This window comes from Nicotiana sylvestris, chromosome 5 (genome assembly GCF_000393655.2).
Source record: "Nicotiana sylvestris chromosome 5, ASM39365v2, whole genome shotgun sequence".
Taxonomy (NCBI): Eukaryota; Viridiplantae; Streptophyta; class Magnoliopsida; order Solanales; family Solanaceae; genus Nicotiana; species Nicotiana sylvestris.
The window spans coordinates 155,969,587-156,041,675 of NC_091061.1; the positions used below are offsets into that span (position 1 = coordinate 155,969,587).

At 39.9% G+C, this 72,089-nt stretch overlaps 2 protein-coding genes across 3 annotated transcripts; one reads left to right on the top strand and one right to left on the bottom strand.

Annotated features, from left to right (window-relative positions):
* The first annotated feature begins 6,737 nt into the window (after positions 1 to 6,737).
* LOC104232162 (uncharacterized) lies at positions 6,738 to 7,643 on the top strand. Its single transcript, XM_009785286.1, has one exon. It carries the CDS (start codon positions 6,738 to 6,740, stop codon positions 7,641 to 7,643), a length of 906 nt encoding a protein of 301 aa, XP_009783588.1.
* Positions 7,644 to 18,918: 11,275 nt separating this feature from the next.
* On the bottom strand, positions 18,919 to 25,951 carry LOC104220938 (uncharacterized). 2 transcript variants are annotated; one of them, XM_009771902.2, is made up of 3 exons: positions 24,411 to 25,951; positions 24,024 to 24,300; positions 18,919 to 19,479 (listed from the first exon to the last, which is right to left on the bottom strand). In XM_009771902.2, the coding sequence occupies exons 1-2, from the start codon at positions 25,483 to 25,485 to the stop codon at positions 24,290 to 24,292; spliced, it is 1,086 nt and encodes a 361-aa protein (XP_009770204.1). In that variant the 5' UTR covers positions 25,486 to 25,951; the 3' UTR covers positions 18,919 to 19,479; positions 24,024 to 24,289. The 2 variants fall into 2 exon arrangements, with proteins under 2 accessions (XP_009770204.1, XP_009770205.1); XM_009771903.2 differs by lacking the exon at positions 18,919 to 19,479 and adding an exon at positions 22,038 to 22,704.
* Positions 25,952 to 72,089: the final 46,138 nt, after the last annotated feature.

Consider the following 72,089-nt stretch of genomic DNA (forward strand, 5'->3'; position numbering starts at 1 on the left):
TGAAGAAAAACAGTCAAAATAAATTGTACATGAAGAAGAGACTGTTTCACTTCACCTATGTTCCTGGTACCACGATGAATGAACATATCACCAGTTTCAATAAGTTGGTCACAGATTTGCAAAATATGGATACAACTTATGATGATGGTGACTTGGCCTTAATGTTGTTGGCGTCACTTCCTGATGAGTACGAGCACCTTGAAACTACTCTACTCCATGGAAATGACGAAATTTCTCTCAGAGAAGTTTGTTCAGCTTTGTACAGCTATGAACAAAGAAAGCGAGAAAAACAGAAGGGCGGAGAAGGAGAAGCACTGTTTGTGAGGGGTCGTCCTCAAAATCAAACGAGGACAAAGAAGGGAAGATCCAAGTCAAGATCCAGACCCAGCAAAGATGAATGTGCCTTTTGTCGAGAAAAAGGGCACTGGAAGAAAGACTGTCCGAAGTTGAAGAATAAGGCCAAACATAACAATGGAAAGGCCATTATGGATTCAAATGTAGCTGATTGTGATGATTCAGACTTCTCATTAGTTACAACAGAGTCATCAACATCATCAGACATATGGTTGATGGACTCGGCTTGTAGCTATCATATGTGTCCCAACAGGGACTGGTTCGTGGAATTTCAAGAAGGAGAATATGGAGTCATCCACACAGCGGATAACAGCCCTCTTACCTCATATGGCATTGGTTCAATACGATTAAGGAACCATGATGGAATGATCAGAACATTGATAGATGTTCGATATGTACCGGATTTGAAGAAGAATCTCATCTCTGTGGGAGCCCTAGAATCAAAAGGGTTCAAAATCATTGCAGAAAATGGAGTGATGAGAGTATGCTCCGGTGCACTAGTGGTAATGAAGGCTAATCGGAAGAATAATAATATGTACCGCTATCGTGGCAGTACAGTTATTGGGACAGCGACAGTAACATCCAGTGACGACAAAGAGGCAGAAGCAACCAAGCTATGGCACATGCGCTTGGGACATGCTGGAGGAAAATCCTTGAAAACTCTATCAGATCAAGGATTGTTAAAAGGAGTAAAGGCTTGCAACTTGGAGTTTTGTGAGCATTGTGTCAAAGGGAAACAGACAAGGGTTAAATTTGGTACAGCGATCCATAATACTAAAGGCATTTTGGATTATGTACACTCTGATGTTTGGGGTCCTTCCAAAACACCTTCATTGGGTGGGAAGCACTATTTTGTAACCTTTGTTGATGATTTTTCTCGAAGAGTGTGGGTGTATACAATGAAAAACAAAGATGAAGTGCTGGGAATTTTTCTCAAATGGAAGACGATGGTGGAGAATCAAACAGGCAGGAGGATCAAGTGTATTCGCACAGACAATGGAGGTGAATACAAAAATGATCATTTCAATAAGGTCTGTGAAAATGATGGCATCGTCCGACACTTCACTGTTAGACATACACCACAACAGAATGGAGTGGCAGAACGTATGAACCGGACCTTGCTGGAGAAGGTACGGTGTATGTTGTCCAATGCTGGCTTGGGCAAAGAATTTTGGGCTGAGGCAATTACATATGCATGCCACCTCATTAATCGTCTACCATCTGCTGCTATTGATGGCAAAACACCATTTGAAAAATGGTACGGAAAACCTGCTGTAGATTATAACTCTTTGCACGTGTTTGGCTCAACTGCATATTATCATGTGACGGAGTCAAAATTGGATCCAAGGGCAAAGAAGGCTATTTTTATGGGAATTACTTCTGGAGTCAAAGGATATCGCTTATGGTGTCCTATGACAAAGAAAGTAATATTCAGCAGAGATGTTACCTTTGATGAATTTGCTATGGTAAATAAGGTAACAGAAGATACCAAACAAAATGAAGGTGCTTCTAAGCAGGTGGAGTTTGAGGGAAAATTTATTTTTCCTACACAAGAAGCAGAGGAGGAAACAAATGAAGATTACCCTCTGGAAGGAGAGCCAGTAGAGGAGATTCCAACTCAGGAATCTCAACAACAACTTGAATCAATAGCAACCAGCAGGCCAAAAAGAACAATAACGAAACCTGTTCGTCTCATAGAGACGGTTGCTTGTGCAACCTCAATTGTAGCTGATGATGTTCCTACTACTTATAAAGACGCTGTCCAAAGTTCAGAAGAAGATAAGTGGAGGATTGCCATGAATGATGAAATACAGTCCCTTCATCAGAATCATACATGGAGATTGGCCAATCTCCCGAAGGGAAAGAAAGCAATTGGGTGCAAATGGGTATTTGCAAAGAAAGAAGGATTTCCTAACCAAGTAGATGTTCGCTACAAAGCAAGATTGGTGGCCAAAGGATATGCTCAAAAGGAGGGAATTGATTACAATGAAGTGTTTTCTCCAGTTGTAAAACATTCCTCCATTAGAATTATGTTGGCTTTGGTAGCACAATTGGATTTGGAACTAGTTCAGATGGATGTAAAAACTGCGTTTTTACATGGAAACTTGGAGGAGGAAATCTACATGACTCAGCCAGAAGGATTCAAAGTTGCTGGAAAAGAAAATATGGTGTGCAAACTTGAAAAATCATTGTACGGATTGAAACAATCTTCTAGACAATGGTACAAGCGATTTGACGAGTTTATGTTGCGGCAAGGGTACAAGAGAAGCAAATACGATCATTGTGTGTATTTGCACAAGCTTAAAGATGGTTCCTTTGTATATCTTCTCCTATATGTTGATGATATGTTGATAGCTTCCAAGAATTCGGAAGAAATTGATAAGTTGAAGATTCAACTGAAGAAGGAGTTCGAGATGAAGGATTTGGGTGAGGCAAAGAAAATTCTTGGCATGGAGATAATAAGAGATAGACGTTCAAAGAAACTCTGTTTATCTCAGAAAGAATATTTGAAAGAGAGTACTACAGCGCTTTGGCATAGATGAGAAGACTAAGCCAGTTAGTACTCCACTTGCTCCCCATTTTAAGCTAAGTACTACTATGTCGCCAAAAGATGAAGCTGAACGAGAGTATATGTCAAAGGTACCATACACAAATGATGTTGGTAGCTTGATGTATGCAATGGTCTGTACGAGACCTGACATTTTACAAGTTGTTAGAGTTATTAGCAGATATATGCATAATCCAGGAAAGGAGCATTGGCAAGTTGTGAAGTGGATTCTACGGTATATTCATAATACTGTAGATGTTGGGTTAGTTTTTGAGCAGGAATACAATCAGTCTGTAGTTGGATATTGTGACTCAGATTTTGCGAGTGATCTGGACAAACGAAGATCAACTACTGGTTATGTGTTTACTTTTGCAAAGACACCAGTTAGTTGGAAGTCTACTTTGCAGTCAACAGTTGCTTCGTCTACAACAGAGGCAGAGTACATGGCTATTACAGAGGCTGTGAAGGAGGCAATTTGGCTTCAGGGGTTGCTAAAAGAGCTTGGTATTGGATAAAATAGTATCACAATTTTTTGTGATAGTCAAAGTGCTATTCAATTAGCAAAGAACCAAGTTTATCATGCAAGGACGAAACACATTGATGTTCGATATCATTTCATACGAGAAATCATAGAAGAATGTGGAGTCGTGGTGAAGAAAATTCATACTACAGAGAATCCTGCTGATATGCTGACAAAAGTGGTGACTGCGGTCAAGTTTCAACATTGTTTGGATTTGATCAACATTGTTGAACACTGAAGATTGAAGATGAAGACACAACCAAAATTTGTTATTGAGAGAAAATTGAAGATGTGGAATTTTGCCAAGGTGGAGATTTGTTGAATTTGGCAAATCCCACATCGGTGGTTTAGCCATTTGGTAGGGAATTTTTCCCTATAAAAGGAGGCCTAATGTTTAGGATTTAGATACACCTCTCATTTGCCTTCTTATCTTCTTAAGGCATTTGTATCTTCTCTCTTTAGTATTATTTCACTTGTATTTTTGGAGTGGAATAAAATATTGGTTGTGTCCGAGGAAGTAGGCAAAATTGGCCGAACCTCGTAAATTCTGGTGTTCCTTTTATTGTTGCTTTATTATCTTATTTATTATTCGGTGACTGTCATAATTTTTGGTATAGTAGTTGTGACTCATACACACTATATACATTTGGCTTTCGCAACAATATGTACCAATTGGTGTTATTTCCTTTCTCATATTATTCCACAGTATTATTACATATATTTCGTAAAATTTGGACGAAACCATGTCGCTGAAAAAAGACCAATACTACTTGCACAAAATCTAGCATATGTTGTGGTTGACATGTATATATCTCCATGCCACCTCAGTTTTGCATACTTATGGTTTTTTATCTTAAAAAGAAATTAAAACTTATATTCCACTACTACAATTAAGGAGGTAGCTAGAATCTTTCTTTTATGAGTCTTCATTTGTCAATATTTTTTTTTGAGTGGTTAAATAGATACTTATATTAAGCTAATTAAGCTTCATCACATATATATTTTATATAAAGATTGGAAAATTGTTGCTTTCTTGCTTTGTATTAATTGTTCGTTGGTTTTTGTTTTTTGAACACATTTAAAGGAAGATAATATATAGTGTAGTTAGTGTAGTTGGTATGCTTATTATTAATGTAGAGAGAGGAGTGGTAGTTCAGATACTTAAGGCCTAGTGGAGATAGACAGAGTCCATGTGATCAGAGTAAATAAAGGCCAACAAATATATCACCAACTTATTTAAGTTATGCATGGAAAATAGGAAGTAAATCAAATAATGCAACTGTGTGTTCGTACAATGATTAAACAAATTAGTCTTGATTATCTTTCATAGCCATAGGCAAATAGAGGATTTCAACTACTTTGACTACATTCTATCGTCAAATACATATTCTAACCCTGATTCTGGACCCCCCCCCTCCTCGGCCGGCCCTCATGAAATAAGGGATCTTTACATAAATGGCTGGCCGAATGCAGTGTCACTTTCCTAATTGATATACATGGATTATATACTTATTATACACAGTTATACATATATTATACATTTGACTATTTGAGGACTATTTTAAATTTAAACAACTGGATGAACATTATTTAAGTTAATTCTTGTTAAAAAAATAATAAAGGAAGAAAAGAGATCAGTGATCACTCTATTTTATAAGGGCCCATTTGGTTAAATTTCCATAATTTGCTTATATTGATGAGAACCACTTTTGTTAATATGAACTTTTAGAGAAATATTTTGGAGGGATATTTACATTTTTAGCCGTAACTATTGGTAAATTCTGATTTTGGTCCTTATAATATTTTATTAAGTATATTTAATCTTATTTCTTACCCTTTATGTATGAATAATATGTTATATACTTATATTACAATTATTTTTAGAGCTACATTACCCCCAAAATGGAGTAACAATACATATTTAAAATAGCACATTTGTAATTGAATGGTTTAAAAGATTAAATTTGTAAAAATTCACAAGCACAAAGATCAAATGTGCATATTTTAATTAATTTATGGTTAAGTATATCATCGAGATCAAATCAAAATTTATAAATATTGGTTAAGTATATCACCGGGACTAAATCAAAATTTATAAATATTTTAGAGATTAAAAGTGAAAGTTTCACTACTTTAAGAGAATGACACTTTGTATTTGGTCAAATCACTGAAGAAACTTTTTTGTTAGTATTTAAAGAAACAAATAAATGGAGAAGCATTTTTCTTAGTATATACAGAAATAATTTTAGTCTATATAAACTTATCTATATCTATCTATATCTATATATATTAAAAGCACGAAGGCCCTTAGCGAAATATCGTTCGCCTTTTTTACCCTTTGAAAATAAAGTATACACTAGACAAAATAGTCATTTAACTATTTTCCTAATATCTATGACTTTAAAATTACCTAAATTTCAATATTATCTTTTTCCTTATTTAAACTATATAATATACCATATTTATAAAAGACATACCAGCATAATCAATGTAAGAAACTAGCGTTGTACTAGAACTCATTCAAGGTTTAGGAGTGTTGTCTTTGTTTTAGAATTATTGCCGGTTAATTCTTTAGAATTTTACTATTTTAGTAAAAAATAAAGAAAATTAATTGAAAGAGAATAAATATAAATTATTACTCTTTTAGTGTGAATATTTTAAAGGTTATTCACTATTCTCTTTACAACAAATAACTTAAGCAAGGATTAAGCAAGGTATGATTAAGGATGCATACACATTAGGCTCTCTCGGCGCACGTTAAGCAAGGACTGCTAACCTACGCCGCTAGGGATGGCTAGACAGAAGAAGAGGAACTCCATAGCTAAGGTGAAGAACAAGGAAGAGGATGAGAAGGCCGAAGAAGAAGATGGTAGACTGGTTATACCAGAAACAAGGATCCCCCAAACACTTGGTCGGTGCAACTGTTCCATTTGATGAAAGGCATGGGTAGTGCACCAACGATTCTGCATGGACAGGACAAGAAAGATCTGACGGAGCCGGTGAAGAATCAAGCTCTGATAGCTCAAATTGAAGAGACACCTGCAGATCCAGCACTCAAAGAAGCTGATACAGCGACAACAGCAAGGAAGCTAACCTTCTCGTCAACAACGGCAAAACCAACGTTAGCTGAGATAGTCCGAAGTAATAGATCTGTTCAACAAGGATTGAAGTTGAATTATTAACCCCCCCCCCCCCATTATCAAGGATGGAAGAAAAATTGTTAGACTAAACCAAGTAGAAGTGGAGGAACAGAGTAGAAGATGGAGCACAAGTCTAATTGGCTATGTCATAGGCGGATCCCCTCAATTCAAGGAGATGTTGAAATTCGTGTATGGGGTATGGCAATTTGTTACGACCCCTCAGGTATTAATCCATGATGAAGGTTATTTCATATTCAAATTTGAATCTGATGAGGATAGAGATGCAGTACTTCATAATGGACCATATACCTTCAATAACAGACCAATGATCTTGAAGAAATGGGATCCAGATTTCCAAATGAGCAAGGAGAATACAAAGAATATCCCAGTATGGGTTAATTTTCCTGAGTTGCCTATAAAATACTGGACAGTGGAGAATTTAGGAAGAATTGCAAGCTCAATTGGGAATCCTATCTGCACTGACAAATTGACAGCTCAGGAAGCAAGGATATCTTATGCCCGCATGCTGATTGAAATGGATGTGTCTCAACCTTTACCTGAGACAATATTGATAGAAATGGCTGAAGGAAAAAATAGGGAACAAAGACTAAGTTATGACTGGCAGCCTACTTTTTGCCAAGATTGCTTAGTGATTGGTCATGGGACAGGGGAATGTAGAGCTCCAGCAGAGGTGATGAAGCAGCCTAGCCCTATACCTAAAGGTCAGAGAGAAATCCAGCAAAAAAGGGGAGGGAAACCACAGACTAAATGGATTGCCAAACCAAAACCTACTGTGGAAGTACAAGGAAAAGAAGTGAACAAAGAACAAGTGACTACTACAATACAAGAAGTAGTTACTTCAAGAAGTGAGAATAAAGAAAAAGAAGAATTCCAGGTAGTCAAATCAAAAGGGAAACAAGTGCAGAGTCCAAAAGTGAAAACATCAATCAAGGGTATGTCTGATGAGGCCATTGAAAGTTTCCTACATCAGAACAGATTTAAGGCTCTAAGAATTCAAGAAGGGGAGGATGTTAGCCAAACATCTAAGGAAGGAAGAGTACCCCTTGCCCATACCCCATGATCATCAACTCTTGGAATATTAGAGGGCTAAATAAGCCCTATAAGCAAAAAGAACTCAAGGCCTTTCTGCTGAAAAATAAAATAACCATATTAGGATGCCTTGAGACAAAAGTTAAGATAAAGAATAAGGAGAAAGTTAGAAAGAAGTTTGGGGATTGGGACATATTTTCAAACTACTCATATTATCCTAATGAGAGAATATGGATATTGTGGAAGGCACAACAAGTAGACCTAACCATAATTTATGCTGGAGCTCAAATGGTACACTGTGAAGTTAGAGACAAAAACTCAACATTCCACTGTTGGTTAACTTTTATCTATGGATATAATACCATTGTAGAAAGGCAGAAAATATGGAAACAGATGAGATAGATTAACAGTAATATGGTGGAGGCTTGGCTTGTGCTAGGAGATTTCAATACAATGCTGTCTGTAAATGATAGACTCAATGGAAATTCAGTCAGTCAAAGTGAGGTGATAGACTTCCAAACTTGTATTGAGGACACAAGCCTGGGACTGCTAAATAGAAAGGGGTGCCAATGGTCATGGTGTAGTAAAAGAGATGCTGATGATGGAATATATAGCAACATTGATTGGGCCCTAGGGAACCCTACTGGTTCATGAAGTATAACACCATAGAGGCAATTTATGAGAATTATGGTGTTTCTGATCATTCTCCCATATTATTGTGTACTGAGGTCAAAAGAAACTCTTTGCCTAAACCATTTAAGTTGTTGACTGTACTTATGCAGGAGGATGAATTTACCAAGATGGTCCAAGAGGTTTGGAGCCAAAAAATCAGTGGATATGCTATGTACTCAGTATGGCAGAAGCTGCAGAGTCTAGGGAACAAAGCAAAGGAGATGATCAAGCTTTTAACTCAGTGGACAAAAGACTTGAGAGCCTAAAGGATCAACTGCAACAAGTGCAACAGGAGATTGATGATGATTTATTCAATAGATCACTGATGTTGAAGGAGAAAGAACTATTACTATAAGTAGAGAAATGGGAAGGTATTCAAGAAAAGGTGTACAGGCAGAAATCAAGGGCTATGTGGATATCAGCAGGAGACTCCAATACAAGATTCTTCTATGCTCATTTAAAAGCGAGGCAAGCCAGAAATAGAGTCTCTACTATATGTAATGACCTGGGGCATATGCTAACTGACCCCAGGCTGGTAGAACAGGAGTTCATAGCTTTCTTTGAAGGTTTACTGGGAACAAGGGCTACTGAATTACCCTGCCTTGATGTCAATATTGCTAGAAATAGAGCTTGTTTGAATAGAGAACAACAGCAACAACTTGTCAAAAATGTAACTGATACAGAGATTTTACAAGAACTTAAAGGCATGTCAAAAGAAAAAGCACCAGGAATTGATGGATTCCCATTTGAATTCTTTAAGAAGTACTGGCATATAGTTGGAGAGGAAGTGATAAAGGCAATCAAGGAATTCTTTAAATCAGGGAAACTACTGAAGAATATCAGCAGTACTACTATTACTTTGGTGCCAAAAGTATTCAGTCCTTCCTATGTAAAGGAGTTTCGACCTCATGCTGCACAACTATCTACAAACTCATTGCAAGAATTCTCACTTCAAGATTGAAAACAGGGGTGGACCTCATTATTGGACCTGCTCAATCAACTTTTATAGAAAGAAGAAGCATTCTGGATAATATGATTATTGTTCATGAATTGGTTAAGGGATATAGCAAAAAAGGAGTATCTCCCAGATGCATTATAAAAAGTGAACATAAGGAAGGCCTATGACTCTGTTGAATGGCCTTTCTAAGAAATGGTTCTGCAGGAATATGGTTTCCCAAACAAGATGGTAAGGTGGATTATGGAGTGTGTCACCAATGTGAACTACTCAATTCTGATAAATGGAGGGCTTACTAAAGATTCCAAGCAAGGAAAGGACTAAGGCAAGGGGATCCCATGTCCCCTTACCTGATTGTCCTAGTGATGGAGTAGAACACTGAAGACCCTTAAAGACATCCCAGACTTCAATTTCCACCCAAAATGTGCCAAATTAAACCTAACTCATATTTGTTTTGCAGATGATCTGATTATATGTTGCAGAGCTGATAAAATATCCATTCAATTAATGCTGGACAAATTCAATCATTTCTCAAAGGTGACAGGACTCATAGCTAACTTGGAGAAAAGTTCTATCTATGTAGCTGGAGTCACTCAGGATTTCAAAGACATAATCAATACCGACTATCAGTTCAAGCGGGAAGCTCTACCTTTCAAATACCTAGGAGTCCCTTTATCCTCAAGGAATCTATCAATACAACAATGCATGCCATTAGTGGAGAAGATCACCAACAGAATAAAATGCTGGACCTCAAAATTCCTTTCTTATAGTGGTAGAGTTCAACTAATCAAAAATGTGTTGTTTGAGATGCAAACATACTGGGGACAAGTGTTTTTGCTGCCAAAGAAGATTATACAATTGGTGAATGTTGTGTGCAGATCATTCCTATGGACAGGTAGCCAGATCTCTTCAAAGAGAGCCTTGATATCTTGAGACAGTATTTGTATGCCAACTTCAGCTGGTGGACTAAATGTCATGGACTTTACATGGTAGAACAAAGCAGCAGTATGCAATCTAATGTGGGCAATACATACAAAAAAAGATGCTCTCTGGATCAAATGGATTCACTCTATATACATAAAAAAGCAGGACTTCCATACAATGAGTACTCCTAATCAAGCTTGTTGGTTGGTAAGAAAGGTGTTTGATATTAGAGAATGGTACCTGAATATAGACTCCTTTGCAAACATGAACAAATTCTGCAGAAAGGGGCAATTCAATATACAAAAGATGTACACTTTATCGAGACCTCAGTTTCCAAAGGTTCGATGGAAAGCCTTAATATTAGATACCACGATACCTAGACACAACTTCATTCTATGGCTAGCACTTCACTACAGGCTGGTCACAGTGGATAGGTTGACAGCATGGGGAATACAAGTTGATATGAGATGCATACTATGCAACCGTGGAAAAGATGAAACAATGTCTCACTTATTCTTTGATTGCTAATTTTCAAGGAACATGTTGAACATACTGCTAAACTGGATGGGAGAATGACATCAAATTGGTACCTGGGATGAGGAAGTATTGTGGCTGATGAAAAGAACAAAAAATGCCAGACCCTGGAATATCATCTTGGCATTTTTGTATGCAGCAGTGATATACCACACGTGGATAGAAAGGAATATGCGCAGGTTTCAGGGGAAACAGACAGATACAAAAAAGATCATGCGTGACATTGTTCTTCAACTACATATCAAAGGACAACAGAGGATAAAATGGAAGAAGATATTAGAAGGAGTAGATAGTTTCCCTCTATGAAATGTAGAAGTAGAGGAACTATTAATATGTCAAGGAAAGCTGTGTTTTTTCTAGATAGTCTTTATGTTTATTTGATGTTATTTGAGTCTAACTCCTAAGTCCAAAGTAGTTAGAGGAGCTGTAAATTCTTTACTGATTAAATAAAAGTTTAATATTTGACCAAAAAAAAAAACTTAAAGTAATGAAAGGGTGCATGTGCATTAAAATTTACCAATAAGTAATAGATTTAATTTTAGGTCCATATTGTTGAAGTTTCCTATACATGGTAAATCAAACTTATAAACCTAACATGATGAGTAAAAAAATATATCTATAAATAAGTTTACCAAAGACAACAATGCAATTATTAAAATAATTACAATTATATTATAGTAATAATAAACTATAATGTATTTTAAATTTTTCGTTGAAGTTATACATGTTAAAGCACAAACTCGGTTAGATAATTGAAGTATAAATAAGAAACCAAAATTTATATATCTAAATTAATGGTAATAAATTGTACCTTTTCTTTATAAGAAATTTAAGGATAAAATAGTAAAAAATAAAGTATATTATAAATAAGTCGTCATTTTTAATGTTTTCCTTTTCTGGTATCCAGTCCTACGAATGCTAATCTCACTATATTTTTTTATATTAAACTATTTATAGTAGTTATTAACTCAATCGTAATTACTTTTATAACTTTATAATATCAAGTTTATACATATTGAAGTCTCATGTACATCGCAAACCAAACCTATAAACATATTAGGAACTATCTATAACTAAGTTTAAAAATGACAAGACTATATTTGAAAATAATATAATTATAGTAATAATAACTATAATGTACTTTAATATTTTTGTCGAACGTATACATGTTAAAGCTCAAACGCAATCAGATAAGTGAAACATAAATAAGATAAATTTATATATCGAAATTATACTAATAAATGGTATATATTTTTATAAGAAATTTAAGAATGAAATAGTAGGAAAAAATATATTTTAAACAACTTGTCATTTTTTTCATTGCATTTAGTCCAACAAATGACAATGCCTAGCTCTATTTTTTTATTAAATTATTTATTATAAGATATTAATTCAATCACATTCATTTTTTAGACTTTACATTGTCAATATTAATTTTTGGAGCTATAAGACTAACCTTTTATTCTCTTTTGTGTTTTGTTTTTAGTATTAAGTCTTTAAAATAACAATAATTTTCATAAGACCTCACACATACTCATAAATCACAATAAATCATCTAAAAAATTTTATCGGCTAAGATTTCTTCATTTATTGAGTTAACTAAATGGGAACACCATTCAGCAGTTCCAAGAATATTTCTTTAACTTTTATTATATAATTTAAAATTAGTACGAATAATATTTACGTAATTTTTTAAAAATTGTGTACTCATTAATATAGGTACACGTGCAACGCGCGTACCATAAGGCTAGTTTATATGTAGGGGGGGGGGGAACTCCCTTCTTTTTATAGTCTGTTTGATCCTTATAATTATTAGAATATCTAACTGATTCTCCGAACCAGCTTAATAAATTTCTATTTTCGTTAGAAACAACTTTTTTTCCACTATAATCAAATGATCGTAATACGAGTCGTAGTATAACTTGTTAAATTAAAATTAAAATTTTAAGTAATCCTTCAACCATAATCAAAATTATAAAGCAAAAAAAAAAAAAAAAAAAGGATGAGAGGGAGGCGGCGTTTCATGAAACCTATATTTTCAGGCAATTAATTAATTCCAACTAAAACATATCCACAGTACAAATTAGTTTAGCATGTCTAAGGAAGTAGATGTGATTCTTTTAAATTATCTCTTCCTTCTTTTTTTGAACAAGCCACAATATCTCTCCAACCAACCCAACCTATTTTCCTCCTCTTTAAAAAGCAAAAGACTCTTTTTTTTTTTTTTCTGTCACAACCATCCACAATAATGCTGACAAAGCCCCTAAATAATAGATTAAATTATGTTGCATTGTAAACAATTAAACTTTTTACCGAGCCTTTCATGTGGAAAGACTTCTTTTCTTACTATCAAAATAAAAGGTTGTTCTCTGGATTTGTCTTTTGTTCCCAGATATATTAATTCGGGTTCAACTTGTAAAAGAGTTTGTGAATATATTCCAGAATGACTTTTTATTCAGTGCTAATCGTCGAAATCTAATTTAATTCAGTCATAAAGAACTTAATACTTATCTTCGCCAAACCTCAAACGATACGAGTTTATGCAAATTTTATTAAAGTGAAAACAACAGTGATAATCGCAGTGTGCACATCTTCCCAAGTAAAGCAAGTTGTTTATGTTTTAATTTAAGAAAGGTTTTTTCTTTTTCTTTTTTGGGTTATTTGGAGGGGGGGGGGGGGGGCACATCTCCCCTAATTCAATTGTCAGTTTGTCACGTATTTCGTAGAGTGCATCATCTTCACAAGTAAAGCAAGGATCAAACAAACTGTGCATTATAAAATAACTCAGCTGGACCCCCCAACCCAGCAAAACAAGTGGGTCGTGCAACAAGCTTTTAAATACAAACATGTTTTGTAAAAGGAATTTTTATATTCCTATGCCATATTGGAAACTATATTACTCTCAATGTTTAAAGTTTGATATAATTACATTTAGTATACCTAATTACCAATTATATACCATTAGTGGTTTTTAAGGGTATTAATTACACTCCTAATTTAATGGTATCGTATATTCCTTCTAATACCACTCCCCCACGTTTCTCTCTCCAATTCCCACACCTTCACCCACGTTTCCCTCCCACACCCACGATTTCTGTATCAAAATCCTATTATTTCTTCCATAGCCAAGGCTTTGAATTCGAATTTGGGTTTTCAAAAGACATTGTTTGTTTGGATTGGATGTTGTTGCAAAGATTAAGAATTCTCTCTACGTCTCTCTCTATCTCGCAATCCCAAATTTTAGTAATATAAGAGGAAAGGAAAAGAGAGCAACAATTCCACCATTGACAGCCATTAAAAAACTTTGAAGCTTTGAATTCTAATTTGGGTTTTCAAAAATCATTATTTGTTTGGATTGGGTATTGTTGTAAATAATTGGGAATATGGTTTGAAGTTTATATCTCAATTTTGAGGGGTTTTGGTGAAGATTAGACTAGGTTTTGGCTGAATTTCAGATTAAAACTCGAAGAAGAAGAAGAAGAAGAAGAAGAAGAAGAAGAAGAAGAAGAAGAAGAAGAAGAAGAAGAAGAAGAAGAAGAAGAAGAAGAAGAAGACATGACATACATTATATTGCAGAAATTATAGATAAATTGTAGAAAAATTGTAGACTGTTGTTTATTTATTTTTGAGCTTTGTGTTTTTGTGTTAAAAGTTTTGATGGGAGCTTGTTATTCCACTTCGTCTGTTTTGGAGCTAACTTGTGCAGAGGAGAAGATGTTTTTTAAGTTATATATATTGCTATACCTTTAAATTCAAGAAAGTATGGTTGTATTGTATTTAAAGAGGCGTGAATTTGTAGAATAAGGTTGAATGTGAGGAATGAGTCAAATAAGACTCACAATGGCTTGTTTTCTACATTTAATCTACAACAAAACTACATATCATTTGAAAAATTAATATGAAAATACAGAATTTCAATGTTTCTACAAATTATCTACAAAATTTCTTAGGAAGATCTATCCCTTCGTCATGTTTTTTTGGATTCATATTTAGCATAGCAGTTTCGTAAGGAGTAACAAGAGCATATAGGAGAATCACATAATTGTAGCATAATCGGAATTTTCGACATAATTGCGTTTTTTGCGGAAGATTTGTAGAAGTTTTAGTCGTTTTTGATATGTGAAAACAGAAAATAAAGCATCTACAATCAGAATACAAATAATCTACAATTTATCGACAAAATATCTACAAACTGGGTACATTAAATTTTAATATCCCAATTCCCATTCAGTTGTAGCATAATTGGGATTTTCGACATAATTGCATTTTTTGCAGAAGATTTGTAGAAGTTTTAGTCGTTTTTGATTTGTGAAAACAGAAAACAAAGCATTGACAATCAGAATACAAATAATCTACAATTTATCTACATAATATCTACAAACTAGGTACATTGAATTTTAATATCTCAATTCTCATTCAATTGTAGCATAATTGGGATTTTTGACATAATTGCGTTTTTTCAGAAGATTTGTAGGAGTTTTAGTCATTTTTTATTTGTGAAAACAGAAAATAAAGCATCTTCAATCAGAATACAAATAATCTACAATTTATCTACAAAATATCTACAAACTGGGTACATATTTGGACTCGACATGCTTCCCCTGAAATGTATGTTTCATATTTTTGATACATATTTTTGTCCAAAACAGTACTAAATCATCCACTTAAATACAATGTTTATACAATATTGTTCAACTTTTATACAATAGGTAAATGAATAAAAGAAAAATAAATAAACAACAGTCTACAATTTCTCTACAATTTCTACAATATAATGTATGTCATGTCTTCTTCATCATCATCATCATCATCATCATCATCATCATCATCTTCTTCTTCTTCTTCTTCTTCTTCTTCTTCTTCTTCTTCTTCTTCTTCTTCTTCTTCTTCTTCTTCTTCTTCTTCTTCTTCTTCTTCTTCTTCTTCTTCTTCTTCTTCTTCTTCTTCCTTCTTCTTCTTCTTCTTCTTCTTCTTCTTCTTCTTCTTCTTCTTCTTCTTCTTCTTCTTCTTCTTCTTCTAGTTTCAATCTGAAATTCAGTCAAAATCAAGTTTAATCTTCACCAAAACCCCTCAAAATTGGGATATAAACTCCAAACCATATTCCCAATTATTTTCAACAACACCCAATCCAATAATGATTTTTGAAAACCCAAATTTGAATTCAAAGCTTTCAAACTTTTTAATGGCTGTAATGGTGGAATTGCTGCTCTCTTTTCCTTTGCTTTGTGTTACTGAAATTTGGGATTGAGAGATAGAGAGAGATGTAGAGAGAATTCTGGAAACAGAGTTTATCACAAAAATAGAGTATGAAAAATCTTGATCTGTGTTGTGGAAGATCAGAGTGAAGCCGATAATAATTATGGAATGTGCGTGATCTGCGTTGTGGAAGATCTTGAAGAATATTTAATTCCTCAATTTTAGCGTGCCTAAATAAGGAATCCTACAGCTACAATGATTCCTTATTTAATACATTGTCTATATTTTGTAGGAATACTATTAGCATGAAGGGTAATATGCAAGCTATGAACATATTTGGTAATATAGTTTCCTATATGGTATATGAACGAAAATTTTCCTTTGTAGAAATGATATTGTCGCAATTCAAGAAGGGGCATTTGCATCTATACCCGCTTTGCAAAAAAATTGCAAGTGTAGCCACTTTTTTGCGTAACTTCAGCATATGGGCCTGAAGTAGCAAAGACAATCACGCAAACTTCAGCATTCTAGTAGACGGGCCTGAAGTAGCAAAAATTGCTGAACCAAGTGTGTTGAAGTTTTTGTTTGTAGTAGCTGAAGTTTTGTTCTCTATTTGCTGAAGTTTTTGTTTGTAATTGCTGAACTTCAGCATGTTTAGCTAAAGTTTTTCACGTAAACTTAGTGTTGGCTGAAGTTTTTGTTTGTAATTGCTGAACTTAAGCATTCTAGTAGCTGAAGTTTTGTTCTCTATTTGCTGAACTTCAGCATGTTTTAGCTAAAGTTTTGTTCTATATTTGCTGAACTTCAGCATGTTTTATGCTATCATGTAATTGATTTTTTGTACAGATAATAAGTTTATCATAAGTAGAATTAGTAACTTAAAAAACTAGATAAATGATTTAGCACAACATGTTGAAATGCATTGATAATGTACAAAGTTGAATCCAACAAGTTACTATCATCTTCTTCAAAACTTACTTTAGAAAGTTAATTATAATTTATTATTAAATAATCTGATAAACATATTTATGGTAGTTAACCGCATGAACTGAAGTTTCATAGCAGCACCAACAGCAGCAGCAGCAAAGAAGAAGAAGAAGAAGAAGAAGAAGAAGAAGAAGAAGAAGAAGAAGAAGAAGAAGAAGAAGAAGAAGAAGAAGAAGAAGAAGAAGAAGAAGAAGGAGAAAGAGAGCTGAAGTTGTTTAAAAAATAAGTACAAGTTAAAACTTTTTTAAAAAATGAGTATAGATTAAATGAGGCGATAAAAAAGAGATGCCCGTGCAATTTTTACATTCAAGAAGAATCAGACATATCTATACAGTACAGCCTACACCACCAGAAATTGTCACAGATTCTAACGAAGTATTAAATATGCTTTAACTCGAGTGATAAAAAAACTAATTTTGATATATCATTGACCGATTGCATGTTATTCCTAGTTAGGCTAGAAATTAGAAAATCCTACCTCCTGTCAATCTCATACTTTCAAAAAAGCAAATCAAGTTGCGGAGCAATAGAGAAAAGAAGAAAGCTCTTGTTCGAAATCCACTATATACGGAGTCCAAATTCCGCCTGTGTAATTTCACTAAGTTATTGTTGTTGACACTATATATGGAGTAATATTTTTATTCGTTGTGTATATATGGGTATTCCTATGAATGAAGCTATTTGCTTTTTCTCTTTTTCTTGTATGATCTATTGGCTATTTGACAAAACAAAAAGACAGAAAATTAATCATTCTGATAAGAGTTCAAAATATGAAGATGTATTTAAACGGTAAAAATACTTTTCTAATACATCGTCTCCCTTCCTCTTTCAATCGAAACACTCGACACGGATAGCTCCGGTGGCCCCCACTTCTGCTTCTATCCGGCGGTGACATCCCCTCTACCCCACAGCATAGAAGAGCTGCTCCAACATCCGCACTAAAACCAATAAAAATGCTCTCCGGAGCCTTGACGGACAAATCAATATTTTTGTTATTAAAGATAGCCTCAACCAGAAAACTACTATTACATGCCAACCAACTTATAATACATACATCCCTCAGAAATAATTACTCAAAAACTCTGTTGGTGCAAGTCATTCTTCTCCGAATTGTATATTTAGGTCCAACTTTCACCAAAAGTTCCTTAGTTTTGTTAGAGATTTATAAGTAAAAAAAAAATTAAAAAAATTGTAAGTAGTGATGCTGTTTTCCCCCTATAATATTAGATTAAGACGAGCTTAAATGAGACTACATGGATACTTAAAATTCATGTAACCACACCAACTTGCTCGGAATCGAGCTAAAGATAATCCTTTTGATTGACATCATGGTTAGAGATAATCCTTGAATACCACGAAACTAAAATCCTCACCTTCATGTGGATCACCAGAAGCATGAAAAAGCTACTGAATGAGGGACTTCAACAAACCCTGAACTGTTTCACAGAATAATTCAAAAGGTTATTACCAAATTTCTTCAAAGACAGGCATAATGTTTAGCAGATCCTTATACGGATAACATCAAGGGATGTTGTGGAATGGATGAAATCTCTGCATCTCTAATCTGAGATCTCGGATACGAACCATGGTAAATGGAGAAATTCCTGGTAAGGAGTGCTTCCCCTTTAACTACGCCCCAGGAGGCGTGAATCTGGATTAGTCGGGCCAATGGGTTTCGAATACCAAATGGTTAAACAAAAAAAATATATCCTTGTAAGAAAACAATAATAGAACAGACAACTTGCAATTGGTTAACTGTAATTACTTCATTTGCTGACATGCAAAGTAAAGCTCTACCGCAAAATTGTGGAAAGGAGAAACCTCAAGAGGATAAAACTATCCTGATGTAAAAGAAGAAACTCGAACTAGAGAACATTAAGCCCAAGATCTCCACCAAGTACCTGCTATTATACAACTTTCCTAACTCAATGATGCATTAACAGAGCTACTTGTTCATGTTCTCAATGCCTCAAAAGAGCAATGTATGGCTGTATAAAAGGAAAAGGTTTTCAATGAAATAACTAATGAAAATGATAAATGATGATGGTCTCAAACACAACTCTCTATTTCAGCTGAGAAAAGGGAGAGGAGCTTAAAAGTACAGGACTGTTGGGTGCTTAGATCTCAAGCTGAAGCATAAATTCTTCAAGCAATAACACCGAAAGTATTGTCATGAAAATGTTGTAGCTTCGGTATGCGAAGGAAAATAGCTCTCTATTCAATCGAAATAACTATGTAAAAATTCTTTTAAACATAAACATTTTAAATCATAATATATGCGTACTAGTCTTGTTCTTCGGCTTGTCCATTTGTTGCAGTCGTGGTCGAATCCAGTTGCACTTGTTCCTACTTGATGTTCTACAAATCGACATGCTTCTGCTGAATATGGGCTTCTATTCATGGTTGTTGTAGTGCTTGTCGTTGCTGCTCTTCTATTAAATTTAGCAAATGTTCTTTATTTGACAGTAACAGCCTTTTGTACTGTTGTACCCCACGAACTTTCCTTACTATAGCTGCAACATTCCAGGTTTGTTGTTTGACGAGCTTATCATCTTTTTTGTTCTGCTTCAAAGGTCCCTCTTTTCTCATGACCCAAAATCTGTGGCGAGGAAAGAAAATAGACAACAAATTAGGTGTGCAGATTCTTAGGAGACCATTACAAAAACAACAACATAAACAACCACCCAGTAAAATCCCACAAGTGGGGTCCGGGGAGGTTAGTGTGTACACAGACCTTACCCCTACCCCGGAGGAGTAGAGAGGCTGTTTCCGATAGACCCTCGGCTCAAGAATTGTTGAGAACATTGTTGGAAATAAATGAGAAATAACTAAATTACACCAAGTATCTTCAGTAGGAGTTTCAAACACAATACGTGTATGTTTGATTCTAATTATCCCATTTACCTTTCCCTTCCTTCCATGTAATAAAAACACATTTTAAAGGTACGAAAATCCTCTCTTTGATAGTACAACAACAACAACAACAACAACCCAGTATAATCCCACTTAGTGGGGTCTGGGGAGGGTAGTGTGTACGCAGACCTTACCCCTACCCTGAGGTAGAGAGGCTGTTTCCAAATAGACCCCCGACATCCTTCCCTCCAAGAACTTCCCACCTTGCTCTTGGGGAGACTCGAACTCACAACCTCTTGGTTGGAAGTGGAGGTTGCTTACCATCAGAGCAACCCCTCTTGATAGTGTTTATAACAATAACACCATACAAAAAATGGTTACAAATGGCGGCTACTATTTTAGATGCCTGTCCACTTAGTTTAGTTTTTTCAATAGCTTAGGTTCTTTCCTTACATGCTATCAACTCATGAAATCCAACATCCACGACAAAACACACTAAACGATTATAAAGGAACAGATAGTGAACCACAAGGCATAGGCACTGTAAACTGGATGCTTTACTTTGGGTATGGGAACTACTCTTAGGAGAAACATTGCACCAGCTTCACAGTATTACATGCCTTGACCAGCAGTATACTTGTTGTTATCTTCAGTCACACACACTTCTCAAGATACCAAAATATATTACTATATGCTAAAAGTTCATGGCTATTACAAACAGAAACCATACCAATACAAATGCAAGACTGACTGAGTTTGAATGCTTACAAATTTTAAGAACTCTATGAAAGGCCAATCCAAGAAAATTCAAAAGATCTTTTCTAGTATCGCATACGCAGTTAAAACTTATAAAAACAGAGGGGAAATACTTCGCTTTTTGATGTCAGGTTCAAGTATTCCATTTCTTGCATTTTTTTTCCTTTATATCGAGTTAAAAATTGTAAAGATAGAGGTTTCTTCTACATTCTATCTGCGACTCAGGTGGACTTGGGCTTCTTCTGATGTCTTAGTTCAGGCCAACATTCTTCTTAAGAAAGAACAAGTAAGTTGACAATGATCGCTTTATTTAACTGAGCGAGAAGTAACAGTTATAAATCATAATGCTGCAGAAGTTCATCTACTTTGAACCATCAATGAAGCACTACTGACAATACCAGTTGAGACAGGGATCCTACATCAGACCACAGTATAGATAAATTTATCAGCAATACCAGATGCCAATGTCATGTTTTAACACTACAACAGAACTTAGATGACAGTTTTCTCAATTTTGAAATCTGAGCCAGCAATCATACCTCGTAATCTGTTACAAAATTTTACTCTTATTTTAAAAAAAAAAAGAGCACAAAAAAGTTTTAGCAAAAGACTTAAAAGCTGAGAAGTACTAAGGTAAGAAGACACGGTAGTATATTTTTACTCCTCTGACCTAATTCATGAAAGTTCTAGAGGTTATTAGGCACAAGGCTAATTTTCTCTTTTCCTTCATTACATTGCATAATTGCTGGAGCTGTCACTCTGTCATCAATTCTTTTGCACCCCTTTTGTTCCGGGAATTTCAAGCCGCCAAAAGGAGAGGACTTAGCCGAGAGATGAAAATCCATGTTATGAATACAGCAGAAAAGGCAGAGTGGTAAGAACTGCAGAGAATTTTAAGGGAGAAGCTAGATATGATGTGTGGACTTCTTTTTTCTTGATAAGGTAAAAAAATTTATTAATAAAAGTACCAAGCTGGTATATAAAAAGTACAAAGAAACATACAACCCCTACACCAATTTCAAGCTACATAATTCTCAAATGAATTCAAGAAATCCAAATACTGATCCATATTGCGAAGCAAACTTTTCTCACACCAAAAAAAAGACTGTGAAGGCAAAGGTTCTTGACTCCGGAGATATGATTCTTCTTATTCTCAAAGCAAGCATTGTTCCTCTCACTCCAAATGGTCCAGAAAATACACAAAGGGATGGTCCTCCAAAACATTTTCTGGGTTCTTGCTATCTTCTGATCGTTCAAACTATCCAGTAGCACCTGACATCTGAGGGCATTACCCAAATTACACCACATAGATTCAGGAAGAGCTCCCAACACTGCTTAGCAACTCTACAATGAATAACAGGTGATTAACTGTTTCTAGTTCCTCTTCACAAAGATAGCATTTGTTACTTAACATGAAACCCCTCCTCTGTAGATTATCTTGGGTTAGGCATGCTTTTCTTATGAAAATTCACCCAAAACAAGCCACCTTGCTAGGTGCTTTGGATCTCCATAACATCTTCCATGGCCAGTTGGGTCACAATATTCTGATTGCTTTTGTAGAATGCTATAGCAACTTTTAACAGAGAATTTCAAATCATTGCTTGCTGTCCATACCATAGTGTCCTCCTTATTTTCTACAACCACTGCTGTACTCAGTACTTGTAATAGTTGCCCAACTTCCACCACCTCCCAATCATTAAAATCCCTTCTAAAATTCAATTGCCGCCCATCAGGAAAGTAAAATTCAGAGACACAACCTTCTCTATTAAAGGAACAATTGTAAAGAGTTGGGAATCTGTTTTTCAAACTTTCCTCCCCCACCCAAAGTTCCGACCAAAACTTTATCTTGGCCCCGTAACCAAGTTTCAATTTAGTGTGTTGTTGAAATTCATTCCACAACTTACTCATATTAGTCCAGATACTACCTCTTGAAGAATTTTGAGCCACAGGGGGGCACCGTGAGCCTTTCCTCACATATTTTGCATTTATCAGATTTTTCCAGGTTTTGTCACTCCCATCATTATATTTCCTTAGCCATTTGAGCAATAAGCTCTTATTATGTAATCTCAAATTTCTAACCCCCATGCCACCACCCTTTCTGTCAATCATTACCTTTTGCCTTTTTACCAAATGTAGCTTCCTCTTCTCTGCCATGCCTTCCCACAGAAAATTACTCCTTAAGAGTATTCAGTTTCTTCTCCACATACACAGGTAGCTGAAACATAGACATAAGATAAGTAGGCATTCCATCCAAGGCTAAAGAAAGTCTGCCTCTAAGTGATAAATATTGTGTTTTCCATGAAGTGAGCTTTATAGTACATCTATCCACTACCCCTTGCCAGTTTGTTTTATCATTCTTCTTAGCACCCAAAGGCAATGGCTCATCACGTATATTTTGTTAGTATCTGTACATGTCTATGCATCCATAAAACCTTCTTTTGCTACTACCTAAACTAGAAGAACCGTTATGAACCTTTTGGTCAATTAACAGAATTACTTAATGAATCGACCTAAAAGGCTAGTTCCATACCTAAAGGTGGATACAAATAAGATGATTTTCTTCAGCACAGTCAGTTACGGTGTCAAATGATGCTTTAGTGACAATCTTTATTCTTTAGAAAATTGGATTAGCTGATGCTTGTTTATATAGAAGTTTCAAATATTCCAGATGATGGAAGGAAATAAGAGAACTTAATGTGTTCTTTCTTACTAAGAAATTCTAAACCTTCAGATATCTATCCACATCAAAAGCACAACGGACACTAAATTGAAACCTATGAATCAAATCCTACAATTTAAAACTTGAGCAAAAGAAAGTGAAATTTTAGGTGCCGAGGATCAGAGTTACATCATCACGTTCTGATAGACATGCAATATGGTATACAATGTGATAATGGGCGTGAGAGTCAAGGTGTTGAGGTTCAGGCTTTTGAAGATTATGGGATCCGAATTTGATGTTTAGCTGTAAAGTGGAGGTAGGAAGTGAAAACTGTTTGTTATATCTGCAGCAAATGCAAACTTTTTTTTTTTTTTTTTGAAAATGAAGGAGCAAACTTAAACTAAACTTGCAAAATCACAAGCAATGTGTGCATGTACAAACAGATAGACAGACACAAACACACAGAGACATACACACAAAGTTATGTGCATGTGTGCACCCATATGTTTACAATATTCAACAACACCAACAACCCAGTGAATCCCACAAGTGGGGTCTTGGGAGGGCAGTGTGTACGCAGACCTTAGGGAGGAGACCTAATGTTTACAATATTCCTGAATAAAAAATCCAGTAAACTAAAGATGGAGAATTCCAAGTCCTTTGCAATTTAAAAGATAATTATGAATATCTTTCACCAAGCAAGAAAAAAAAGATATCTCTTTGTTTCAACTCAAATTTTAGGTAAACTGAGCCCCCATCAGAGAACTTGGTCATGAATTAAATCAGGGTTCACTTGAAGTTGATTTTAGAATTACAATCCATAACAATATCTTGGAGAAAACTTCAGGTACTTTTATGAGTAGCACTTTAGTTACCTATTGTGAAGACATTGTCATTAATTTAGACCCTTCTGTTTGCCTCTGAGATTAACCTCAATCTCCGAGTCTCTCCACTGGATTATAGCATACCAAACCTCAGTATGTACAATTGGCAGCAAAGTTATTTGAAAAAGGTAATCCATCATCTCTGTCCATCTCCTCAACGTTACGAAATCCTTCATAGGATGGGATCTATAGTGGAATCACCAGTTCATCTCTCCTTTTTATAAGAATGAAGCTGAAGCCAACAATCAATTGCTGCATCAATCATGTCCTGAATAAAGTACAATGCAAAATGATTGCTCGGAAGTCCAAAGTGGAGAACATCATTGTCAGAGACTTAACTTTGCACCAAAATGTTACGATAAATCAAATCAAAAGTACCTGAACGAGAGTCCAACTCCCACCATGCACGAGCATCTTCCTTAGAGATGGAAGCACCAACATCCTTGTTATCATCTTCCCCTGAAAAGAGTCCATCAGAATCATCGCTCTCAACTTCGGAGTAATACTGCTTTTTCTCTGCCTCTGGATCATAAGTCCACTCCAATCTTTTCAGAACATCTCGGTCTTTCCACCGGCCAACAACAGAGACAGCTTCTTTCTTGGCCTTTCCCATCATGATCTCTTGCCACGAGAAAGCAGCATCTGCTGTTCTCTTAAGAGCACCGTCATTGCAATCACCAACAACTACTGTCTTCAAACACCTCAACCTCGCCTCCTTCAAGACTTCCACGAAATCCGAATCATCAGACACAAGAACCACACACTCCACCATCCTCTTATCCATCACATCAACCAAATGATTCCTCAATGCAACATCAGCAGCTTGTGGCTTATCCGAAACAGTCCTAACCCAAAAGCCTGCTCGTTTTAACTCATCCGCCAAACCATACCCGACTTTCGGAGTCAAAACATCCCTAACAGCATTCTTATACTTATCCATTTTCATTGCATACTTAGCCACCAACTTTATCCTCATTTTTCCTCTAGCAGACTCTATCTGATTCAACCTTTTCGTATGCTCGCGCTCGTGAATTTGCTTAAAATGATTCACAAGCTTCTCATTAGTATAAAATCTCCTCCCGCACACTCTACAAAAATAAGGTTCCTCTACCTTTACAACCCCACTTTTTTCCAAAGAATTCAATGTTTTCCTCTCTTTCCTTTGCTGCCTAACTAAAGGAGGAACATAACTAAACGCGTGTCGATTAGCATAAGCTACTGTATATCTCACAACCCCAAATTCCCCAGCTGCATTTTTTAGCTTTGTGGCAGCTTCAAATGGTGGGAATGACTTAGGTGGTTTGTTATCCAAATCCCAGAAAATCCCAACATTGGTTCTAACTGATGAGCCTAAAGAACCAAAACCCAAAAGGGATTTGGATTCAAAGTGACAAAATCTTTTATAGGAGCGAATAGCATGGATAAAGGTGCTAGCTTTGACAAGTTTCATCATCTTCTGATAAAAAAGAACAAAAAATTGAGGCTTTCTTGATACTATAGAGGGCAAAAAAAACCCAGTTTACTGTTCAGATACTCCACAAAGGAGATATGCTTAATTACAAGAATTATTCAAAAAGAAGGGTTAGAACGCACTAAGCATATTGATTGAGGAATTTGCGAGCACTGTTCGGGATGAATTTGCTGAGAAGATTTATGTCGCCTTAGCACAAAATTGCTTGTTTGTGGTTGGAACTTATATGCTGTTATGTATTTTGGAAAAGAGGAATGGGCTTTGGCGGGAAAATGTTTGCGCTCTGCAGTGTTTGTTCTATTGTCTCAGGAAATGAAATGGGCTGTTTAAGGTGGAATCACGGTGGAGATGATGTAAGATTCCGGCGTGTCAGGCGGCGCTGAGGAGCTATGGAGGTTTCAACCGGCGGCGTGTGGAGCTATAGTTAATTTAACAGGTTTTGTTAGTAGGTGAGTTAATTTCTTAAATGTCATCCAATTTATGGGAATATTCCATTAAAGTTACTTTTATTTTTTTAGGACAATAAAATCACCTGTGTTATAAAATCAAAACTATAAAGTAAATAAATTGAAAATAAGTATAGAGTGAGAGATTGATATATTATTCAAGGAAGCAGAGGCTTTTCTTGAGCTGCTTGTAGGGCTGCATCGGGCGGTTATTTACTTTTAACGGTTTGGCTTATCGGTTATCGGCTTTTAAATGTATTAATTCGCTAGCCACCGGATAAGATATCAGGCATCGGTTTAGCTCTTATCGGACGGTTTATCGGCCTAATTCAATCAAAATAAAATAAAATTTAGTCTCTGCATGTTTAAATAGATGGTCGACGCACTAAGAGGGACGAAGCAGAAGAGACACCGTGATGGGTAAATCATCTGTCTAGAATCTTATTTATGTTTATGCACATTGGCCTTAGTCCATGTGAAAGATTTCCAATTGGCCGTTGTTAAAACAATTGTTCGTCATGCTTAGAATTCTAGGATGCCTTAAAACCCAGGCAAAGTTGATGAGGCAGTGGTGTAACTGGTGTTGTTATCTTGTTTTAGACAGCAAATTCTGTCTTTTGTCATAGTTGGATGACTCCTTTTATTTGGCTTTCTTTTATTCTAATTCACTTTGATAGAGTACTAGAGGAAGAAGGGTTTTTGCTTATTTAATATATATATATATATATATATATATATATATGGATAAAAATAAATTTTATATGTATATGTATATATATATATATATTTTACCGCGTTAACGGATTATCCATTAAGAAAATTGAATAATCCACCCCCAAACCGATAAGCTGTTAATCAAAAAATTTCAATCTGTTCCCCGTCCGTTAAACCGTTAACCCGATACCAATAAGCCATTAAGCTTCGGTTTCGGTTCGGTTCGATTTTCGGTTTCGGTTCACTTTTGAACATCCCTAGTTGTTTGTAAGTTGTCTGCATGAGCTGCTTGCAACCTGCCTGTTTAATAATAAGCTGCTGCAAATCATTTCATTGAGTTGCTTGCAACCTGCCTGCATCAGCTGCTTTTAGATAAACTTCAAGAAGATTATGTATAGAGGAGTATCAAATGAACATCCATAATATAATTATTTTCATAACACTCCCCTTTGGATATTCATTAAAAGATATTGTGCATCGTTAAAACCTTACTAGGAAAAATTCAGTGGGAAAAATCCTAGTAAAGGAAAAAGAGTACACATATTTAGTAATACGCATTTCTAGCTGCCTCATTAAAAACCTTATAAGAAAAACCCCATGGAAAAAAATCTTAGTAAGGAAAAAAGAGTACAACGCGTATTTCACTCCCCCTGATGAAAACCTTGTTTCAAATATTTGAATCTCTACATTCCAATCTTGTATACCATCTTCTCAAAAGTTGAAGTTGGCAAAGATTTAGTAAACAAATCTACGGGGTTGTCACTTGAACGGATTTGTTGCACATCAATGTCACTATTTTTCTGAATATTATGCGTGTAGAATAATTTTGGTGAAATGTGCTTCGTTCTATCTCCTTTTATATATCCTCCCTTTAATTGGGCTATGCATATATCATTGTCTTCGTATAAAATTGTGGATCTTTTATCACATTCCAAACCACATTTTTCTCGAATGAAATGAATCACTGATCTCAACCATACGCATTCCCTACTTGCTTCATGAATAGCTATTATCTCAACATGATTTGAAGAAGTAGCAACAATAGATTGCTTTGTGGAGCACCATGATATGACAGTATCTCCACATGTAAACATATACCCGATTTGAAATCGAGCTTTATGGGGATCAGATAAATAACCTGCATCTTCTTAACCAATACGATCTGCACCACCTTTGTCAGCATTAGCAAGATACATCAGTGCACCATTGCATTGAAATAGAGTATTTCAGGACCAAGGAGTTCCTCATCCTCTTCTGGAGGTTGGAACAGATGCTTATTCACTTCAAGTGATCGAACAACCATTGGTGTACTCAATAGGTGTGTTTTGTCCATGTAAAAGTGTTTTAAGACCCTTTCTGTATAGGCAGATTGATAGATAAAGATTCTGTCTGCTAAATATTGAATTTGTAGACCAAGACAAAGTTTTGTCTTTCCAAGATCTTTCATCTCAAATTCTTTCTTAAGATATTCAGTTACCTTTTGGAGCTCTGCTGGAGTTCTAACAAGATCTATGTAATTTGATCGAATATATTTCTCAAGACTTTGAATTATATGCTTTAAGCATTTTAGATCCTTTAGGGATCTTCACATAAATTTGATCAAATGAGTCATATAAGTTATGACATGCATTTAAATGGCATAGCATCGTCAGGTGTCTAGACTACAGGTCTGATCCTCACAATCTTTTACAATATTGTGCACTATAATATATCAAATATATCGTCGGCGATCATTTCGTATCGGTTCGCAAGCGACATAACTTGTTGAGATCTCATCACTTTCTTTATTTTTAGGTACCTGAACTTCTTCTGGAGTTTCATGAAATGTTATGTCGTGGGCTCTTCTACAGCTCATTTTCTCCTCATTATGATTATTTTGATTATTTGCTCTTATCATTTTTCAAGGATTGTTACCTTTGGAACTGATTGGTCTACCACGCTTCATTCGTATAGTAAACTCTATCCTTTAGGGACTTTAATTTTAATAGGAGCATTTGCAGCTGAAATATGATATTTAATTTTGGATCAACAAATGCTTCTGGCATTTGACTTGAATTATCTTCTAAGTGAGGATCATATTAATGATAGTTCGATTCATATAGTATATTTTTCAGCTGTTTATTTCATCCCCCAAATGTCAGAAAAACTAACATATATCCCCAATCTTCTTTGGGAAATATATCTTTGTGTATTGTGGTAGATAAATTAATCATATACCACACATCAAAAGATAGTAAAAATATTTGGTTTCTGATCCTAAACCAATCGTGAGAGGAGGACTTATCATATATTGTTGGTCTCATGCATACAAGTGCTTCTATATGCAATTTAGAAAATCTTAGACCAATACATGTGCTCTCATATGCAATGGTTTAGCCATTAATAGGAGGTATTCAATGCTAAACCAGCTTGGATATAAACCAACATTATCAATATGAACTGTCTTGATTTCATAATCTGAAAATTATGCTCTTAACTGAGAAAAGCAATTCCAAATGCCAAACTGCAGGTTGACAATAATCACACATGTAACCATCTCATATATGCATCTATAAGTGGTTCACATGATAGGTAAATGGGCCCATATTCAACTTTTATATATTTCAGAATTAGGGGTCTTAGTCCCAACTTTAGCTGGTATAATCAATTTATTATGAGAACAAACAACACATGAGAATTCTTGAAGAATCTTCTCGTTCTTCAGTATATGCTTATTTGAATTCTCAAATAGCTCATTTAAAAATGGCAAATAAAAACTTCAAGTTTATCATGACATGTGCTATCTCTTAGCAAACTTCTGGTTTACTATGGCATAAACTTTTGCATTAGTAAACTTCTAATTTACCGTGGCTACTTTTGTATTAGCAAATTTCTGGTTTACTGTAGCTACTTTTGCCTCGGTAAAACTTTTGGTTTATTGTGACTATTTTTGCATTAGTAAACTTCTAGTTTACCGTGATACATGATGTAGTATAAATTGAAGAATAAGGCGGGTCACTTCTCAGATACATATTATTTTACCCCCTATGATTGAGGAAACACGAAGATGTTCAATCTTCCAATCATTTGTAGTCTCAATATAATAGCCATTTGTATTAGTAAACTTCGGGTTTACCACAACATATGCTTTGACTACAATCATATAATATGAATGATAAATTTGCACATAAGCTCTTCGGGAGCCTTCAATTTATTTTTCATAATCAAATATTATTCAGACACTACTTGTATCATGTGTCTTCTAGACAAACAGTTAGCTCTTCAAGAGTTGTTGATACATTTTGTACTATCAAATATTGCTTAGACACTTCTGGTATCATGAGACAAAATCATAATCAAATAAACAATATAAATATTTAAGCACAAGAAAACACCTCTTCGTAATATTTTCCTACTTCATGAGGAAATTTCAATTGTGTTACTTCTTTAGGAGAAAATACAAAATATTGAGTATATATTCTCTCAATCATATTACCTTTTTTTGGAGGTGTGTTGTAATATGTTTACATCAAGAGCGCGTTCATATTTACGAGCTTTATTAATATTATCACATTCATTTCAGGAAATAGATTAAAAGTTATCAAAAGTTCTCATCCTTCAGGGAACGAAACATAATTATATGAACGCGCATTAATCACACAAATTGTGTGATGTCTTAGAAGCTCTTTTACGATAATGCTACTTCAGGAGCAAATTGAGGTGTGCATGTACTATAGAAAATATGTCTCTAGCTTATCTTCAATTGTAACCATAGAAAGCCTAAATTATCACTTCTGGTGGTCATAGACATATACCACTTCTGGTGGTTAAAAAAATTTAGTTACAATGAGATAACCAAATATAACCACTTTTGGTAGTTGTATATTTCTTGCAAACTTTGCTGGAGTCTAAGTGGATCTAACAATGTTATCCACTTTGTAATCCTTTACTAAGATAATTAGGGCGAAAACAAATACCAAAATAGGTACTGTTGTGATGACCCGACCAGTCGTCTCATGAGTTACCGCTCTGTTTTCCCTATTTCTGTTTCTTATTGCTTTGTCTATCGGTTCTATATGTGATCGGGTTGGTTGGCTGGCTCGGGTTCGAAAAGGATTTGGTAAGGTTTGAGACACTTAGTCTCTTTTGAGGAAACTTAAGTTGGAAAAGTCAATTGGATATTGACTTATGTGTTAGAGGGCTCGGATGTGAGTTTTGATGGTTCGGTTAGCTTCGAGAGGTGATTTGGGACTTAGGAGCGTGATCGGAATGAGTTTTGGAGGTTCGGAGTAGATTTAGGCTTGAATTGGCGAAGTTGATATTTTGGCAATTTCCGGTTGGTAGGCGAGATTTTGATATAGGGGTCGGAATGGAATTCTGAGAGTTGCAATAGTTCAGTTGTATCATTTGAGATGTGTGCAAAATTTCAGGTCATTCGGACGTGGTTTGGTTGGGTTTTTGATCAAAAGCGAAATTCGGAAGATTTTGGGAATTTAGGCTTGAATCCAATGCGTTTTGGTTGATTTGATGTTGTTTGAGGTGTTTTGAAGATTGGTACAAGTTTGAATAAAGTTTTGGGATATGTTGGTGCTTTTGGTTGAGGTCCCGGGGGCCTCGGGGTGATTTCGGATGGTTGACGGGGAGTTTAAGGAATTGTTGCAGCTGCTGATTTTGCTGCTTCTGGTATTTTCGCACCTGCGGATTGGGCACCGCAGGTGCGACGTTGCATATGCGGAAGAGGAGTCGTAGAAGTGGAAGTTGGGATGTAGGCAAGAAACCGCAAAAGCAGTGAGGAGGACCGCATCTGCGATGTCGCAGATGCGGAATGTGTATCGCAGATGCGATTTTAGCCGTTAAGTGAAGGACCGCAGAAGCGGTTAGTTGGAAGCATATGCGGTACCGCAGAAGTGGTAAAGAGGGTCGTAGATGCGAAAATACCTGGGCAGAAGGTATAAATTGTGTCCTTCGCGATTTTGAGCTATTTTCACAATTTCTAATTCGGGTTGGGAGCTTTTTGGACGATTTTGAAAAGGGATTTCAAAGGAACTTCATTGAGGTAAGGAATTTGGACCTGAAACTCATTCCTATGCTATTATTTCATGGATTAGAGCTATGATTAATGGAATTTAAGGGTTAAAATTGGGGAAATTAGGGCTTGGAAACTTAGACCTTTGCTTGAGAATTTGAAGGACCATTTGAGGTCAGATTCCAGAACTTTTGATATGTATGATCTCGTGGGGAGATAAAGAATCTATTGATGTAAAAATTATCGAATTCCGAGACATGGGCCCGAGGGTCAGGTTTTGGTAATTTTGGGATTTGTGCCGTATTTTGATTATTTTCGCTTGGGCTTCGTTCCCTTAGCATATTTTGACGTCCTTGTTCTGATTTTGGATAGATTCGACGTGAGTGGAGGCCGATTCGAGGGGCAAAGGCATCGTGAATTAGAGATTTGACCGGTTCGAGGTGAGTAATGATTGTAAATGATGTTCTGAGGGTATGAAATCCCGGACTTGCACATTGTTGTGCTATATTGAGGTGACACACACGCTTGATGATGAGTGTGGGGTCGTGCACTGTTGGGGATTGTGATTTAGTCCGTCCCAAATGACTATTTTACCGCGTGTTTGACTGAAATCATTTGTTATCATCATGATTTGGGCTGAATGCCATATTTGGGCCTTGTGCCAACTATTTGAACACTTCGGGGATTTTTACTGGTATTTTCTCACTGTTTTGACTTTTTACTGAACTCAATCATGTTATATTTCACTATTTTTTCGTACTCAGCCATGTTTACTCTGTTTTAACACTTACATGATCTTTTAAAGGATATTTTGGGCTGAGAATCATGTTTTACTATTGCCCGAGTGGCTTGTGAGGATTTTGACTAAGTAAGGCCAAGGGTATGTTGTGAGGAAATATTTGATACTGATTATGAGGTCGAGAGCATGAGATATGTACGCCACGAGGTGGCTTGATTGATATGAGGCCGATGGCTTAGTAATGATGCCACGAGGTGGCTTGATATTGCGTTTGGGCCGTAAGGGGCCCCTCCAGGTGTCTGTACACCCCTATTGATCGCGGGTACCCATTGTGATATTGAGCCCGAGGGGCTGGTATTGTTCTGAGATGTTGCCCTAGGGGCTGGTACTGTTCTGAGATGTTGCCCGAGGGGCGGATTTGTTGATACTGTGCCCGAGGGGCGAACCTTTATGTGTTTATTTTTCATAATTGATTGTCAATTACCTACTTAATTGTTGAAAAAGGGTGTTCAGGAAGTAAATTTGAGTTAAAGGATTTTTACCTATCTTTCACTGGTTTACTGTTTTAAAAGGGTTTTCACTGCTTCATTATAGCATGCTTTTGTGCCTTACGTGATTTCCTGCTTTCAGTTTTTATTTATGATTATTTACTCACTGAGTTGGAGTACTCACTTTACTCCCTGCACCCTGTGTGCAGATTCAGGCGTATCTGGTCCCGCTCCCGAGTGCTGATCATTCCGGCTCGGGCGGATCCGAGGAGTCTCTAGGTAGCTGTTGGCGCTCGCAGCCCGGAGCTCTTCCCTATCTTATTTCTACATGTTCTTAGTTTTTTGTATTAAACTTTGTAGTCAATTTGGAATATTCCGTGTTGTTAGATGCTCATGTTTAGTGACACCCCAGTATCGGGCTGTGTTGGGTTATTTTCCGCGAATTATGCTATTATCTATTAACTTTGGATTATCTTATCATGCTTTAGATTTATTTCTTATGTTTTAACTATTAATAATTGGATATGGGAATTATCGGCTGGCCTTGTCTTCATGAGAGGCGCCATCACGACCGGGTCCGGATTTAGGGTCATGACAAGTTGGTATCAAAGCCTAGGTTACATAGGTCTCACGAGTCATGAGCAGGTTTAATAGAGTTTTGTAGATCGGTTCGGAGACATCTGTATTTATCCTCGAGAGGCTGCAGAACCTTTAGGAAAAGTTTCACATTCTTGAATTCTTATCGTGCGTCCTTGATTCAGCTTGAAAAGTAGCTCTTTGAATTCCTTCCACACAGTCATATGCGCGCATAAGCGCTCGGTATTAGATATGCATCGATGGCTTGTGATTCCCTGATCGAGGGGCAAGATGTGATCTTTGTGCGTTGATGTTGGGCAGTCTAGAGGACTCGAGGCCGGATTTTTCGCCTATAGCATGAGCACTAAGTTGTTGATTTCGTGAGCGCATGTTTCTGGATCCATATGTTCTGTTGTGTCCCTATTAAGGGAGGTGATGACTGGATAGTTACGTGATGAGTGTGATGTGACTGCGAGATATATTCATGTGATTTGGAAGCAACAAGGAGGGTCTGTTGGAGGATAGAAGGACTATTAGGTGCTCGATTTTCATCTTGATTTGAGGTATAGCCCTGAGTTATGGGTGTGTGAAGAATCTTTCCCTGTTTCTTAGTTGGGAGTGGAGTAAATTTCATGTTGCGGTCTGAGTTCAGACTTAGGAAGTTTAAGTGACTGCGTAATATTTATGACAGTGGAAGGTATACAGAAATGTTAGTTTGAGGCAAAGCGGGTGAGGTTATCTCCTGCGGATTGTTATGAAGTTTGCGTAATCCCTTGTTTCATTTATTGGAAGATCTCTATTACCAGGGAAATATATGTTTTACAATTTGAATTTGTGTTGCTCAAGAGAGTAGGCTTGACTACTACGAGAGTGAATGCGAGATTTGCAGAATATATAAAGTACCATATGGTCTGTGTTCCACGAGTTTATGAATGATTGAGTTTAATCTCACTATGGTATTATGGCAGCAATAAAGCATATGTGTTATGAGTTATTGTGTATGTTTTAGTCTATGGCTTCGAGCCAAGTGGGGGAGTCCACTATTAATTAGTCGATTGCACGGTTATGTGCTATGTTGGTTCCAGTTTGAGATGTGTGGGTGAATCAATCATCGGCTTCATCACCAGTTACTTCACCACTACCCGCCCAATTAGCTAGGGGTCGCCCTAGAGGGGGGAGGTCGATCAGGTGGTGGTCAGGCCCGTTTCTATGCACTCCCAGGCAGACCCGATGCTATTGCTTCAGATGTTGTTATTCCATGTATTGTTTTAGTCTGCCACAGAGATGCCTCTGTATTATTTGATCCGGGTTCCACCTTTTCTTATATGTCATCATACTTTGCTCGTTATTTGGGTACGCCCCGTGAGTATCTTGCTTCATCTGTTCATGTATCTACCCCAGTGGGTGATACTGTCGTTGTAGACCGTGTGTACTGGTCGTGTGTGGTGACTATTGGGGGTTTGGAGACCTATGTGGATATTTTATTATTGTGTATGGTGAATTTTGATGTCATTTTGGGTATGGATTGGCTATCTTCGTGTCGTGCTATTCTGGACTATCATGCTAAGATAGTCACGTTGGCTATACCGAGTGTGCTACGGATTGAGTGGCGAGGTGTGACTGATAATGTTCCCAGTAGAGTGATCTCATTCTTGAAAGCCCAGCGTATGGTTGGGAATGGTTGTCTTTCGTATCTAGCCTTTGTGAGGGAGGTCGATATTGAGACTCCCAGTATTGATTCTGTTCTAGTTATGAGGGATTTTCCTGATGTGTTTCCTGCAGACCTGCTGGGCATGCCACTGGACAAGGATATTTGTTTTGGTATTGACCTGGTGTCGGGCACTCAGCCCATTTTTATTCTGCCATATCGTATGGCACCAACGGAGTTGAAGGAATTAAAGGAGCAGCTTCAGAAACTCCTTGATAAAGGGTTCATTAGGCCTAGTGTGTCACCTTGGGGTGGGCCGGTTCTATTTGTGAAGAAGAAGGATGGCACTATGAGGATGTGCATTGATTATAAGCAATTGAACAAGGTAACAATTTAGAACAAGTATCCTTTGCCTCGCATTGATGATTTATTCGACCATCTTTAGGGAGCGAGAGTGTTCTCCAAGATTGATCTCTGTTCAGGTTATCACCAGTTGAAGATCAGGGACTCGGATATACTTAAGACAGCTTTCAGGACCCGATATGGTCATTATGAGTCCTTGGTGATGTCTTTCGGACTGACCAATGCCCCGACAACGTTCATGCATTTGATGAACAGTGTGTTCCGGCCTTATCTTGACTCATTTGTCATAGTCTTCATTGATGATATTCTGATATATTCGCGTAGTCAAGAGGAGCATGCGAAGCATTTGAGAGTTGTGTTGCAGATATTGAGAGAGGAGAAGCTTTATGGAAAATTCTCCAAGTGTGAGTTTTGGCTCAGTTCAGTGGCTTTCTTGGGGCGCGTGGCGTCTAGCGAGGGTATTCAGGTTGATCTGAAGAATATAGAAGTGGTTCAGAGTTGGCCCAGACCGTCCTCAGCCCCAGACATTCACAACTTTCTTGGTTTGGCGGGTTATTATCGCCGTTTCGTTCAAGGATTCTCATCTATCGCATTGCCTTTAACCAAGTTAACTCAGAAGGATGCTTCATTTGTATGGTCTGACGAGTGTGAGGAGAGCTTTCAGAAGCTCAAGACAGCTTTGACCACAACTCTAGTATTAGTTTTGCCATCAGCTTCAGGTTTATATACTGTGTATTGTGATGCTTCGAGAGTTGGTATTGGTTGTGTATTGATGTAGGAGGGTAGAGTTATTGCTTATGTTTCCCGTCAGTTGAAGCCCCATGAGAAGAACTACCCCGTTCATGATTTGAAGTTGGCTGCCATAGTTCACGCATTGAAGATTTGGAGGCATTACTTGTATAGTGTGTCTTGTGAGGTGTTTACTGATCATCGTAGCCTCCAGCACTTATTCAAACAGAAGGATCTCAATTTGAGGCAGCAGAGGTGGTTGAAGTTGCTTAAGGATTACAATATCACTATATTGTACCATCTGGGAAAGGCCAATGTGGTGGCCAATGCCTTGATCCGAAAGGCAGTGAGTATGGGAAGTTTGGCATATATTCCAGTTAGGGAGAAACCTTTTGCAGTTGATGTTCAAGCCTTGGCCAATCAGTTCGTAAGGTTAGATATTTTGGAGTCCAGTCGGGTATTAGCTTGTGTGGTTTCTCGGTCTTCCTTATATGATCACATCAGAGAGCGCCAATATGATGATCCACATTTGCTTGTCCTTAAGGACAGAGTTCAGCACGATAATGCCACAGATGTGACCATTGGTGATGATGGGGTGTTGAGGATGGAGGGCTGGATTTGTGTGCCCAATGTGGATGGGCTTCGGGAGTTGATTCTGGAAGAGGCCCATAGCTCGCGGTATTCCATTCATTCGGGTGCCGCAAAGATGTATCAGGATTTGAGGCAGCACTATTGGTGGAGGAGAATGAAGAAAGACACTGTGGTATTTGTAGCTCGGTGTCTCAATTGTCAGCAGGTGAAATATGAGCATCAGAGACTTGGTGGCTTGCTTTAGCAGATAGATATTCCAGAGTGGAAGTGGGAGAGGATCACTATGGACTTTGTAGTTGGACTTCCACGGACTTTGAGGAAGTTCAATGCTATTTGGGTGGTTGTGTATCGGCTAACCAAGTCCGCGCACTTCATTCCTGTGTGTACTACCTATTCTTCAGAGCGGTTGGTAGAGATCTATATCCGAGAGATTGTTCGTTTGCATGGTGTCCCAGTTTCCATAATTTCAGATAGGGACACTCAGTTTACATCGCAGTTTTGGAGGTCTGTGCAGCGAGAGTTGAGTACTCAGGTTGAGTTGAGCACAACTTTTCACCCTCAGACGGACGGGCAGTCCGAGCGCACTATTCAGATATTGGATGACATGTTGCGTGCTTGTGTCATTGATTTTGGAGGGTCATGAGATCGGTTTCGACCGCTTTCAGAGTTTGCTTATAACAACAGCTACCAGTCAAGTATCCAGATGGCTCTATATGAGGCTTTGTATGGGAGGCGGTGTAGATCTCTAGTTGGTTGGTTCGAGCCCGGTGAGGCTAGGCTATTAGGGACAGACTTGGTGCAGGATGCTTTGGAAAAGGTGAACGTAATTCAAGAGTGGCTTCGTACAGCGCAGTCGAGGCAAAAGAGTTATGCTGACAAGAAGGTTTGAGATGTGTCCTACATGGTTGGCGAGAAGGTTCTGTTGAAGGTTTTGCCCATCAAGGGTGTTATGAGATTTGGGAAGAAAGGGAAATTGAGTCCTCGGTTCATTGGGCCTTTTGAGGTGCTTCAGAGGATTAGGGAGATGGCTTATGAGCTTGCTTTGCCACCCAGCTTGTCGAGTGTGCATTCGGTATTTCATGTTTCTATGCTCCGGAAGTATATTGAGGATCTGTCTCATGTTTTGGATTTCAGCACGATTCAGTTGGATGATTATTTGACTTATGATGTGGAGCCAATAGCTATTTTGGGTCGTCAGGTTCAAAAGTTGAGGTCAAAGGATATAGCTTCAGTGAAAGTGCAGTGGAGAGGTCGGCCCGTGGAGGAGGCTACTTGAGAGACCGAGCGGGAGATGCAAAGCAGATATCCTCACATGTTTGAGGCTTCAGGTATGTTTCTTGACTCGTTCGAGGACGAACGTTTGTTTAAGTTGGGGAGGATGTGATGACCCGGCCAGTCGTCTCATGAATTACCGCTTCGTTTTCCCCATTTCTGCTTCTTATTGCTTTGTCTATCGGTTCTATATATGATCGGGTTGGTTGGCTCGGGTTCGGAAAGGATTTGGTAAGGTTTGAGACACTTAGTCTCTTTTGAGGAAGCTTAAGTTGGAAAAGTCAATCGGATATTAACTTATATGTTAGAGGGCTCGGATGTGAGTTTCGAAATGAGTTTTGGAGGTTCGGAGTAGACTTAGGCTTGTATTGGCGAAGTTGATATTTTAGCGATTTCCGATTGGTAAGCGAGATTTTGATATAGGGGTCAGAATGGAGTTCCGAGAGTTGCAGTAGTTCCATTGTGTCATTTGGGATGTGAATTTCAGGTCATTCGGACGTGATTTGGTTGGGTTTTTGATCAAAAGCGGAATTCGGAAGATTTTGGGAATTTAGGATTGAATCTGATGGGTTTTGGTTGATTTGATGTTGTTTGAGGTGTTTTGAAGATTGGTACTAGTTTGAATAAGGTTTTGGGATATGTTGGTGCTTTTGGTTGAGGTTCCGGGGGCCTCGGGTGATTTTGGATGGTTGACGGGGAGTTTGAGGAATTGTTGCAACTGCAAATTTTGCTGCTTCTAGTATATCCGCACCTTCGGATTGGGGACTGCAGGTGCAACGCCGCATATGCGGAAGAGGAGTTGCAGAAGCGGAAGTTGGAGTGTAGGCAGGAAACCGCAGAAGCGGTAAGGAGGACCGCATCTGTGATGTCGAAGATGCGGAATGTGGATCGCAGATGTGATTTTAGCCGTTAAGTGAAGGACCGTAGAAGCGGTTAGTTGGATGCATATGCGGTACCACAGAAGCGGTAAATAGGGTCGCAGATGCGAAAATGCCTGGGCAGAAGGTATAAATTGTGTCCTTCACAATTTTGAGCTATTTTCAGCATTTCTAATTCGGCTTGGGAGCTTTTTGGACGATTTTAAAGAGGGATTTCAAAGGAACTTCATTGAGGTAAGGAATTTGGACCTGAAACTCGTTTCTATGCTATTATTTCACGGATTAGAGCTATGATTAATGGTATTTAAGGGCTAAAATTGGGAAAACTAGGGCTAGGAAACTTAGACCTTTGCTTGAGGATTTGAAGGACCATTTGAGGTCAGATTTCAGAACTTTTGATATGTATGAACTTGTAGGGAGATAAAGAATCTATTATTGTAAAAATTATCGAATTCCGAGATGTGGGCCCAGGGGTCGGGTTTTGGGAATTTCAGGATTTGTGTCATATTTTGATTATTTTCGCTTGAGCTTCGTTCCCTTAGCATATTTTGACGTCCTCGTTCTAATTTTGGATAGATTCGGCGCGAGTGGAGGCCGATTCGAGGGGAAAAGGCGTCGCGAGTTAGAGATTTGACCGGTTTGAGGTGAATAATGATAGTAAATGATATTCTGAGGGTATGAAATCCCAGACTTGTCGTTGTGCTATATTAAGGTGACGCACACGCTTGATGACGAGCGTGGGGTCGTGCACTGTTGGGGATTGTGACTTAGTCCGTCCCAAATCACTATTTTACCGCGTGTTTGACTGAAATCTATTTGCTATCATCATGATTTGGGTTGAATGCCATATTTGGGCCTTGTGCCAACTATTTGAACCCTTCGGGGATTTTTACTGGTACTTCCTCACCGTTTTGACTTTTTACTGAACTCTGTCATGTTATATTTCACTGTTTTTTCGTACTCAGTCATGTTTACTCTGTTTTAACACTTACATGATATTTTAAATAATATTTTGGGCTGAGAATCATGTTTTACTATTGCTCGAGTGGCTTGTGAGGATTTTGACTGAGTAAGGCCGAGGGCCTATGTTGTGAGGAAATAATTGATACTGATTATGAGGCCGAGGGCCTGAGATATGTACGCCACGAGGTGGCTTGATATTGCGCTTGGGCCGTAAGGGCCCCTCCAGGAGTCTGGACACCCCTAGTGAGCGCGGGTACCCATTATGATATGAAATTGAGCCCGAGGGGCTGGTACTGTTCTAAGATGTTGTCCGAGGGGCGGATTTGTTGATATTGTGCCCGAGAGGCGAACCTTTATGTGTTTATTTTTCATAATTGACTGTCAATTACGTGCTGAATTGTTGAAAAAGGCTTTTCAGGAAGTAAATTTGAGTTAAAGGATTTTTACCTATCTTTCACTGGTTTACTGTTTTAAAAGGGTTTTCACTGCTTCATTATAGCATGCTTTTGTGCCTTACGTGATTTCCTGCTTTCAGTCTTTATTTATGATTATTACTCACTGAGTTGGAGTACTCACTTTACTCCCTGCACCCTGTGTGCAGATTCAGGCGTATCTGGTCCCGCTCCCGAGTGCTGATCATTCCTGCTTTTCACCCTCAGACGGACGGGCAGTCCGAGCACACTATTCAGATATTGGATGACATGTTGCGTGCTTGTGTCATTGATTTCGGAGGGTCATGAGATCGGTTTCTACCGCTTTCAGAGTTTGCTTATAACAACAACTACCAGTCAAGTATCCAGATGGCTCTATATGAGGCTTTGTATGGGAGGCGGTGTAGATCTCCAGTTGGTTGGTTCGAGCCCGGTGAGGCTAGGCTATTAGGGACAGACTTTGTGCAGGATGCTTTGGAAAAGGTGAAGGTAATTCAAGAGAGGCTTCGTACAACGCAGTCGAGGCAAAAGAGTTATGCTGACAAGAAGGTTTGAGATGTGTCCTACATGGTTGGCGAGAAGGTTCTGTTGAAGGTTTTGCCCATCAAGGGTGTTATGAGATTTGGGAAGAAAGGGAAATTGAGTCCTCGGTTCATTGGGCCTTTTGAGGTGCTTCAGAGGATTAGGGAGATGGCTTATGAGCTTGCTTTGCCACCCAGCTTGTCAAGTGTGCATTCGGTATTTCATGTTTCTATGCTCCGGAAGTATATTGAGGATCTGTCTCATGTTTTGGATTTCAGCACGATTCAGTTGGATGATTATTTGACTTATGATGTGGAGCCAATAGCTATTTTGGGTCGTCAGGTTCAAAAGTTGAGGTTAAAGGATATAGCTTCAGTAAAAGTGCAGTGGAGAGGTCAGCCCGTGGAGGAGGCTACCTGGGAGACCGAGCGGGAGATGCAGAGCAGATATCCTCACATGTTTGAGGCTTCAGGTATGTTTCTTGACTCGTTCGAGGATAAATGTTTGTTTAAGTTGGGGAGGATGTGATGACCCGACCAGTCTTCTCATGAGTTACCTCTTTGTTTTCCCCATTTCTGCTTCTTATTGCTTTGTCTATCGGTTCTATATATGATCGGGTTGGTTGGCTCGGGCTCGGAAAAGATTTGGTAAGGTTTGAGACACTTAGTCTCTTTTGAGGAAGCTTAAGTTGGAAAGTCAATCGGATGTTAACTTATATGTTAGAGGGCTCGGATGTGAGTTTCGATGGTTCAGTTAGCTTCGGGAGATGATTTGGGACTTAGGAGCGTGATCGGAATGAGTTTTGGAGGTTCGGAGTAGATTTAGGCTTGTATTGGCGAAGTTGATATTTTAGCGATTTCCGATTGGTAAGCGAGATTTTGATATAGGGGTCGGAATGGAATTCCGAGAGTTGCAGTAGTTCCATTGTGTCATTTGGGATGTGAATTTCAAGTCATTCGGACGTGATTTGGTTGGGTTTTTGATCAAAAGCGGAATTCGGAAGATTTTGGGAATTTAGGATTGAATCTGATGCGTTTTGGTTGATTTGATGTTGTTTTGAAGATTGGTACAAGTTTGAATAAGGTTTTGGGATATGTTGGTGCTTTTGGTTGAGGTCCCGGGGGCCTCGGGTGATTTCGGATGGTTGACGGGGAGTCTGAGGAATTGTTGCAACTGCAAATTTTGCTGCTTCTAGTATTTCCTCACCTTCGGATTGGGCACTGCAGGTGCAATGCCGCGTATGCGGAAGAGGAGTTGCAGAAGCGGAAGTTGGGGTGTAGGTAGGAAACCGCAGAAGCGGTAAGGAGGACCGCATCTGTGATGTCGAAGATGCGGAATGTGGATCGCAGATGCGATTTTAGCCGTTAAGTGAAGGACCGTAGAAGCGGTTAGTTGGACGCATATGCGGTACCACAGAAGCAGTAAATAGGGTCGCAGATGCGAAAATGCCTGGGCAGAAGGTATAAATTGTGTCATTCGCAATTTTGAGCTATTTTCACCATTTCTAATTCGGCTTGGGAGCTTTTTGGACGATTTTAAAGAGGGATTTCAAAGGAACTTCATTGAGGTAAGGAATTTGGACCTGAAACTCGTTCCTATGCTATTATTTCACGGATTAGAGCTATGATTAATGGAATTTAAGGGCTAAAATTGGGAAAACTAGGTCTAGGAAACTTAGACCTTTGCTTGAGGATTTGAAGGACCATTTGAGGTCAGATTTCAGAACTTTTATTATGTATGAACTTGTGGGGAGATAAAGAATCTATTGTTGTAAAAATTATCGAATTCCGAGACGTGGGCCCAGGGGTCGAGTTTTGGGAATTTCAGGATTTGTGTCATATTTTGATTATTTTCGCTTGAGCTTCATTCCCTTAGCATATTTTGATGTCCTCGTTCTGATTTTGGATAGATTCGACGCGAGTGGAGGCCGATTCGAGGGGCAAAGGCGTCGCGAGTTAGAGATTTGACCGGTTCGAGGTGAATAATGATAGTAAATGATATTTTGAGTGTAAGCACGTGATTTTTGACCCTCCCCGAGGATTTTCACATTTTCTTTAGCATAAATATGAAATTGGGTCTAATATAGCCATTTTAACTATTTTTACTTTATTTCGTTGCAAAAAGAAAAAAAAAACAATCACAAAATATATATATATAAATTTTAGTTTATGTATTTCTCATAAACTTGAAAAAAATCAAAAAATGCACTTTATTTTTGTACTTTATATAATTTCGAAAATTACAAAAAAAATATAATTCTATTAAGGTTTTGTAGTCATTTTAATTTGGAAAAAATGCAAAAATATTACTTTATATTTTATCTTTATATAAAAACGAAAATTACAAAAAAAAATAGTTCCATTAATATTTTTGTAGCTATTTTAAATCTTGAAAAAAATATTTAAAAAGATATAGTTTTGTTTAAATACTAGTCTTATTTTTGGTAGTTATTTTGCTTACATAGGACTAGTTAAGCAACGTGTTCCTATTTCTCGGGTCCGGGCAAAAGAATAATATTCGGGTTCAAACTACCCGGTTTTAGGCCTAATTTCGGACCTAGCCCATAATAAACCGAGTCCAGGACACATGGGGAACCCCACCGCGCGTGGGGAACATAAGCCTCGAACCCCACCACGCGTGGGGCTCATTTTTCTGGGCAAAGACTATACAAATACACGGACAAAACTTTGAGAGGAGGACTTGAAAGATTTTTGGAAAACAAATACTGTTCATCTTCTTCTTTGAGAAGAAGAAGCAGAAGCCCTAACCCATCGTGAAAACCACCCAAAACCACCGAACACCATCACCCATCACCAAACACCACCCCGTCACAACCCAACACCACGACCAACAGTTCCCCCCCTCGTCGTCAACCTCCAGCCCAGTCCGTCACCTTCCACCGCGACCCAACGACCATTGTCCAAACCATCAAAAACCATCCCTCGTCAACCAACGCCAAAACCACCCCAAACAACCAGCTCCATCCTGTCCGACACCACCAAACGACCACCCCGTCTCCTCCCAAACTCCCTCGCGACCACTCCGTCACCTTCCCCTGCACCACTACTGTCGCAGCCAAACCTACTCCAAAACCTTGACTCCCTCACGTCCGAAATCGCCCAAACCACCACCAAAACCATCCTCGACCACGGCCCCGGTGACACTGCTGCTCGTCGTCGCCCCCACCAAACACCACCACCCTCGTTCCACCTCCAAACCCTCTCCAGCTGCCTCGTCCGTCAAACACCCGTTAACAGCCCTCCCCTCGTTGTCACTGCCCAGTCCGTCACTCCCCGGCGACCACCAGCAGTCCACCATTTCTGCTTCGTCCGTCGTTCCCCACACACCACAACCACACGATCAGTTGAACCTCCATAATTGGTCATTCACGCTACTGTCCAGCAGTTGCTTCCCCGCGTTCCATTTTGTTGTGCGATCTCTATTTTGTCATTCAAAGTGTCGTTGCATCCCAGCCCGTTAGTTTGAGTCCATTTTTGGGAGATCGTTTGTTGAGGTCTGTTCGGAGGCGAGCATCGAAGCTTCGAGGTTGTTGTCCGAGGTTTCGTCGCAGGTCCAACGCATCGGACGATAATATCAAGTAGGTCGTCTCTGTCCGTGTCCTTCATATTTGCTGTTTAGTAACATGTACATGCGTTTGTTGAAATACAATCCTAGTTCATGCGGATAGTACGCGACATTACGCGAGACATATATACATGATGATTGCGAATTGCTATATTTGATAATTAACCCCGTATGGTATTGAAATTTGGCCGTGAATGTCTTTTCCGTTGTTTCGTTATTTTAAGTAGCCATTTGACATTTTGTTTCTTCATGTTTAAATTGTTGTTATCCAAATATTTGTCGTAATAGAGGTTTGCACATATTCTGAAAGGTGTTAATTATTTAGTTTGTCTTAATAGTTGTTTATACATGTGGTAGTAATGTTGAAATTATAGTAGCAATTTTAATTCCGCGGAAAAATGCTCGCTTCATCAAATAGGTTCAATCTATAACCTATGATCTCGCGAAGTAGCAAAAAACATAGTTATTTTAGCCTTGTCCTATTTCTAAAAGAAAAAATAAATAAATAAATAAAATGAGACGAGCCTCGCCAAATAAAAACGTACAGATTGCGAAGCCCTCTAAATGTATATATTAAATACTTAGATTCCGGGACGGGCCGTTTAGCAAATTTCACGGCCCTACCCAAAATAATAATGCGCTAGTTGCTTTAGGCGCGCCTTTAATAATTTAATTTTCCTAAATTCGGGTGCACATTTATGTGACCCAAATCTAAATCTCAACGGAATCGAAATGTGTCTCTAATCGCGGGTATATTGATTATGGCGTGGCCCGAGATGCATTTCCATGACGTTGCAAATTCTTTTTAAAAATAATGAATGAGACGAGCCTCGACAAACAAAAATGTAGAAGCTGCGGGGCCCTCTAAATGTATATATATTAAAAATATTTAGAATTCGGGACATGCCGTTTAGCAAATTTTGCGGCCTTCTCCAAAATAACAATACGTTAGTTGCTTTGGGTGCGTCTTAATAACGTATTTTTCCTAATTCGGGTGCACATTTATGTGACCCAAATCCAATATCTCAACCGAGTCGAGATATGTCAATAACCACGGGTGCATTGATGTAACGTAGTTTGAGATATATTTTTACGACGTTGCAATTCTCGTAAAAAAAAAAAAATAATAATAATAAAAGCGGTCAAGAGTTTAAAACTTGCACATAGGTTTTAACATGTATAAAATTAGATAATCAAGCCAAATATAACAGTTGAGCGACCGTGCTAGAACCACGGAACTCGGGAATGCCTAACACCTTCTCCCGGGTTAACAGAATTCCTTATCCGAATTTCTGGTACGCAGACCATAATATAGAGTCATTCTTTTCCTCGATTCGGGATTAAAATTGTTGACTTGGGACACCCTAAATCTCCCAAGTGGCGACTCTGAAATTAATAAACCAATCCCGTTTCGATTGTCCTTTAATTGGGAAAAACTCCCCTTGCGCCCTCGCGGGTGCGGAAAAAGGAGGTGTGACAGCTCTGGCGACTCCGCTGGGGATTTGGAGACCCAGAACCACTGGTTCAGGGTTAAGAATTCGAGCTTAGAATAATTGTTATTATTTGGATTTATTTATTATCTGATTATTACATGTTTTGAGCCTAATGTGCTAAATGCTGCTTTTACCGCTTTGATATTATTTGAACTGTATATAAACTGTGCCGAAACCTTTCTCTTCTTACCTCCGGGGATGTGCTTACTGGTTGAGACTCCCTATTCTGTTAGTGTCATACCCTAAATAAAAGAGGCTCGGAAAGTTTCTAAGTCGGCTGGCCTTTTGGTTCCCGGAAAGGAGCTCCTTCCTCAGCTCGAGTTGTCCGCTCGGGTACACTGTCTAGAACACCGACCCAGGTTTTTGAACCTAGTATAACAAAGCCACATGCCGGATCCCTAGTAGGAACGTTTATTTGCATCATGTGCATTTGACTTAGGGGACTCAACATAGGGGTTGGGTCCGTCTAGGACAAGCAACCTGAAAATAATAGACCATCTTATGGCATCCTATGTGCTACATGTTGTATTCAGTCAAGGGCGAATGAGTCATTTGGTCATTTCCAGCATGATGTTATTTTAATCAAAGCATGGGGAACATTTGTGGAATCCAAGAAGCCTTGGAATTCCCTATGTCCCCCACGCTTGCTTTTTGGGAAAGCACATGGGGAACATTTGTGGAATCCAAGAAGTCTTGGAATTCCCATATGTCCCCCACGCTTCATATGTTGGGAAAAGCGCATGGGAAGCATTTGCGGAATCCAAGAAGTCTTGGAAATCGTTATGTCTCCCATGCCACATTTTTGAAAGAAATAATAAATATAAAAAATAAAATTACAAATAAAACAAAGCATGAAAATTCAAAAAGATTTTGTATGTTTTCATTATTTTCCACAGATTAAAAAAAAATCGTGAAAAAGAGGAGAAAAAATGACAGTGTAGAGATATAACTACTTATTTTTAGAGAAAAATCAATGTCCGAGTAGTATCGAAACTCTGCCGAAATTTTGAGAAAATGAAAATGAATGTCTTATTAGTTTGTTATATTAAAAGCAAAGGAAAAATATAGAAAAAATCATCATTGTTCTGTCTTGTTTTTAAAAAAAATATAGAAAAGAAAATAGTTTGTTTTGCCATAAAAATGAAAAAAAAAAAAGGTTTTGTTTTAAAATGGGTTTTTATTTATTTATCTGTTTATGAAAATGTCAAAATAAAAATAAAAATAATAAAATAAAAAGAGTTGGGCGTTGAAAGTAGTTTTATTATTTGTTGCAAATATATATATATATATATAAAAAATCCAAAAAAGTTTTTCTTTATTTCCAAAATATGTATATATATATCTTTATCTGTTGCAAGAACATTTGTCTTACCAAAAGTTTTTAGAATCCCAATTTTCAAAACAAATAATCCAAAAATATTTTCCATTATTGACTTCTTTAGAAAGTCTTTCTAGTTGTTTCTTTAAAAAATAAATAAAAAAAAATAATAAAAAAATATATATATAATATAAAAAAAAAACAAATCCGAAAATATTTTGATTCTTCTTTCAGAAATTGAAAAGAAAATTCAAAATTCAAAAAAAAAACATTTTAGGAGCATTTCTTATATTAAAGGTAGAATTCCGAAAAATATTTTCTTCTTTTCTTTAGAATAAAAAAAAACGAAAATTCAAAAAATATTAGTCTTTCTTTTAAAAAGAAAATCAATCAAAAAATAATATTTCCTTGCTTCTTTTAAAGTAGTTCTTTTAAACGAAAATTCAAAAAAAAAAGTTAGTTCAGCTGCTTATTATTATTTGCCTACTTATTCTTATTTGCCCGAACTACGCGGGTTTGATTCTCACCGGATGTGAGATACGTAGGCAACCCTCATCGGGTTCAACCCCACCTTTTGCTAAAAAAGCCAAAAATAAATAAATAACAAAAAGTATATGTCAAATTTTAATTTTGGTGATGTTGTTTTGTCATAAATAGCCGAATGTTCCCGAATGGGACGCCGGAAGGCTGACTTTGCTTAAACAGCCACCTTTGGGTCATTTTTTAAGACTTGGTCTAGTCGACCCACATAGCCTTAAAAATCTTCGTCCCCGAGGCATTGAAAGGCCGTGTTTGCAATGTTGAATTTTCTATTTTTGAAAAATGATAAAAGAGTCATGAACAAGTCCGGGTGATGCCGCTTATGTCAAAAATGGCCAAATGTTCCCGAAAGGAACTCCGGAAGGGTGCCTTGGTACAGACGGCCACCTCGTTTTTTTTCCCTCACACAACCTTAAAAATCTTCGTTCATGAAGTGCTGAGAGGTCGTGTTCAGAAATCCTTTTGAGAAAAATCGCATATATTTTTGTTTTTTTATCAGAATAAGTGTCGTTTGTTAAAATCTTATTAATAAATGTGCAGAATGAGCACGACTCCAAATGAACCCTTTTCAATCATGAGTAAAATCCCCCTCCAATTGCGGCTCTGGTGGAATGATTTAGGCAAAGAAGGGCATGACGAAATCAAGAAGTATCTGAAAGGCCTCACGAGTTTGTTGGATATCAGGCCACGAGGAGATATCATAAGGGCACTAGTCCCCCACTGGGATCCTGCGCACAATGTCTTCCATTTCTCGGATTTTGAACTTACCCCAACTTTAGAAGAAATAGCAGGGTATATCGGCAGCGCTGAGACTCCTTTGAGGCACAAATATCTGATTGCTCCAAGAGCTGTAGCAATACACCGGTTTCTGGACTCCTTAAAGATAGTCAGAACAATTCATAACCCTGACTTGGCAAAAGGTTTTTGCAGCATGAGTTTCATATATCAAAGATATGGTCACATAGGAGGATTCGACAAGCCAGAAAACCAGTTGTGCAGCAAAAGTAATCGTCAAAAGTGGGAAGAACATAGACGGATTGCTTTCATGATAACTTTCTTAGGACTACTAGTATTCCCAAGAAAAGACGGGAATATTGACATAAAGATAGCAGGGGTCGTCAGTACGTTGCTCACACAGAGAGATAGTACGTTGGCGCCCATGATAGTATCTGATATGTTCCGGGCTCTCACGTCTTGCAAAGCCGGAGGAAGCTTTTTCGAGGGTTGCAATTTGTTGTTGCAAATGTGGATGACCGAACACCTATGTCACCGAGCCCAGTTTCTGAGCCATGGATCCGCTGAAAAGACCTGCATAGAGGAGTTCTATACCAGAGTTAATGAGACCTACCTACCGGAAGGAGTCACAGCATGGACCTCATATTTCCATACCCTCAACGCCAGTCAAATACAGTGGGCGCTAGGATGGTTACCGATCGACGAAGTCATATACATGCCAGCAGCCAGGCCCCATTTTCTCTTAATGGGACTTAAGAGCATTCAACCATACGCGCCGCATCGGGTTTTAAGGCAACTTGGGAGGTGTCAGATAGTGCCGAAAGACGAGGATCTAAGCACCCAGGTGATTGAGATCAGTCCCGACGGCCAGTTTCCTGAAGCAAGGGTTCGCCAAATTTGGAGCCAATGTCAATACTTAGAAGCAAATACTTGTGTAATGAATCGGGCAAAAGGGGAAGTTTCGCCCGGGTATCAGGCCTGGTACAAAGGGGAGACATCATCTGGAAGGCCGACCAAAAGACCTCACCTGCAAGAATTTGCCAAATCTTCACAAGAGCAGTGGGGCTGGTTGGCCAAAGAGCGGGAATATCTTGCCGAAACAGGCAAACTGAAGCAACAAGTTCAGGATATGAGGTTTGAATGCCAATTACAGTTTGCTGCCCACATGGGAGAAAAGAACAGATTAATCAGAGAAGGTGAGATCCTCAAAGCTCAGATCTGGAGGATGAAAAAGGAGGCTAATAACCAGCTGAGAAGCCGGGCGGATAAAAGATTGATAGCGGGGTTAAAGGATCAGGTTGCGGAATGCCAGGAAGATTTGGAAAGAGCCAAGGCTAGCACAGCAAGATTGCGGACCAAGTGGGCAAAGGGTACAATGGCCCGGAGGCAGCGCCTGCAACGAGTCATAAGGGATTATGAACTGAGCATCGGGACATTAAGGGAAACGAATGCCTCTCTTCAAGAGAGGATCTTCAAGCAAACACGAGATGCCCAAGCCGACAGAAGGCGATGTTACGATGCAATGACCAGAATGGAAAGACAAATGGAGATGTTCCAGGATCAGCTTGCCAACAATGCGCAAACACTAGGATTGAAGAACCGACAGATAAGGCAGTTGTTCGCAGAAAGGGACAACATTCGAGGAAGGATCGACGAGATTGGGCATTACATCTACATGAGATGCCTGGCATGCGAGCAAATGCCTCGGAAGACCCTCCTTGTTTCCATCATGGGTTGCGTCCACCGAATCATGAATGAGTTGAAAAGCCTGCAGAGGGACCTCACACCAAGGGCCGCGGAAAGGCCGAATGATGCCTCGCGGGCCCCTAAGTTGGAAAATTAATCTTTGGTTGAGTCTTGTTTATTTGGCTTTGTTGCTTTTCCATATGTTGTTTTCTTTTCTTTTAGTCAAAACGGGTTAAGAACTGTGGAGTCTGTACTATTGCTATTCCTTGCTTGAAGTAATTTGTAATAGCAAAATTTTGAGAATGAATTTAACGATTTCACAAGAATTTTGTGTTTCTTTACTTTAAGGCAGAACTACGCCTGGTCTGATTCACGCGGGGACGTGATACGTAGGCAATCCCCATAAGATTCGACCGCTTTTAATAATGAAAGAAAAGAAAATAAAATAAAACACAGGGTTTCCCAAAGTACTTTAAAAGGGGACGAATGAGCAAACCGGGATGACGCATGTTGTTTGAAGCAAAGCATGTAGAAACGGTTAACTGCCTAGGTGCATTGCATCCTCTATGTGTTATGATCAAATCTGTTAGACTCTAACGCTAACAAAGTTTGTTATTGTCTGAATCAAACAAATTAATTGTTAAAGAACTCTGGCAGCACACTCCTATCAAACCAGATCCAAGGGACCGATAGCAACCAGCATGACTACTTCAGAGAATAGTAATGAGGAAGAGAGGCCGATGAGCCAGTTGCTAAAAGAAGCGATGGAAAAGATTGAAAGGATGGGACTAGAGATGAATGCAATGCAGCTAGCCATAGCCAAAACACAAAAGAGCCCTGAAACACTGGGGCACATGCCGGAATACCCTCACTCTGGCCCTTCCACAAGCCGCCCAAATCCCCTTTATCATCAAGAAAGAAGCCCTCATGATTCCCAAGCTCCACCACCCCATCAACCTCTCCCAACACCCAATATTCCCATTTTTGTGGGACCAACATCAGCCCCTTTGCAAAGAACGACCAGTGAGCCATTGTTTCAGGCTCACGATACACAATACTATCCCCCCGAGCCTACGTTTCATGCCCCCGAACCACAGGCTTACAATCCACATTTGGAAGTGCCGGCAGAGATTGAGAAGCCGGCTAAGGCCCCTGAACAGGATGAAGTATTGAGAAAGTTCAAAAGCCTGGAGCAGTCCTTCAGGAACTTGCACGGGCTGGGCAATCAAGTCAGCGTAGCATACAAAGATCTGTGCCCTTTCCCAGACGTCCAACTCCCGGCTGGGTTCAAGATGCCTAAGTTTGATTTATATGAAGGGCACGGTGATCCCATGGCACATTTGCGGGGATTCTGTAGCAAAATGAGGGGGGCAGGCGGCAAGGATGAGCTGCTGATAGCTTATTTCGGCCAAAGTCTGAGCGGATCTGCACTAGAATGGTATACCAGGCAGGATTCCAGCAGGTGGTACACGTGGGATGATCTGGCGCAGGCTTTTGCAGGTCATTTCCAGTACAATCTCGAGATAGTCCCTGACCGTCTCACATTATTGAGAACTGGGAAGAAACCCGGGGAAAGTTTTCGCGAGTTCGGGTTCCGCTGGAGAGAACAAGCAGCTAGAGTCGATCCTCCCATGAGAGAGGGAGAGATGGTGGACTATTTCTTGCAGACACTGGATCCAACCTATTTTGGTCACTTGGTGACAACAGTTGGAAAATCTTTCAACGAGGTGGTCAAGATAGGGGTCATGATAGAAGAGGGTCTGAGGTCTGACAAAATCTTGAACTATTCGGCACTCAAAGCCACAACCCAGGCTATTCAAAGCGGCACGGGAGGTGCGCTGAGAAGAAAGAAAGAAGAGGTTGCCACGATCGAGGCAGGCAGTTGGTCCAGGGCTGGCAGGCCGCACTACAACCAACCCAGACCTCACAGGTCAAACTACCCATACAACCCACCATAAAATTTCTATCCGCCTCGAGAACCACATTGTTCCGTGCACCAGGCCCAAGCATACACTCAGCCTCCGGTTCGCCCACAATGGCGCGCGCCGGCTCCCCAGAACATATATGCACCACCACAAAACACCTATCCTCCACCGAGGGCGTATAGAAACCCTTCAGGGGCAGGCTTCCGGGGAAATCCAGATGCTAGGAATGACAGGTTGCGGAAGCAGAGAACTTTCACGGAGTTGGGAGAAACCTACACCGCTTTGTTCCACAAGCTGAGGCAATTGGGTTTGGTTAGTCCTGTCCAGACTCGAGAACCAAATCCCCCACCTCAGAACTTGGATCGATCAATCAGTTGTGAATACTGTTCAGGGATGCTCGGGCATGATACCGAGAAGTGCTGGAAATTAAGGCATGCCATACAGGATCTTATTGACACCAATAAGATCGAGGTCCAGACACCAGAAGCTCCTAACATCAACCAAAACCCACTGCCAGCGCACCACGAAACTCACATGATTGAGTTGGTGTGTGAGGGAGGAGAATTGAGAAAACCCTCACAAACAGTGATGATGATCCAAGCCGCCCCGAAAGAAGTCTCAACCAGTGGAGGAACGAGTGTACAGTCGCAGGGAGAAGGCGTCAAGCCGGTAGTGATATTGGGAAAGAGCCCGTCCGCCATAACAAGCAAACCCGAGCCAAGCAAGTTGGTAATACCAGGGATCCCGCCCACACCGGCGGTCGTGTTGAAAGGGGTATGTAGAGAACGGGTGACCATAAAGCCTGTGGTCCAGCTGCCGATGATTGACAGCAGGGCTGTGCCTTGGAAATATGAAAAGGCGGTGGTGATGTACAAAGGAAAACAGGTGGAAGAAGTCAGTTGTGAAGCGCAAGGGCTGACTCGATCAGGTCGATGTTTTGCTCCGGTGGAGCTAAAAAGAACCAACCCAGTTGCAACCAAGAAACCTGTGTCCGAAGAAGAGGCTGAAGAGTTCCTGAGGAAGATGAAAGTACAGGACTATTCTGTGGTCGAACAGCTGAGAAAAACACCGGCCCAGATCTCACTGTTGTCGTTACTGATCCATTCTGAGGAGCATCGTCGGGCCCTGCTGAAGATATTGAACGAAGCTCATGTACCCAGTGAGATTTCTGTAAACCACCTGGAAACCATTGCCAGCAAGATTTTCGAGGTAAACAGGGTAACATTCTCAGATGATGACCTGCCGGTGGAAGGTACGGAGCACAATAAAGCTCTATACCTAGCCGTCAAATGTGAAGACTCGGTGGTAACTCGAGTATTGGTGGATAACGGCTCAAGCGCCAATATTTGTCCATTATCCACTCTGGACCAGTTAAAGATCGACCGCGGAAGAATCCGCAAGAATAGCATCTGTGTCCGAGGGTTTGACGGAAACGGAACAGCCACTGTAGGGGATGTTGTACTTGAACTGACCATTGGTCCAGTCCTGTTTACCATGGAATTCCAGGTGTTAGATGCCACAGTTTCTTATAACCTGCTGTTAGGACGACCCTGGATTCATGCAGCCAAAGCGGTGCCTTCCACCCTACATCAGATGATGAAGTTCGAGTGGGAAAGACAAGAGGTCGTGTTACACGGCGAGGATACAACGTGCACCATGGGCGGAACCATTGTACCTTTCATAGAGACCACTGACGACAAAGGTCCTTGGGTCTACCAGATCTTCGATACAGGGTCGGCCAACAAAATCTCTGAAGGAGAAAGCATCCCACACCCTAGGGTAGCTGCCGCAACAGTCATGATGGTCTCAGAAATGCTGGGTAATGGATTTGTGCCGGGAAAAGGCCTAGGAGTCGAGCTTCAAGGGATTGTCCAACCTGTCTCCCTTCCTAAAAATCTGGAAACTTTCGGATTGGGGTTCAAACCAACCGCAGCAGATAGGAAGCAAGCGCGAAAAATGAAGAAGAGGGTTTGGTTTCTGCCTAAACCAGTGCCACGTCTCTCAAGGTCTTTTGTCAAAGCAAGTGCCAAGGGGTCGCCGGTCCCAAAGATTCGAGGACCTTTGATCGGTATAAATGAAGACCTGAATCAGAGTTTTGAGAGGCTATTCGCGGATGTCAGTATGGTGGAAGCTGGAGAAGGTTCCAGCAGAGCAGAGATACAGTTTGTGGGGCCTGAGGCCAAGACCAACAATTGGACAGTTACTCCTCTTCCTGTCCGAGGGGAGTCTTGGTAGTAGGCTTTGATTTATGTTTTGTATGTTTTGTTTTGTCCGGATTATTCAAGGGTGTAATCCAAATTTTACTTTCGTTTTTGTAAAAGTGTGAACCCTTTTATCCCGCAAGTTTAATGAAGTTCTTTTCTTTTGTCCCATTTTAATTTTGTTTTGTTCTTTTTCTTTCTGAACAGTTCTCTTTTTACTGGTTCTAATGACATGGCATGCACAGCGGATCTTCGACCTAGTCTAATAAATCAATCTGAATCCGACTCAATGATGCAAGAGGTCGTTTGTGACGATGAATCTGAATGTGACGAAGGGGGAGCCTTCGAAGAGATAAACCGAGAACTGTGCCAATTTGAAGAGAAACCCAAGCCTAACCTAAATGACACTGAGGCTGTGAATCTAGGAGACGCTGATAACGTCCAAGAGACCAAAATTAGCATCCACATTGAGCCGAATGTCAGGGAAGAATTGATCGAAACCCTCATGGAATTCAAAGATGTTTTTGCATGGTCATATGATGATATGCCAGGATTAAGCACCAATTTAGTGGTTCACAAATTGCCCACTGACCCGGCATACCCTCCGGTCAAGCAAAAGCTAAGGAAATTTAAAACAGAAATGAGTGTAAAAATCAAAGAAGAGGTGATTAAGCAGTTGCAGGCAAAGGTCATTCGGGTCACTCGATATCCCGAGTGGTTGGCCAATGTGGTACCAGTCCCAAAGAAGGATGGAAAAATCAGGGTGTGCGTCGACTACCGCAACCTCAACAAAGCAAGTCCCAAGGACAATTTTCCGTTACCCAACATTCATATCCTGATCGATAATTGCGCTGGGCGCGAGATCGGATCCTTTGTGGATTGCTATGCGGGTTATCATCAGATCCTAATGGACGAAGAGGATGCTGAGAAGACAGCGTTTATTACGCCATGGGGAACCTACTGCTATCGGGTAATGCCGTTCGGGTTAAAGAACGCCGGGGCAACGTACATGCGAGCAATGACTGCCGCGTTTCATGACATGATACACAAGGAAATCAAGGTGTACGTCGATGATGTGATCATCAAATCTTGGCGTCAGGAGGACCATGTAGCAGACCTAAGGAGATTTTTCCAAAGACTCCGGAGGTATGATATCAAGCTTAACCCGGCCAAATGCGCATTCGGGGTTCCATCAGGAAAGTTGCTAGGATTCATCGTCAGTCGACGGGGGATTGAGTTAGACCCATCCAAAATTGAATCCATCCGAGATTTGCCACCGCCAAGGAACAAAACAGAGGTAATGAGTTTGCTGGGTAGACTCAATTACATCAGCAGGTTCATCGCTCAACTCACAGCAACTTGTGAGCCCATATTTCGGCTGCTGAGAAAGGATGCTGCAGTAGGTTGGACGGCAGAGTGTCAGGAGGCTTTCGACCAAATCAAAGGGTATCTGTCTAATCCACCCGTATTGGTCCCGCCTAAGCCCGGGAAGCCCCTAATTCTTTACCTGACGGTCTTGGAAAATTCATTTGGTTGTGTATTGGGGCAACATGATGACACAGGAAGGAAGGAGCAAGCCATCTACTATCTTAGCAAGAAATTCACAGTACATGAGGTCAAGTACACTCAACTCGAGAAAACATGTTGCGCCCTAACTTGGGTAGCTCAGAAGTTGAAACACTACCTGTCTTCGTATACTACTTATCTCATATCCCGCTTGGACCCATTGAAGTATATCTTTCAGAAACCTATGCCCACGGGAAGGTTGGCAAAATGGCAAATTCTGCTCACAGAGTTTGATATCGTCTATGTAACGAGGACGGCCATGAAAGCCCAGGCGCTGGCAGACCATTTGGCAGAGAATCCCGTTGATGAAAAATACGAGCCCTTAAGAACGTATTTTCCTGACGAAGAGGTAATGCATACAAATGAGTTGGAATTGCCTGAGGAACCGGGTTGGAAGCTTTTCTTCGATGGAGCTGCAAACGCGAAAGGGGTTGGAATAGGAGCAGTACTCATTTCTGAAACAGGACGGCATTATCCTGTTACGGCTCAACTACGCTTCTATTGCACCAACAATATGGCCGAGTATGAGGCTTGCATTCTGGGTCTGCGCTTGGCTGCTGACATGGATGTCCAAGACGTCTTGGTCTTGGGAGACTCGGACCTCTTGGTACATCAAATTCAGGGTGAATGGGAAACACGAGATCTAAAGCTCATACCATACCGACAATGCTTGCATGATCTGAGCAAGCAATTTCGATCGGTGAAGTTCAAACACATCCCGAGAGTTCACAATGAGGTTGCGGATGCCTTGGCCACCTTAGCATCAATGCTGCACCACCCTGACAAAATGTATGTTGATCCTCTACACATCCAGGTCCGTGATCAGCACGCCTACTGCAATGCCATAGAAGAAGAAGCAGATGGCGAACCCTGGTTTCATGATATCAAGGAATACCTCAGAATGGGGATATATCCAGAACATGCCTCTAGAGACCAAAAAAGAGCCCTTCGGCGTTTGTCGAATGGTTTCTTCCTCAGTGGAGGAGTATTGTACAAAAGAACCCCGGATTTGGGATTGTTGAGATGCATAGATGCCAGTCAAGCAACGACGGTTATGGCAGAGGTACATGCTGGAGTTTGTGGGCCACACATGAGCGGATATGTATTGGCAAGAAAGATCCTTCGAACAGGGTGTTATTGGCTCACCATGGAACACGACTGTATCACTTTTGTGAGGAAATGCCATCAGTGCCAGATACATGGAGATTTGATTCATTCTCCGCCAACAGAGTTACATACGATGTCAGCACCCTGGCCGTTTGTGGCATGGGGCATGGATGTCATTGGGCCCATCGAGCCGGCAGCATCCAACGGTCATAGGTTCATTCTAGTGACCATTGATTACTTCACCAAATGGGTTGAGGCTAAAACCTTCAAATCAGTAACCAAGAAGGCAGTGGTGGACTTTGTTCACTCCCATATCATCTGCAGATTTGGGATCCCAAAAGTGATCATCACGGATAACGGTGCGAATCTTAATAGCAGCTTGATGAGAGAGGTATGCCAACAATTCAAGATTACACACCGCAATTCCACCCCATATCGTCCCAAGGCGAATGGAGCAGTCGAAGCAGCCAATAAGAATATCAAGAAGATACTGCGAAAAATGGTGGAAGGGTCCAGACAATGGCACGAGAGATTACCCTTTGCTTTGTTGGGTTACCGCACTACCGTCCGAACTTCCATAGGCACAACTCCTTATTTGTTGGTGTATGGAACTGAGGCCGTAATACCAGCGGAGGTCGAAATTCCGTCCCTCCGAATTGTCGCTGAAGCCGGGATTAATGATGATGAATGGGTCAAAGCTCGATTGGAACAGTTGAGCCTGATAGATGAGAAAAGATTGGCAGCAGTGTGTCATGGTCAGCTGTACCAGAAGAGAATGGCAAGAACATATAATAAGAAGGTGCGCCCCAGGAAGTTTGAAGTAGGGCAGCAGGTACTGAAGAAGATCCTCCCACATCAGGTCGAGGCAAAAGGCAAATTCGCCCCAAATTGGCAAGGGCCTTATATCGTGACCAGAGTACTGACCAACGGTGCTTTGTGTTTGACAGATGTCGAGGGGAGATGTGTCGACATGGCTATCAATTCTGATGCAGTCAAGAAATATTATGCGTAATTTCTTTAATTATGGCAATTTTTGGTTTATTTGTTTGTATTTGGCATTTATTGGATAATGAGATGACGGAGGCAATTCTTTCTTCTATCCAAACATTTCAACCCTTGCTTCCCCCTTTGAGCCTTAAGTAATTCTTTCATACCCCTCTTTTGGAATCACTAATGGAAAAGACATGAAAAAAAAAGAAAAGAGAAAAAGAAAAGAAAAAGAAAATGAAAAGAAGGAAAAGAAAAAAGAAGAAGATAAAATCATAAGAAATACAAAACCGTGGGAACTACGTTTGACCTGATTCCTCAAAGAGGATACGTAGGCGCCTCACGGCTCGGTCATAGTATGCATCATAGCGAATATAGGATGCATAATGTACATAGTGTGCATAATAGGCACAGTGTGCGTAACGCACATAGCGCAACATAAGTGTAAAAAATAAATTCCCCAAGCAAGAAAACTGGGGCAGAGGTTATGTTTTAAGTTCCAACAAAGGTTTGATTCCAAAAGTTGTAGCACATCACCCATCAAATTATTTTCATTTTTATAGCCTTTCTTTAACCCCACACCAAAACCAACATCAACATCCAAAAGACCTCCCGATCAATGTTCAAGAGATGCCAAGTCCAGCAAATAAGGCCGAGAATGATACACCGATCCCCAGCAAAGGAGAGGATCGTAAGACTGGGAATGAATTGATGGTCAAGGGAATCTCCAGAAAAGAGGGTCGTATCTACAACACCCCGATTCCTCGAAAGAAATAAAAGGAGAGAGTCTTATCGGTGAAAACCTTCACAGGCACCGAGAGGCGGTGTAAGATGAGGAATATGAAATGAGAGAGTCTTATTGGTGAAAACCTTCACAGGCACCATAAGGCGCCGGGAGATGAGAGAAAAGAGAGAGTCTCATTAGTGAAAACCCCTCGAAGGGCACTATGAGGCGACAAGACAGATCAACAAAAGCTACAACATTCGAAATGGACACTCCTTTATCATCCCCAGCAAATCAAACCATCGGGCAAATCGATTGATACAAATAGACTGGGTCGGGAATCGGTGGTGCACGTCATGATCACGGGGACCAGTCATGTCCTCCAGATAAGTTCTTTTGAGTTTCTTCTCCCACCAAAATATTGGTTCAGAAAGATTTTCTCCTTTTTCTATCTTTTATTTCTTTTCCTAAAATGTGTCTTGAAAGGATTTTTCAAAGCTTACTACCAGAAACCGGAGGGGAATTCATCCAATGCAGGATAATACAAACAGTCTTAAAGGCCGATCCCAGGCAATGCAGTGATCGTGCCCGACAATTTTGGAGGAAGTAAGCTCATAAAGGGAGTGGTTTCGGGAGTTAAAAACAGACTCCCACAGCATGTGCTTAAAGAGAAAGCAGAAAAGGGGATTAATTGAAAGCCAATCCCCAGCAGGCTAGAGACCCCCAGCAGGCAACTCTGCCCATTAATCAATTATGGGGACATAGAGCAAGAAAAGGGGAAGAGAGAAAAATCGTTCGCCGGAAAGGCACCCTCTACCACCACGATTAAAACTGACTAAATCCTTTTGTCTGCTGCAGGAGAACAAAGAATTGATAATGGCAGCAAGACGCAACGCCAGGGAAACCACCAAAAACCGAGGCAGAAAATTTTCTGCCAATTGTCAAAATTTTCTCGGAAGAACGGGGAAGCAATTTCAATACATTTAAGTTCTAGGTCGCCCACCAGTATAATGCGGGAATACATTTCAGTTCTAGGTCGCCCACCAGTAAAATGCGGGAATACGTTCAAGTTCTAGGTCGCCCACCAGTAAAATGCGGGAATACTTTTAAGTTCTAGGTCGCCCACCAGTAAAATGCGGGAATACATTTAATTCTAGGTCGCCCACCAGTATAATGCGGGAATACATTTCAGTTCTAGGTCGCCCACCAGTAAAATGCGGGAATACGTTCAAGTTCTAGGTCGCCCACCAGTAAAATGCGGGAATACTTTTAAATTCTAGGTCGCCCACCAGTAAAATGCGGGAATACGTTTAAGTTCTAGGTCGCCCACCAGTAAAATGCGGGAATACGTTTAAGTTCTAGGTCGCCCACCAGTAAAATGCGGGAATACTTTTAAAGTTCTAGGTCGCCCACCAGTAAAATGCGGGAATACGTTTAAGTTCTAGGTCGCCCACCAGTAAAATGCGGGAATACTTTTAAGTTCTAGGTCGCCCACCAGTAAAATGCGGGAATACGTTTAAGTTCTAGGTCGCCCACCAGTAAAATGCGGGAATACATTTAAGTTCTAAGTCGCCCACCAGTAAAATGCGGGAATACGTTTAAGTTCTAGGTCGCCCACCAGTAAAATGCGGGAATACATTTAAGTTCTAGGTCGCCCACCAGTAAAATGCGGGAATACATTCAAGTTCTAGGTCGCCCACCAGTAAAATACGGGAATACTTTTAAGTTCTAGGTCGCCCACCAGTAAAATGCGGGAATACGTTTAAGTTCTAGGTCGCCCACCAGTAAAATGCGGGAATACGTTTAAGTTCTAGGTCGTCCACCAGTAAAATGTGGGAATACGTTTAAGTTCTAGGTCGCCCACCAGTAAAATGCGGGAATACATTTAAGTTCTAGGTCGCCCACCAGTAAAATGCGGGAATACATTCAAGTTCTAGGTCGCCCACCAGTAAAATGCGGGAATACTTTTAAGTTCTAGGTCGCCCACCAGTAAAATGCGGGAATACATTTCAGTTCTAGGTCACCCACCAGTATAATGCGGGAATACTTTTAAGTTCTAGGTCGCCCACCAGTAAAATGCGGGAATACATTTAAGTTCTAGGTCGCCCACCAGTATAATGCGGGAATACATTTCAGTTCTAGGTCGCCCACCAGTAAAATGCGGGAATACTTTTAAGTTCTAGGTCGCCCACCAGTAAAATGCGGGAATACATTTCAGTTCTAGGTCGCCCACCAGTATAACGCGGGAATACTTTTAAGTTCTAGGTCGCCCACCAGTAAAATGCGGAAATACATTTAAGTTCTAGGTCGCCCACCAGTATAATGCGGGAATACATTTCAGTTCTTGGTCGCCCACCAGTATAATGAGGGAATACATTTTGTCTGTTCATTCCATATTCTAGGTCGCCCACAAGTATAAATGCAGGCATGTCATTACCAATAGGAGATGCACTTCCTCAGTTTAGTTTCACCATAGGAGACGCACTTCCTAAGTTTAATCTTACCAATAGGAGACCCGCCTGTAGAACGGAGTTTGTTGTATGTCGAAGAAAAGAAGAAATCAGGCGTCCACCTGGAGAACAAGGACAAAGAAAAATAGAAATCAGGCGTCCACCTGGAGAACAAGGACAAAGAAAAATAGAAATCAGGCATCCACCTGGAGAACAAGGACAAAGAAAAGAAGAAATCAGGCGTCCACCTGGAGAACAAGGACAAAGAAAAATAGAAATCAGGCGTCCACCTGGAGAACAAGGACAAAGAAAAGAAGTAATCAGGCGTCCACCTGGAGAATAAGGACAAAGGAAGGAAGAAATCAGGCGTCCACCTGGAGAATAAGGACAAAGAAAAATAGATATCAGGCGTCCAACTGGAGAACAAGGACAAAGAAAATAGAAATCAGGCACCCACCTGGAGAATAAGGGAATACAATTGAAGTATTGAAGTCAAAAGCCCGCTCACATGAGAAAGGAGCACACTTAGAATCAATGAAGCAGAGGAATATAACAGGAATCTCCAGCTGGAAGCTATAAAATCCCCAGCATTCACAAAAGGCTGGTCAAAAAAGACAACAAGAAAACAAGAGGGGAAAAGAACCCAAGGTACGGAAGTGGAGAACAGATGTGGTCCGCTCAAAGAACTAGCACCTACAACTAGCTGTATCAAGGTTCAAACCTGAAGTCTGTATGAAGCACCATTCAAGACTCAAGACCAAGTTTCAGAAGACTTACAGATAGGAATCCCTGTAACTAGTAGCTGATAGGCTTAGTTAGTCTTTTTTCAGTCTTCGTTTTTTGTTGTAACGACAGGACCGCGGACCGGAACCTCAACGGAACGGCACCTCGATCGGCTCTTCACCTCGGTACACTTCACTATCTCTCTCATCCCGAACTACACGTGGCCTGATTCCTGTATAACCAAGGATATGTAGGCAGCTCAGATACCAGGGCTCGGTCACATTCCCTCCCTTTCCTTAAGTGTAGTCCGTCCAAGTAATGGTCGGGTCAAAAACACGTCTAGTCGTTCTTTGTCGGAAAACTCTTCGTGTTTCCAGTCAAAGAGGGGCAGCTGTAAGCACGTGATTTTTGACCCTCCCCGAGGATTTTCACATTTTTTTAGCATAAATATGTAATTGGGTCTAATATAGCCATTTTAACTATTTTTACTTTATTTCGTTGCAAAAAGAAAAAAAAACAATCACAAAATATATATATAAATTTTAGTTTATGTATTTCTCATAAACTTGAAAAAAATCAAAAAAATGCACTTTATTTTTGTACTTTATATAATTTCGAAAATTACAAAAAAAATATAATTCTATTAAGGTTTTGTAGTCATTTTAATTTGGAAAAAATGCAAAAATATTACTTTATATTTTATCTTTATATAAAAACGAAAATTACAAAAAAAATAGTTCCATTAATATTTTTGTAGCTATTTTAAATCTTGAAAAAAATATTTAAAAAGATATAGTTTTGTTTAAATACTAGTCTTATTTTTGGTAGTTATTTTGCTTACATAGGACTAGTTAAGCAACGTGTTCCTATTTCTCGGGTCCGGGCAAAAGAATAATATTCGGGTTCAAACTACCCGGTTTTAGGCCTAATTTCGGACCTAGCCCATAATAAACCGAGTCCAGGACACATGGGGAACCCCACCGCGCGTGGGGAACATAAGCCTCGAACCCCACTACGCGTGGGGCTCATTTTTCTGGGCAAAGACTATACAAATACACGGACAAAACTTTGAGAGGAGGACTTGAAAGATTTTTGGAAAACAAATACTGTTCATCTTCTTCTTTGAGAAGAAGAAGCAGAAGCCCTAAGCCATCGTGAAAACCACCCAAAACCACCGAACACCATCACCCATCACCAAACACCACCCCGTCACAACCCAACACCACGACCAACAGTTCCCCCCCCTCCCTCGTCGTCAACCTCCAGCCCAGTCCGTCACCTTCCACCGTGACCCAACGACCATTGTCCAAACCACCAAAAACCATCCCTCGTCAACCAACGCCAAAACCACCCCAAACAACCAGCTCCATCCTGTCCGACACCACCAAACGACCACCCCGTCTCCTCCCAAACTCCCTCGCGACCACTCCGTCACCTTCCCCGGCACCACTACTGTCGCAGCCAAACCTACTCCAAAACCTTGACTCCCTCACGTCCGAAATCGCCCAAACCACCACCAAAACCATCCTCGACCACGGCCCCGGTGACACTGCTGCTCGTCGTCACCCCCACCAAACACCACCACCCTCGTTCCACCTCCAAACCCTCTCCAGCTGCCTCGTCCGTCAAACACCCGTTAACAGCCCTCCCCTCGTTGTCACTGCCCAGTCCGTCACTCCCCGGCGACCACCAGCAGTCCACCATTTCTGCTTCGTCCGTCGTTCCCCACACACCACAACCACACGATCAGTTGAACCTCCATAATTGGTCATTCACGCTACTGTCCAGCAGTTGCTTCCCCGCGTTCCATTTTGTTGTGCGATCTCTATTTTGTCATTCAAAGTGTCGTTGCATCCCAGCCCGTTAGTTTGAGTCCATTTTTGGGAGATCGTTTGTTGAGGTCTGTTCGGAGGCGAGCATCGAAGCTTCGAGGTTGTTGTCCGAGGTTTCGTCGCAGGTCCAACGCATCGGACGATAATATCAAGTAGGTCGTCTCTGTCCGTGTCCTTCATATTTGCTGTTTAGTAACATGTACATGCGTTTGTTGAAATACAATCCTAGTTCATGCGGATAGTACGCGACATTACGCGAGACATATATACATGATGATTGCGAATTGCTATATTTGATAATTAACCCCGTATGGTATTGAAATTTGGCCGTGAATGTCTTTTCCGTTGTTTCGTTATTTTAAGTAGCCATTTGACATTTTGTTTCTTCATGTTTAAATTGTTGTTATCCAAATATTTGTCGTAATAGAGGTTTGCACATATTCTGAAAGGTGTTAATTATTTAGTTTGTCTTAATAGTTGTTTATACATGTGGTAGTAATGTTGAAATTATAGTAGCAATTTTAATTCCGCGGAAAAATACTCGCTTCATCAAATAAGTTCAATTTATAACCCATGATCTCGCGAAGTAGCAAAAAACGTAGTTATTTTAGCCTTGTCCTGTTTCTAAAAGAAAATAAATAAATAAATAAATAAAATGAGACGAGCCTCGCCAAAAAAAAAAATACAAGCTGCGGGGCCCTCTAAATGTGTATATTAAATACTTAGATTCCAGGACGGGCCGTTTAGCAAATTTCACGGCCCTACCCAAAATAATAATGCGCTAGTTGCTTTAGGCGCGCCTTTAATAATTTAATTTTCCTAAACTCGGGTGCACATTTATGTGACCCAAATCTAAATCTCAACGGAATCGAAATGTGTCTCTAATCGCGGGTATATTGATTATGGCGTGGCCCGAGATGCATTTCCATGACGTTGCAAATTATTTTTAAAAATAATGAATGAGACGAGCCTCGACAAACAAAAATGTAGAAGCTGCGGGGCCCTCTAAATGTATATATATTAAAAATATTTAGAATTCGGGACATGCCGTTTAGCAAATTTTGCGGCCTTCTCCAAATAACAATACGTTAGTTGCTTTGGGTGCGTCTTAATAACGTATTTTTCCTAATTCGGGTGCACATTTATGTGACCCAAATCCAATATCTCAACCGAGTCGAGATATGTCAATAACCACGGGTGCATTGATGTAACGTGGTTTGAGATATATTTTTACGACGTTGTAATTCTCGTAAAAAAAAATAATAATAATAAAAGCGGTCAAGAGTTTAAAACTTGCACATAGGTTTTAACATGTATAAAATCAGATAATCAAGCCAAATATAACAGTTGAGCGACCGTGCTAGAACCACGGAACTCGGGAATGCCTAACACCTTCTCCCGGGTTAACAGAATTCCTTATCCGGATTTTTGGTACGCAGACCATAATATAGAGTCATTATTTTCCTCGATTCGGGATTAAAATTGGTGACTTGGGACACCCTAAATCTCCCAAGTGGCGACTCTGAAATTAATAAACCAATCCCGTTTCGATTGTCCTTTAATTGGGAAAAACTCCCCTTGCGCCCTCGCGGGTGCGGAAAAAGGAGGTGTGACATTGAGGGTATGAAACCCCAGACTTGTCGTTGTGCTATATTAAGGTGACGCACACGCTTGATGACGAGCGTGGGGTCGTGCACTGTTGGGGATTGTGACTTAGTCCGTCCCAAATGACTATTTTACCGCGTGTTTGACTGAAATCTATTTGCTATCATCATGATTTAGGCTGAGTGCCATATTTGGACCTTGTACCAACTATTTGAACCCTTCGGGGATTTTTACTGGTACTTCCTCACTGTTTTGACTTTTTACTGAACTCAGTCATGTTATATTTCACTGTTTTTTCGTACTCAGCCATGCTTACTCTGTTTTAACACTTACATGATATTTTAAATAATATTTTGGGCTGAGAATTATGTTTTACTATTGCTCGAGTGGCTTGTGAGGATTTTGACTGAGTAAGGTCGAGGGCCTATGTTGTGAGGAAATATTTGATACTGATTATGAGGCCGAGGGCCTGAGATATGTACGCCACGAGGTGGCTTGATATTGCGCTTGGGCCGTAAGGGCCTCTCTAGGAGTCTGGACGCCCCCAGTGAGCACGGGTACCCATTGTGATATGAAATTGAGCTCGAGGGGCTGGTACTGTTATGAGATGTTGCCCGAGGGGCGGATTTGTTGATATTGTGCCCGAGAGGCGAACCTTTATGTGTTTATTTTTCATAATTGACTGTCAATTACGTGCTGAATTGTTGAAAAGGGCTTTTCAGGAAGTAAATTTGAGTTAAAGGATTTTTACTTATCTTTCACTGGTTTACTGTTTTAAAAGGGTTTTCACTGCTTCATTATAGCATGCTTTTGTGCCTTACGTGATTTCCTGCTTTCAGTCTTTATTTATGATTATTACTCACTGAGTTGGAGTACTCACTTTACTCCCTGCACCCTGTGTGCAGATTCAGGCGTATCTGGTCCCACTCCCGAGTGCTGATCATTCCGGCTCGGGCGGATCTGAGGAGTCTCTAGGTAGCTGTTGGTGTTTGCAGCCCGGAGCTCTTCCCTATCTTACTTCTACATGTTCTTAGTTTTTTGTATTAAACTTTGTAGTCGATTTGGAGTATTCCGTGTTGTTAGATGCTCCTGACTAGTGACACCCCGGTATCGGGCTGTGTTGGGTTATTTTTCGCGAAATATGCTATTATCTATTAACTTTGGATTATCTTATCATGCTTTAGATTTATTTCTTATGGTTTAACTGTTAATAATTGGATATGGGAAGTGTTGGCTGGCCTTGTCTTCACGAGAGGTGCCATCACGATCGGGTCCGGGTTTAGGGTCATGACTACTGTATACGTAGCATATAACCAAGCAAGCGATGATAAAGATATTAAATCAAATATAAGCAAAAGGATCAAATTACTTTACACAAATTTGGCCACTCCAGACGTAAGTGATATCTACATCACTACCACCAAGAAGAAAATCTTACACTTCAAGGATATAACCTGCCTTATGATGCTCTGTCACGACCCGAACTTCCCACCTCGGGGTTCGTGATGGCGCCTACTAATGTGAGCTAGGCAAGCCAATTATTGAACCATCTATCTTTTTACCAATTTTATTCTTTTTAACAATTTTGAAGAAATAACATTTAAACAACGGAATATAACATAAGCGGACGAAAACAATAAGCCATCTGAACATGAATGCCTAATACAACTGTTTGAGTCTCGACTACCCAAAACTGGTGTCACAATTTCACAGACGGTCTAAGAATACTACAAATAAAGGTCTAAAAGAACTAAATACAACACTATCTCTAGAAATACATGTAAGAAACAGGAAAGTAGATGGAAGGACACGCCAAGCCTACGAATGCCTACAGGGCTACCTCGGGTCGCCTGATGAACAAGAATTAGAAATTCCATTACGGTCCGAAGTCTACAACACTGAGGTCTGCACGAAAGAGTGCATAGTGTAGTATCAGCACAACCGACCCCATGTGCTGGTAAGTGCTTGGCCTAACCCCGGCGAGGTAGTGATGAGGCTAGGACCAGACTCCAGATAAACCTGTGGTAGGCGTACCACCCGCTCCTATTTCATTATATCTTGTGGTAGGCGTACCACCCGCTGCCATTTCATTATATCTTGTGGTAGGTGTACCACCCGCTCCCATTTCATTATATCTTTTGATAGGCGTACCACCCGCTCCCATTTCATTATGTCTTGTGGTAGGCGTACCACCCGCTCCCATTTCATTATGTCTTGTGGTAGGCATACCACCCACTCCCATTTCATTATATCTTGTGGTAGGCGTACCATCCGCTCCCATTTAATTATGTCTTGTGGTAGGCGTACCACCCACTCCCATGTACAAGCCAATAATAATCACAAGGAATCTCGACAAGGGAACAATAATATCGACAAACAATATCCCGGCAAGGGAGAAACAGTTATAACCAAATTTGTTACAATATCTAACTACCTCAGCTATAACCAAATTTGTTACAATATCTAACTACCTCAGCTATAACCAAACTCGTTACAACACCTAACTACCTCAGCTATAACCAAACTTGTTACAACATCTAACTACCTCAGCTATAACCAAACTTGTTACAACACCTAACTACCTTAGCTATAACTAAGCTTGTTACAACACCTAACACAAAAATCATCAACCTAAACATCCGTATATCAATTAAGAACACATTGCAAGGGAACCACAACTCAACAATAGCCCGGCAAGGGGGCAATAAAATGATCTCTTCTCTTTCACACTTTTACTTCACAATTCACTTCACAACTCAAACCAATACTCTAGAGTTTCAATTATCACTTATACTTTCACAATTCGTTATACAACTGGAGCCAACGCCCCTCAATGTTCATAGGTCACAATTCTTTCCACAACTTTACACAACAAATAGAAATCTTCACCAAGGCATGAATAATACAACGAAGTCACGAAAATCACAATATAAGACCCACGGTCATGCTTGACACCAACGTATAGATACTCGTCACAATGCCTATACGTCGTTCTCAAAAAGAAGCAAATAGCAAATAGGACACAACTCATATTCCCTCAAGCTAAGGTTAGACCAAACACTTACCTCGATGCCACGAACACGATTCACTATTCAATTATAGCTTTAACCCTTGATTCCACCACCAATTCACTCGTATCTAGTCACAAGTTACGTAATTACATCAATAAATGCTAAATGAATCAATTTGAATGCATGAAATTGGATTTTCCAAAGTTTTACCCAAAAAGTCAAAATTGCCCCCGTGCCCACGTGGTCAAAACCCGAGGTTCGAACCAAAATCCGATTACCCATTCCCCCACGAGCTCAAATATGTAATTTGTTTTGAAATCGAACCTCAAATCGAGGTCCAAATTCCCAATTTTTGAAAAACCTAGGTTCTACCCAAAACACCCAATTTCCCCCATGAAAATTATTGATTTGAAGTTGAAATCATGTTAAAAGATGTTAATGATTGAAGAAAACTAGTAAAAAATGACTTACAATTGATTTGGAGAAGAAAGGTTGTTTGAAAAATTGTCTTTTAAGTTTTTGGGGTTTTTGAAAAATGCAAAATAACTGAAAATCTCGTCTACTTATACCCCTCTCAGACCCCATGTGCGGACCGCACAAAATGGACTGCGGTTGCAGAGGCCTTCCTGAGGATACTGCAGTCCATTGCCCTGTGCGGACCAAACGAAATGGACTGCGGACATATAGGCCTCCACCGCGCACCGTACGAAACCGACCATGGACCACACTGGCCCCCTTCCGCGATCGCACACGTTTTTGTGCGGATTGCACTGGCGGGGTTCAGAGACCTGCAACTTTTGGTTTTAAGTCTAAAACATCCCGAACCTACCCAAAACTCACCCGAGCCCTCGGAACTCCAAACCAAGTGCACACAAAACCTCAAGAACATCCTGCGGACTTATTCGTGTTATCAAGTCACCGAAATAACATCATGAACATCAAATTAAACCTTGAGATCAATGAAATTTCTCAACACTTCTTTAAACATCAATTTTGCAATTTAAGTCCGAATCACGTCAAATGACATCTATTTTTCACCAAACTCCACAGAAACGTGTTAAATCATATATAAGACCTGTAACGGGTGCCGAAACCAAAATATGGGCCCGATACCATCATGTTCTAAGCAAATTTCATTTCAAATTTCTTTAAACAATTTCAGAAAATAATTTCCTTTAAAAATTCATTTCTCGGGCTTGGGACCTCGGAATCCGATTCCGGGCATACGCCCAAGTCCCATATTTTGCTACGGACCCTACGGGACTGTCAAATCACGGGTTCGGTTCCGTTTACCCAAAACGTTGACCGAAGTCATATTTATTCATTTTATAGTCAAAACTTATCATTTTTCACAGATTTTCACATTTAAGCTTTCCCGCTACGTGCCCGGACTATGCACGTAAATCGAGGTGGTGTTAAGGGAGGTTTTTAAGGCCTTGGAACGTAGAATTTCATTGCAACACAAGTGCTGACCTTTTGGGTCATCACATTCTCCACCTCTAAAACAATCATTCGTCCTCAAACGGACAGAAGAAGGAAGTACCTGAGTCGGGGAAAAGATGGGGATAACGGCTCTGCATATCGGACTCGGACTCCCAGGTCGATGCCTCAGGAGGTTGACCTCTCCACTGAACACGAACAAAAGGAAAACTCTTCGATCTCAACTGATGAACCTGCCGGTGTAGAATAGCCACCGGCTCCTCCTCATAAGATAAGTCCTTGTCCAACTGGACATTGCTGAAATCTAACACGTGGGATGGATCACCGTGATACTTCCTAAGCATGGACACATGAAACACTGGATGCACAACTGATAAGCTCGGTGGCAAAGCATGTCTATAAGCCACCTCTCCCACTCGATCAAGAATCTCAAATGGGCCAATGAACCTAGGGCTAAGATTTCCCTTCTTCCTAAATCTCATCACGCCCTTCATAGGCGACACTCGGAGCAATACCCGCTCACCGACCACAAAAGCCACATCTCGAACCTTGCGGTCTGCATAACTCTTTTGCCTGGACTGAGCTGTACGAAGCCTATCCTGAATAATCCTGACCTTCTCCAAGGCCTCTTGAACCAGATCCGTACCCAACCACCGAGCCTCCCCCGGCTCAAACCATCCTACCGGAGATCGACACTGCCTACCATATAAAGCCTCATAAAGATCCATTTGGATACTCGACTGATAGTTGTTGTTGTAGGCAAACTCTGCTAAAGGAAAAAACTGATCCCACGAGCCTCCAAAGTCAATGACACAAGCTCGGAGCACTTAGTCCGCTCGGACTACCCATCCTTCTGAGGATGAAATGCTGTGCTCAACTCAACCCGCGTGCCCAACTCTCGCTGAACTGAAAACACGAGGTAAACTACGTACCTCGGTCCGAAATTATAGATATAGGCACGCTATGAAGACGAAAAATCTCCCGGATATAGATCTCAGCTAACCTCTCGGATAAATAGTGTACCGGGAGCTGTGAGCCTCCTCTAAAATCAACCCCTGAAGCTCATCCACATTAGGCGCACAAACTCGACCCTGCAATATCAAATCTCCATTATCATCTAAGGTAACCTGTTTGGCACCTTCGTGTTGCACCGTGTCTCTAAGGCACACAAATGGGGATCATCATACTGCCGATCACGGATACGCTCCAATAAAGAAGAACGAGCGACCGTGCAAGCTAATACCCGACTAGGCTCAGAAATATCCAACCTCACGAATCGATTGGCCAAGGCCTGAACATCCAAAGCAAGTGGCCTCTCACTGATCGGAATATAAGCAAGATTGCCCATACTGGCTGACTTCCTACTCAAGGCATCGGCCACCACATTGGCCTTTCCTGGGTGATATAAGATAGTGATATCATAATCTTTCAACAACTCCAACCACCTCCTCTACCTCAAATTCAACTCATTTTTGCTTGAACAAATACTGAAGACTCTTGTGATCCGTGAACACCTCACATGCCACGCCATACATATAATGCCTCCACATCTTCAATGTGTGAACAATGGCTGCCAACTCCAAATCATGAACTGAATAGTTCTTCTCATGAATCTTCAACTGCCGCGAAGCATAGGCAATGACCTTTCCATCCTACATCAACACCGTACCAAGTCCAATACGAGATGCATCACAATAAACTGTATAAGGCCCTGAACCTGTGGGCAAAACCAACACCGGTGCCGTAGTTAGAGCTGTCTTGAGCTTCTGAAAGCTCGCCTCACACTCGTCTGACCATCTGAACTAGGCACCCTTCTGGGTCAACCTAGTCATTGGGGCTGCGATAGATTAAAACCCCTCCACAAATCGACGATAGTAGCCTGTCAATCCCAAGAAACTCCGAATCTTTGTAGCTGATGCTGGTCTAGGCTAGTTCTTGACTGCCTCAATCTTCTTCGAATCAACCTGAATACCCTCTGCTGATATAACATGACCCAGAAATGCAACTGAACTCAACCAGAACTCACACTTCAAGAACTTAGCATATAACTGACTATCCCTCAAGGTCTGAAGAACCACTCTAAGATGTTGCCCGTGTTCCTTCCGGCCGCGGGAATATATCAAAATATCATCAATGAAGACTATCATGAAAGAATCCAAATAAGGCCTGAACACTCGGTTCATCAAATCCATAAAAGCTTCTGGGGCATTTGTCAACCCGAATGACATAACCAAGAACTCATAATGGCCGTACCGAGTGCGGAAAGCTGTCTTAGGCACATCGGATGCCCTAA

Bases quoted from the DNA above. Each gene is read 5' to 3' on its own strand.
- LOC104232162 (XM_009785286.1), top strand. From the start codon at position 6,738: ATGTTGAAATTCGTGTATGGGGTATGGCAATTTGTTACGACCCCTCAG.
- LOC104220938 (XM_009771902.2), bottom strand. From the start codon at position 25,485: ATGATGAAACTTGTCAAAGCTAGCACCTTTATCCATGCTATTCGCTCC.